Raw genomic sequence first — 72,089 nt, forward strand, 5'->3', positions numbered from 1 at the left:
TTTCTCATTATCCACCTTCTGAAATCTAATTCCATCATTTCGTCACAGTCATTCTCCGTCCAGCTTTGCTCCCTTGCTGGTGAGGAGTTTTTGTCCTTTCTAGGAGGCGAGGTGTTTTGGTTTCGGGTGTTTTCCTCCTTTTTTCGCTGGTTTCTTTTTATCTTTGTGGGTTTATCCGCTTGTCGTCTGCGTAGTTGCTTACTTTTTGATTGGGTCTCTGAGTGGACACCCAGATTTTTGATGATGAAGTATTTCTGTTACTTGGTTTTCCTTCTACCAGCCTAGCCCCTTCGTTGTATGACTGCTGCGGTCCACTCCAGTTCCTGCTTGTCTGGGGTGCACTTCTAGCAGCTGTGGCACAGTGAGGGATGCTACTCGTTTCTTTTTCTGCTATCTTTGTCCCAGGATGATGGCTGCCAAATGTCAGTCTTTTGGATATAGAGGGGTCAGGGAGCTGCTTAAGGAGACAGTCTGTACTTTTTTGGAGCTCAATTGCTGAGCTGTGAGCTCTGTTGTTCATTCAGGGCTGTTAGGCTGCTATGTTTGATTCTGCTGCAACAGAGCTCATTAAAAAAACCCTTTTTTTTCTCAAATGCTCTGTGTTGGGGGGTTCGGGCTTTATTTTTCGATGTCCGATGAGGTGTCCTGCCCAGCTAGGACGCAGACTAGCCACTGTTTGGCTGCCGAGGGTCCGCCCTTCTGTTGTGTGATTCGCCCTGTTCCTGCAGGCTCTACTGTGGTCTCCGCCATGCCCTGCGGCAGAGTCTCTTCCTTGTAGCGTGTTGCCTCAGCAATGGCAGGCTGCGTCAGCAGTGGGCGTGTATCTCAGTAAGGACGGGTTGCCTCGGCAACGGCTGGCTGCGTCAGCAGTGGGCGTGTATCTCAGTAGGGACGGGTTGCCTCGGCAACGGCTGGCTGCGTCAGCAGTGGGCGTGTATCTCAGTTGTGGCAGGTTGCCTCGGTAGTGGTGGACGCTAGATTTTATCTCTTTACATGATGCCATATATCTTGGCAGTTTTGTTCATTATTTTTCATTTTTTTTCTTTATTCATCTGTTTTATTTATGAAAGCTAGTTTTCAAGCTCTGAGATTCTTTTCTCATCTTGGTCTATTCTACTTTTAATATTTGCTGTAGCACTGTAGAATTCTATTGGTGTGATCTTTCTTCACACAGGTCTATCAGACCTGTATTATTCTTTTTCTATACTGGCTATTTTGTCTGTTAGGACTCATCATTTTATTGTGATTTTTGCCTTGCTTAAATTAGATTTCAGTGTTCTCCTGAATCTCAATGCTCTTTGCTCATATCCATATTCTGTATTTTATTCCTGTCTATTCAGCCACCTTATTAAGAACCCTGGCTGGACAACTAGTATGTTTTTGTGAAGGAAACAAGGCACTCTCACTTTTTGAGTTGTCAGAGTTCTTGCACTTGCTCTTTCTTATCTTTGTGGGCTGATGTTCCTTCAATCTTTGAAGTTGCTGTTCTTTGGATGGGCTTTTTACAAATTCTCTTTTATCCTACTTGTTGACCTTGTCGATGGAGCACTGGTGGGTACAACAACATGTGTACCTTCTGCATGCTTTCGTGCAGGCAACCATGGCCTCTCAGGGTGGGGGTGAGTTTGTTGTGATCTGTGCTTAGTTTTGCACCATAAGCAGTGTTGGTACACGGATGGAGAACTAGTGGGAGTGTGGCTGGAAGGCTCTGTGCTCATCAATACTCTGATGGCAATGGAGGTGCAATGGGAGTCAAGGGGTCGGGGTGCAGTCATGCCATCAGCAGTGGCATGGCAGGATGTACTTGCACATGTGTGCTGAGAAGGTAAGGGAGAGAAAGTCAACTTGCATACACTGACATGAGCAAATTTATACGGGTGTTGTCGTGGATTAATGCATGCAAGCCAAGTGGGCAAAGTGGCACAGGGTGGCCGCAGAGGGATGAGGGTGATGGCAGGCTGGTGTCCATGGGGACTGTTCTGCTGGTGCTCTCTGCTAGTCACATGAGGTCTGCCAACATACGAGCTATGTGTGGCCCCCAGGAGGTATCCCTCCAGGTACATGAGGAGGCACTGCAAGCAGGTGTTGCCTGTCTGGGGCTTCAGGACAGGCCAGCCTACAGACAAGTGCTCATTTTGAACTTGCCTCATCTCAAGGTCAAGTACTTGAGTTTTGCTTCCCATGTATAACTCACAACATTTATTTAGACTGAGAAGTGTTCAGTTTGGATTGGCCTCATCTCATGGGCAAGATCACTCTGAAGAGTTCAGGTCCAACACTTTCTTATGGCTAGTCTCCTATGGGAGCAAGTCGTGCCTATGGTGATAGGAGTCCCTGGCTGTGTTCCACTCCATACACTCCCACATCAAACTTTCTGGGCTCTGCACTGGCTGAAATTCTGCTCTTACCAGTTGTCTTAGTATCTCTTGTTTCAAATTCAAGTGTTCTTGGTGGTCTTGGGGATTCTCCCTCTTCGATCCAGCATCTGTGCCTTCTCTCCATCCACTCTCAATGCTTTACCTCTGAAGATCTGCTAGAAGTGTGCCAGTCATCCGAGTGTCCTGGTCCCTTGGTGGCATATGTTCATCCTGGCCGTATGTAGTCAGTCATCTTGCCACTGTAACCAAAACTAAAAATGTTTAAATGTGAATATTATTAACCCCGGTCTTCTAGCCTTCAAAAATGACTGATTTATTATAGCCAATTCATCAAAAATTGATAATTAAACCTTATACATTTTCAGAGAAAAGTGTATTTGTTATTCTTCCCTTTTTTTAGTAATTGACTTTTGCTTCCCATGTTTGACTTGTGGCATTTATTCAGCTACACTAGAGCAAATTGCTATTAAATGCTTTTACATTTTATGAAAATTGTAATAATTGGTCAAGTAAATAAAAGGAGGCCAATTAATAAAGCCTTATAGCATTTGTTGCAGTCATATGCTACTTTGAAATGATGACTTTTTAATTTTTCCATGAAAATTACCATTTAAATATTTTTTAAATTTTCACCATTATACAAATTTTAACATGTAATTTTATTTTATTTAGTCTCTTAATGATTTATTCAATTAAAAAACAGGTGTGCATATTTGAAAGATATGAATAAAATGTTATTTTCTAAGGAGAAAAAATACTGCTCCTCGAATCCCAAATTAACATTATTTTTATCTTTGTATTGAGTATTTTATTGAGTTCCAATATTTATCTGAATAATATTTAATATACCAGGAATATGTCCTCAAATGTAAGCAGTGTACTAGTTTCAATTTACCATCCTTACATGGTGTTCAAAACACAAAGTGTTTTCTTCCAGAAATGTAAAGAATATTATATTTCTGATCTTGTTTACCATGTCCTTCAGCTGCAAAAGTTATAAATTTAGTTTATTTATCTGTTTTTTGGACTTCAGTGTAATCAAGAAAAATATTTCATTTAACATGGTGTAAAACCATTGCTTATAGTAACCAAGTTGTTATCCCAATATTCACTGTAAGATACAAATAGCTCTGTAAAGAGGCCTACCTTATTTACTTAAGTATTTTAATATGTTACTTTTATCAGAAAATGTTCTTTCACAAAATTTGTTTTTGTTACATATACTCTGTGAGCATGGAAAGTTCTGTAACAAATAGTGTCTTGTCATATGATGTGTGTTGATGTAAGCTTATAACATCTACACTAATAAAATGTCCATTGACATTAATACATGAGCTCCTTATTGGCAGGGTGACTATGAAATAATTTCATCTCCCATGAAGGGCAAAGAACAGAAATAAAGAAAACATGGGCGTAAGCCCACAAAAGCTTCCACTAAGTACTTGGTTACCTATAGCTACAAATGGTCTCAAAATCTAGTTTCTACATTTATCTGAGTTTCTCTCTCATTCAAATCATTAGTCTTTTTAACCAAATAAATACACAAATTCTCTGGCCAAATAGCAGTAAGAGTTTTGTTATTACTATTATGTTTTAGTTTTGAAAAATGCAGTTCTGTTTATTAATTCATTGTCTAAAAGAAAAAAAACATATTGAGAAGAAACTTTAATACTACATTTTATCATTTAAAAATCATTATGCTTTTTTTTTCTAACCATTAATAACAGCATCAGTTTATCTTGGAAAAGTCTCCCTTTGGCCTGGAAATAACCATGTGAACACTCTCTTTTGCAAGGCAAGAATGTATTCATTTTAGCAAGAGCCTGTCTATTAGGCCATGCTGATGACACAGAAAAAATTCCATAAATGTATGCCTCCATGTTACTCTCACCAAAGAACTTGGCTGTTTCAGGAATGCAATAGTACAGATTTGCCAAGAAGGGCAAGGGTTTCACAGCTACATCTCTTCATAATGAAATCTTATTGAATAAGAAATTCTTTGAATGAATTGGGTCAGAGTGATCAAGGTGAATGAAAGCTAAGGGGAAATGTGCCTGAGAAATAATGCCATAAAAGGTGAGAGAGGATGGAGTCAAGTGCCTCACTACAGTTGGATGAACAATGAAGAGTAATTATTTGGTCACAGAATGGCCAGCATAGCTCATAGAACTGTTAGCTACATATTAAGAAAAAAAATGAGTCTCTGCAAAGTGTGTGCCTATGTGTGAATTGGAGATACTGAAAAGTAAGACTTGGAGCTCAGCAGTTTTGATATAAGGCCACCTTTACCATATGTGACTTGGGAGTGACCTACTTTATGTTTTGTAAGCCAGCGTGGCTTGAATAAATGAGTAGCGTATTGTACTACATCTTGAGCCCCACCATTAGAGACTGATGAGAGCAGAGAGCCAGCTTCACCTGCAGTGGTTAGTAGAGCCATTTCTTCAAAACGTCTCATACCAGAAAGATGCACCAGGCTGCTGCCTTGAAATACTTAGTGAGCTGATCCAGAAGGCAGAATTGAGCATCAGGTAGGTCAAAAGGATTATCAGGAGCTGTTTCTGTATGACATGAAAAGTCTATCTCATCTTCTGTTTCCCATGTACAACTGCAAAACTGTATAAAAACGCGGGTCTTTCAAATACAGATTTTTAAACTCAAGAAAACATTGAATTTTCAGGTAGGAAATACAGTATCTCTTTTGAAAGGAAGGTGTCACTACTTTTTAGACAAAATTTTGAGATCCAGAATCACAGAAGTTAAATATTCATTAATTCAAAATATATAGAACATATACTCTGTACCAAGAAATATAAATGTGGTTAAATTCAAAAAATAAAAAATATATATTTATAGGAAGAAATAAAAAAAATTGTAAGTCACTTTGATTTTATGTGAATTTACTGTTCACAATCTTTCAGTAGCATGTGATTTTAAAAGCTATTATTAACATATCCAATCTGGTGTTCCAAATAAAGTAGACAACAACATGCAATTCTTTCCACAACAGGCTGCAACTGTAATACTGTTGTTTGTAGAAGAAATTTAACAACGCATATCAAAAGTCTCAAAAATGATTGTGGAATCAGAATCTAAGAACTACTCTTAAAGTAATAATTAAGTATATGGACAATTATTTACATCTTTATCCCAGAGAATCATTTAAGACATAATAAATACCTCATAAAAGTTACTGTACAAACTGTTTTGGCAAAAATGTTATAATAATACATATGCTAAAATTATATTTGATATTGACATATGATGTTACATACTAAATTATATCACACAAGTTAAAAACACATCATAAAAGAGAAAAGATGATATGATCACATCTACATATGTAGGAAACATAAGGTAGTGATTTTAATTTTATTTCTCTTGATATGTTTATTTAAATACCTATATAATTAAAAGTTTGATTGTGTATGGAACATAATTATTCTTAACATCTATCTATGGAGAAAAAGGTATGAATAATGACAAAGTCTCGGAAGGGGATATGATAAATTCCATTGTCCTCGCTAGTGATGTTTAGTGTCCTTAGCTTCCAGGCTCTGAAGTCAGGAGTGGTGCAGCAGGTGTGCTTGACAGACAAAGCATAACTGTCACTGAAAAAGAGAAAAAAGAATTTTACGACAGAGCTCTATAGTCAAAATCTTCAAACTAAACATAGTTAATGTACATAATTTTAAAACATAATTAAATTTTAGCAGCTGTTGTCAAGGAAATAACATTATGCAAGTATTGTGTGGACACTCTCAAACTTTTCATATACCTTAAAACATAAAGCACTTAAAGTGAAACTTGAGTAATTTTTACGAATATAAAATGAAGTGTAAGTGAAAAGGCAATCAAATTTGACAAATAAAAATTCCAGGCCGGGCGCGGTGGCTCAAGCCTGTAATCCCAGCACTTTGGGAGGCCGAGGCGGGTGGATCACGAGGTCAACAGATCGAGACCATCTTGGTCAACATGGTGAAACCCCGTCTCTACTAAAATTACAAAAAATTAGCTGGGCACGGTGGTGCGTGCCTGTAATCCCAGCTGCTCGGGAAGCTGAGGCAGGAGAATTGCCTGAACCCAGGAGGCGGAGGTTGCGGTGAGCCAAGATCGCGCCATTGCACTCCAGCCTGGGTAACAAGAGCGAAACTCCGTCTCAAAAAAAAAAAAAAAAATTCCAAACATATTAAATAGTTCTACAAACTAAGAGAAAATAACCATTGTTGAAAATTCGAGCAGAATACATATGAAACTGAAATCAGAGGAATATTCTAATAGTAAAGATTTTAATAATTTGAGTTATATAATAGAAAGCAAAACATTTGGTGATACAAAAATGAAGTTTTTGTAAGGAAAGAAGGTACCACAATAATTGGTTAGACCATAGAGCAGTTAGGGGAATAAAAGAAAAATGCACGCATGAAATGAAGAGACATATACAGAAAGTTTCTATAATTCATTTAAAAACACTCAAATAGAACAAAAAGAGAATAACATGATCTGCTTCTCCAGCTATCAAACTTCCAAAAGGAGCATAAACATATAAACAGCAATATTCATTTGAAGTCATGGAGAAGCAAAACAAAAGTGAAAAATATAGATACACACACATATATATGTGTGTATGTATTTATGTGTGTGTGTGTGTATATCACATATATTTTATAGATACACACACATATATTTTATACATACATATATATGATACACACACACACACACACACATATATATATATATACATAACACCAATCAAACTGTTTGCAGAAATGTATAATCCAGTGTAGAACTGACTTTTGTGTTACTGGTAGAAACATGAATTGCTGCGACCATTTTGGGAAAACAAAACAAAAATGCACCATAGCCTTGAAATTCTATTAAAGTAAAAACAAAACAAACAACAAGGCAGACTAGCTCAGGCCAAAACATTCTACTCTAAGGACTGTATCCTATAGAAATGGAAGTACCAAGTGCTACAATTAAAATAAATAATAAAAATTACCTTAATGGAAGCAATTGGGCAACCCACGGTAAAAACATTTACTGAAGGTTGAAAAGATACAGCTTTTAGGTGGACAAAAAGAAATTTACCTCCCCAAATCAGATATACAGAGAGATTTTCTAAATAATATAAAATTATAGCTAGATGGGGGAAAATTTCTGGTGTTTCATAAGTCTGTAGGATGACTATAATTAACAATAATACATAGTATCCAACAGCTACGAGAAGGATATTGGACATTCCCAACACAAAGAAATGATAAATGTTTGGGATGATGGATATGCTATGCACCCTGATCTAATCACTATACATTATATGTATCGAAATCTCACCATGCAACCCATAAATATATGTGATTATTTGCAAATTAAAAAATTAAAGCAACAAAAATCTCATTAGAGAAGAATACATGCTAACATTATTTAATGTTAATATTTGAACCCCTTTACCAAATATCTTAAACTTCTACTGAAATAGTATATTGATAAAACTTCAGTCTTTCATTGGTAAATGGGTATATATCTGTATCCACTGTTCTGCAGTGTTGGCCTGTAGACCACTATAAAGCCATTGAAAAATGATGGTTCTTGCCTTATAAATGCATTTCCCAAAGCCTGAGTAAAGGGAACATATTATGTATCCTCTGGGATTTATTTAGTAATAAGTGAGTAGATTCAACATAATAAATCAACTTCAGCATTCTCATATCCTCAAACCGGAGGATACTTCCTTCTGTGGTACTCTTAGGATGTTCTAGTACCTGAATTTTAATGGAGATTACTTTTGGGTTTAGATTTCAGCCAATCAACTGATTATTATAGCTGCTGCCAGCTGCTCGGTTATTAGAGTGAACCCATTTTTTTGGTTTATTTAGCATTTTCTGTCAATATTTTCAGCCTGATCCAACATTACATCCCTTTCACCCTAAGCAGGCACCCATAAGATTGTTTCTCTTGATTATTCTCAGACTTCTGTTTATAATTTTGTCATTATTGGCATGTATGCTACCATCTCATGAATTACAATACCTGACTTCCTTTGTGGGTCTCCCAGAAATGTGAGCCTAGTCATGTCTTGAGACAGTGAGACTGAGGGGGAGTTCTTAATGCGAATCAGCATTGCCTTACAAATCAGCAGTTTGATCGAGGCTGTTACAGGACTGTTGAGCAAAGGATTTGTCATTAAAATATGATGCAGATTTTAGAAAGCAACATTTTTTGAGAATAGTGTATATCCATCTGACAGACTTATATCCAGAGTAAAAGAAGCAAACAATGCATAGATTATTTAGTAAAACTACCATGTAATAAATGCACAGGAAAGTGTATGCAACCCAACAAACAAATGCAAACAGTGACTAACTCAGAGCAAGAACATGTGCTCTTCAGGTAGCTTCAACGACACGGATAATGTTTTTCTTCCTTTATTTATTTCTAAGTGTGTAGATATTCACTGTAGTAATAGAATGCTCCATGGCTATTTAATTTAGCTTTACACATTAAAAATAATAATCTCTATGCATCACTATTCAATTTGAGAAATAAACATGCAAACATATGAAATATGTCTCTCTTTTTCATCTATGATTTAATGAGCAATCTGTAATAATAATCTCATAGAAAGACACACACCAAATGAAACTGATTTTTTCTTCATTTCAACTTGTCCAAATTGTTACAAAACATTTTATCATTGTAAAACAAATCAAGTAAGTAAAATTTAAGGTAAAATTATATGACTACTAGAAATAAAGCAGATTTAATTATTTAATTTCTGGAAGCCTAAGTTAGATATGTAAGAAAATGCGAGAAACATGTACCGGATTGGTTGAGTATTATGGTTAGGGCAATGAAAAGTAAACAAGCCTAACTCCAGTCTAATCAGGAATACAGCACCAGACCACTCTCAACAGACAGGCATTCTACAAAGCACCTGACAGTCTGTTTCAAAACTGTCAAAGTGAACAAAAATGAGAAAAATCTGAGAAACTATCAAGAGGAGAGGAGCCTAATGAGACAAGACAACTCGAAATAATGTCATACCCTAGAGAGAATCCTGGAACAGAAAAGGACTAAAGGTAAAAACCAAAGAAACCTGAATAAAATGTGGTTAGTCAATAATAAATGTTAACTTTTCTTCATTAATTAGAATGAATATACCATGATGATGTAAGATGTTAATAAGAGAGGGGAAAAAGGTAGGGAATTGAATATATTAGAACAGTCTGTACTTGCTTCACAATTATTCCGTAAATCAAAAACAATTCTAAAAAATTAAATTTACTTAAAATTTTTATTAAGAAGTAACTCAAAACATTGTCATGGAAGTAATATGGTCATTCGGCTATATGATTCAAGTGATTAAAATTTAAATATATCTATATAGCTTTAGGAGAAAATATACCCAATGTTATCATTTAATGCATTTTGTTTAATATTAGTAAAAATTGTTATTTCTAAGAAAACTATTACCCACAGAATTTTAAGAGATGAATTAATAAAATTCCAGGATGACTAATTTCTGTAGAAAATACTATTAGAATCCGAATATTCTTTTCAGGGGGGGAATATATATATAGAGAGAGAGAGTAAATGTGGTAGAGGAATGGACCAGTAGGTGCCATTTATGTTTTTACCTACTCAATCCAACATAAATTGATTATTTTTAATTCAGCAATTCAACATAAGTAGGAGAATAATTGGAACATTTTTTCTAATCAGACATCTTATACAGATTACAATATTTAAGTAAAATTAGAGGCATCCTAAACACGTTAGTAACAGCATAAAGTTATTTTCAGATTATAATATTATTGACATCTTTGAAACAATTAGTAAGTTATTTAATGTGCTAAAGTATTTCTTCACTATCCATCAGCAAATAATATTGTCTTCTGTGGTGAACATCCAAAATATTAAACCTAGTATAAAATATTAATGTTTAAAGAGAAGGAATATAACTATTGATTTTTATAAAGATGAAATCATTACTGTGTTATTTCATATAATGTAGTAATAATGAATATCAAGATATTCAACTCAATTTTTTATTAACTCTCCACTTCTTATTAAAATAGAATTTTTTATTCAAAGATTTTATCATATTTATTCTGGTGTCTTAAATGTCCCTGAGTCCATTAGAAAACTCTCTTTTATAATTTGCTCAAAAGGAACATCCTCCTGTGTCCTTGAAGTAAAAATTACACTGCTGTTACATCCTGATAACTATGGTTTTGGCTTGTACTGGGGCAATGATATGTAAATGATGTGTTGTTTCAAAGTGTCTGCAAAGCATTTTGGAGGAAGATAAGCTTGAAGTCAAAGGTTAAATATGAAATTGAACTGAATGATCTCAGAGAAAACTGAAGTGCTGACAACCCAATCCTTGGGTTGACCTCAGCAACCTAGGCAGCCTGCAGCCCTATAATGATCTAAGCAAACTAAAAAGAGATAAAAATGTGCTGACGTTTTAGCAATAAGCTCTTAAGCAAAATCATATGAAGTAGTGCATCTTATAAAAGAATCCTGAGATATATAATATCTTTATATGTAGGTTGAACTCATGGATATTCTCTGCATTTGCCTGTGGATTAGGTAACATATATTTTAAATCATTGCCAGATAAAACAATAGTTGTCCATGTGTTAGTGTATGTTTTTGTGGGGATCTCTCTATGCATCTTACACAAATATGTATTATACTCAGATATGCAATTTCTTAGATAATAAGAAAAATTCTCTATAAAGTAAAAAGTTAAGAAAAATAATGTGTAATTGTCTATATATGTGCATATTAACAAGGGTAAATGTCATTTCCCAAAACCTGAATAATCATAGCAGAATTTCTAAAACTAGATTTTTAATGATTAAACATATGTACTCCTGGCTGCCAGGGAATTTACATTTATTTGCATGAAGTCAATTGACAAACAAACAGTTACTTACAAGGTGCACTTAGGACATCACAGACCACTGTATGAAGGTAATCCATATATAGAAAATAGTCTGGAAGCTGAATTACACCCTAGTTCCTGGTTCTTTTACCTCCAGATAAGGGAACATGAAGGAGGCACAGTGTAATGTTACACAAATTATATCAAACCTGGCATAAGGAGAAGTGTTCCAGAACCCCTTGAAACAAAAGAATTAATATATAAGTGGAAGGACGTGCTTTACCACGCTTTAACTATTTATGGTGAATCCTTTCCCACCATCTATAGAAGCCTATGCATATAAAGTAGTATTTTTCTGAGAGTAGAAGAAAACTGCACTATCAGCTGAGAAAATAAAGATGTTAAGAATAGAACTGGTTTAAAAAAAGAAAACAGAAAATGTGAGGTGTGTGAGATCTTTGGGTCCAAAGAAATGGATGAAACAGAGGGCATACTGAATTCACTGTACCAGTACTGAGATTTTGCTGAGAGTGAATACAAGTACAATTGAATCCTCTGCGTTTCCTAATTGAGCTATGATTTGGGAGAGGAATTAATTATTTGTACCTATAGCTTAGATGAATTGATACATTTCTCATTTGTAACGTTTTCAAAAAGTTATAGTTATGTTAAAATTAATTGTTTCCTGGTCGTTAGCCAATTTTGCTGATTCTATACAATTTATACAATCCAAGTTAAATATGTGGATATTCTATGTCCTTTTTGGAGTTTTGTTTTTGATATTTCTCTCATACTGAAACTCCTCTCTAACGGGAATATAACAATTTTCTGCTGTTCTCCAAGGTGGCTGTTTCCACTATTTATCAATCGAATATTTAATTCAAAACCCCACAAATGGCCAACAGGTGTATGAAAAAGTGCTGAACATCTCTAATCAGCAATGCAATGAAAATTAAAACTACAATGAGATATCCCCTCAAATCTGTTAGGGTCACAATTATTTTTTTATTATTATACTTTAATTTCTGGGATACATGGGCAGATGATGCAGGATTGTTACATAGGTATACACATGCCATGGTGGTTTGCTCCCTCCATCCCCCCATCACCTACATTAGGTATTTCTCCTAATGTTATCCCTCCCAATCCCCCAACCCTCTGCTGTCCCTCCCCAGCCCCTACATTCCCCCAACAGTCCCCACTGTGTGATGTTCCCCTCCCTGTGTCCATGTGTTCTCATTGTTCAACACTCACTTGTGAGTGAGAACATGAGGTGTTTGGTTTTCTGTTCTTATGTCTGTTTGCTCAGTATGATGGTTTCCAGCTTCATCCATGGTCCTGCAAAGGACATGAACTCATCCTTTTTTATAGCTGCATAGTATTTCATAGTGTATATGTATCACATTTTCTTTATTCAGTCTATTCATGATGGGCATCTGGGTTGTTTCCAAGTCTTTGCTATTGTACACAGTGCCACAATGAACATACCTGTGCATGTGTCTTTATAATAGAATGATTTATAATACTTTGGGTATACACCCAGTAATAAGATTGCTGGGTTAAATAGTATTATTAGTTCTAGATCCTTGAGGAATTGCCACACCATCTTCCACAATAGTTGAACTAACTTTCTCTCCCACCAACAGTGTAAAAGTGTTCCTACTTCTCCACATCCTCTCCAGCATCTGTTGTCTCCAGATTTTTTAATGATTGCCATTCTAACTGGTGTGAGATGGTGTCTCAGTGTGGTTTTAATTTGCATTTCTCTGATGACCAGTAATGATGAGTACATTTTCATATGTTTGGTGGTTGCATAAATGTCTTCTTTTGAAAATTGTCTTTTCATATCCTTTGTCCACTTTTTGTTGGGGTTGTTTTCTTCTTGTAAATTTATTTTAGTTGTTTGTAGATTCTCGATATTAACCCTTTGTCTGATGAGTAAATTGCAAATATTTTTTCCCATTCTGTTGGTTGCCAGTTCACTCTAATGATTGTTTCTTTTGCTATGCGGTAGCTTTTAAATTTAATTAGATCACATTTGTCTATTTTGGTTGTTGTTTGCCATTGCTTTTGGTGTTTTAGTCATAAAGTCCCTGCCTATGCCTACGTCTTGAATGGTTTTGCCTAGGGTTTCTTCTAGAGTTTTTATGATGTTAGTTCTTATGTTTAAGTCTTTAATCCATCTGGAGTTAATTTTGTAGAAGGGGTCAAGAAGGGGTCCAGTTTCTGCTTTCTGCACATGGCTAGCCAGTTTCCCCAATACCATTTATTAAACAGGGAATCCTTTCCCCATTGATTGTTTTTGTCAGGTTTGTCAAAGATCAGATGGTTGTAGATATATGGCATTACTTATGATGCCTCTGTTCTGTTCTATATTTCTCTTTTGGTACCATTACTATGCTGTTTTGATTACTGTAGCCTTGTAGTATAGTTTAAAGTCATGTAGCATGATGCCTCCAGCTTTGTGCTGTTTGCTTAGGACTGTCTTGGCTATGTGGGATGTTTTCTGGTTTCATATTAAATTTAAGGTGGTTTTTCCAGTTCTGTGAAGAAGGTCAATGGTAGCTTGATGGGGTTAGCATGGAATCTCTAAATTACATTGGGTGGTATGGCCATTTTCACGATATTGACTCTTCCTAACCATGACTATGAAATGTTTTTGTATCTGTTTTTCTCCTCTCTTATTTCGTTGATCAGTGGTTTGGAGTTCTCCTTGAAGAGGTCCTTCATATTCCTTGTTAGTTGTATCCTTAGGTATCTTAATCCCTTTGTAGCAATTGTGAAAGGGAGTTTGCTCTTGATTTGGTTCTCTGTTTGTCTGTTATTGGTGCACAGGAATGCTTATGATTTTTGCACATTGATTTTGTATCCTGAGATTTTGCTGAAGCTGCTCATCAGCTTAAGGAGATTTGGGGCACAGACAATGGGGTCTTCTAAATATACAATCATGTCTTCTGCAAATAGATACAATTTCCTCTTTTCCTAATTGAATACCCTTTATTTCTTTTTCTTGCTTGATTGTTCTGGCTACTACTATGTTGAATAGGAGTGGTGAGAGAGGGCACCCTTGTCTAGTGCCAGTTTTCAGAAGGAATGCTTCCATTTTTTGTCCTTTCAGTATGATATTGGCTTTGGGTTTGTCATAAATAACTTTTATTATTTTGAGATAGGTTCCATTGATACCTACTTTACTGAGCATTTTTAGCATAAAGAGCTGTTGAATATTGTCGAGGGCCTTCCCTGCATCTATTGAGATAATCATGTCATTTTTGTCTGTGGTTCTGTTTATATGATGGATTACGTTTACAGATTTGGGTATGTTGAACACACCTTGCATCCCTGGGATGAAGCCTATTTGATCGTGATGGATAAGCTATTTGATGTGCTGTTGCATTTAGTTTTCCAGTTTTATTGAAGATTTTCACATAGATGTTCATCATCAATATTGGCCTGAAATTTTTTTTTTAGTTGCGTCTCTGCCAGGTTTCTGTAACAGGATGATGTTGGTCTCATAAAATGAGTTAGGGAATATTCCCTCTTTTTGTATTGTTTGGAATAGTTTCAGAAGAAATGATACCATCTCCTCTTTGTACAACTGGTAGAATTTGGCTGTCAACCCATCTCGACCAGAACTTTTTTGGTTGGTAGGCTATTAATTGCTGCCTCAACTTCCGACATTGTTATTGGTCTATTCATGGATTCAGTTTCTTCCTGCTTTAGTCTTGGGAGTGTATAAGTGTCCAGGAATTTATCCATTTCTTCCAAATTTACTGGTTTATGTGAACAGAGTTGTTTGTAGGAATCTCTGATGGTAGTTTGTATTTCTAAGAAATCAGTGATGATCTCTCCTTTATCATTTTTTATTGCATCTATTCTATTCTTCTCTCTTTTCTCTTTTATTAGTCTGGCTAGCAGTCTTATTTTGTCAATCTTACATAAAAAAACAGCTCCTGGATTCATTGATTTTTTGAAAGGTTTTCTGTGTCTCTGTCTCCTTCAGTTCTGCTCTGGTCTTAGTTATTTCTTGTCTTCTGCTAGTTTTTAATTTGTTTGATCTTGCTCCTCTAGTTCTTTTAATTATGACAGTAGGATATTGATTTTAGATCTTTCCTCACTTCTCATGTGGGCATTGAGTGCTGTAAATTTCTCTCTGGACACTGCTTTAAATGTGTCCCTGAGATTCTGGTACATTGTGTCTTCATTCTCATTGGTTTCCAAGAACATCTTTATTTCTGCCTTCGTTTCATTATTTATCCCATAGTTATTCGTGAGCAGGTTGTTTAGTTTCCATTTAGTTGTGCAGTTTTGAGTGAGTTTCTTAATCCTGAGTTCTAATTTGATTGCACTGTGATCTTAGAGACTTTTGCATTTGCTGAGGAGTAGTTGACTTCCAATTATGTGGTCAATTTTAGAGTACATCAGATGTGGTGCTGAGAAGAATGTCTATTTCTGTGGATTTGGGATGGATAGTTCTGTAGATGTCTATTACGTCCCCATGGTCCAGATATGAGCTCAAGTCTTGGATATCCTTTAAAGGTTCTGTCTTTTTGATCTGTCTAATATTCACACTAGAGTGTTAAAGTCTCCCGCTATTATTGTGTTGGAGTCTAAGTTCTTTGTAGGTCATTAAAAACTTGCTTTATGTATCTGGGTGCTGCTGTATTTAGTGCATATATATTTAGGATCATTAGCTCTTCTTGCTGCATTGATCCCTTTACCATTATATAATGCCCCTCTTTGTTTCTTTTGCCTTTTATTGGTTTAAAGTCCATTTTATCAGAAACTTGGATTTATTGGTTTAAAGTCCATTTTATCAGAAATCTTGCTTTATTTTTGCTCTCCATTTGCTTGGTAAATCTTCCTCCATTTATTTATTTTGAGTCTGTGTGTGTCTTTGCATGCGAGATGGGTCTCCTGAGTACAGAACACTGATGGGTCTTGACTTTTTATCCAATTTGCCAGTCTGTGTCTTTTGATTGGGACATTTAGCCCATTTACATTTAAGGTGAATATTGTTATATGTGAATTTTATTCTGCCATTTTGATACTAGCCGGTTGTTTTGCCAGTTAGTTGATGCATTTTCTTTATTGTGTCAATTGTCGTTACCATTTGGTATGTTTTTGCAGTAGCTGGTCCTGGTTGTTCCTTTCCATGTTTAGCGCTTCCTTCAGGAACTCTTATAAGGCAGACCTGGTGGTGAGAAAATCTCTCAGCAATTGCTTGTCTGTAAAGGATCTTATTTCTCATTCACTTATGAACCTTAATTTGGCTGGATATGATATTCTGGATTGAAAGTTCTTTTCCTTGAGGATGTTGACTATTTGCCCTCATTCTCTTCCAGCCTTAGGGTTTCTGTGGAGAGATCTACTGTGAGTCTGATGGGCTTCCATTTGTGGGAAACTCAACCTTTCTCTCTGGCTGCCCTTAGCATTCTTTCTTTCATTTCAAACCTGGTGAATCTGATGATTATGTGCCTTGGCATTGCTCTTCCTGAGGCATATCTTTGTAGTGTTCTCTGTATTTCCAGGATTTGAATATTAGCCTACCTTGCTAGGTTGGGGAAGTTCTCTTGGATAATATCCTGAAGAGTGTTTTCCAGCTTGGATTCATTCTCTCCATCACATTCAGGTACACCGTTCAAGAGTAGATTAGGTCTTTTCACATAATCCTATATTTCTTGGAGGTTTTGTTCATTTTTTTTCACTCTTTTTCTCTAATCTTGCCTTCTTGCTTTATTTCATTGAATTGACCTTCAATCTCTGATACCCTTTCTTCTGATTGATCGATTTGGCTATTGAAACTTGTGTATGCTGTGCTTTTCAGCTCCATCAAGTTGTTTATGTTCTTCTCTAAGCTGGTTATTTTAGTGATTATTTCATCTAACCTTTTTTCAAGGTTCTTAGTTTCTTTGCATTGGGTTGGAAAACGCCTTTAGCTCAGAGAAGTTTGTTATTACCCACCTTCTGAAGCCTGCTTCTTTCAATTCATCAAACTCATTCTCCATCCAGTTGTGTTCCCTTGCTTGTGAGAAGTTGTGATCCCTTGGAGGAGGAGAGGCATTCTGGTTTTTGGTGATTTCAGCCTTTTGCACAGGTTTTGTCTCATCCTAGTGGATTTATCTACCTTTGGTCTTTGAAGTTGGTGGCTTTCAGATGGAGTCTCTGAGTAGACATCCTTTCTGTTGATGTCGAAGCTATTTTTGTTTTATAGTTTTCCTTCTAACAGTCAGGTCCCTCTCCTGCAGGACTGCTGGAGGTCCACTCCAGACTCTGCTTGCCTGGAAGTCACCAAGGGAGCTGCAGAACAGCAAGGATTACTGCCTGTTCCTTCCTCTGGTAGCTTCATCCCAGAGGGGTACCCACCAGATGTCAGCTAGTGCTCTCCTGTATGAGACATCTCTTTGGATATACGGGGGTCAGGGAGCCTCTTGAGGAGGCAGTCTGACCCTTATCAGAGCTCAAGTGCTGTGCTGGGAGCTGTGCTGCTCCCTTCAGAGGTGTTGGGCAGGGATGTTTAAGTTAGCTGCAGCAGATCTCACAACCACCCCTTTCCCCAAATACTTTGTCCTGGGAAGGTGGGACTTTATTTATAAGTCCCTGACAGGCTGCTGCTTTTTTTCAGAGATACCTTGCCCAGCAAGGAGAAAGTCTAGTCACAGTCTGCCTGCAGAGGCTTTGCTGAGCTACTGCTGGCTCTGCCCAGCTGCTGTGTAAACTTCCTTGTGCTTTTGTATACACAGGCAAGGTTAGAACTTTCTTGGTAATGGTGGACGCCCCTCCCCCGCAGAGAGCTCCACTGTTCCAGGTCAAGCTCAAACTGCTGTGCTGGCTGTGAAAATCTCAAGCCAGTGAGTTTCAGTTTGCTGGTCTTTGTGGGGGTGGGACCCACTGAACTAGCTCACTTGGCTCCCTGCCTTCATCCCCGTTTTTTTCAGGGGAATGTGTGGTTCTGTCTCACAGGTGTTCCAGCCGCCAGTTAAAACAGGCTCCCAGTTTTGTGCTGGAAACCTGTGGCGCTGGTGTAGTTGCCCTTGAAGGGAATCTCCTGGTCTGTGGGCTATAAAGACCATTGGAAAAGTGCACTATCTGAGCCAGAATGCTGGAGTGTCTGGAAACTAGACATTTAGAGGTTTATATAGATATATACACATAAATACAGAAATGGATTAGTATAAATATAAATAAATGTACATGATGTGTATGAAAGAGAAAGAAAAATGTCGGAAATAAAATGGAAAGAATTGTTAGTATGCCAAGAAAAGGATATGCTTTTTACCCTGTCTTCCCTACCATGTGGTGCCTTTGCTCAAAAAGCCTGAAAACCAGGAAAACTGGCAGTGCAGCCTTTGGTCTGTGGTAGAAGGCCAGAGAGCCTGGGGGAAACCACTCATGTAAGCCCCAAGGTCCAACGGTCAAAGAGTCTGGAGTCTGATGTCCAAGGTCAGCAGGAGCAAAAGCAAGCACCAGGCACAGAAAGAAGAAGGAGACAGCCAGAAGACCTAGCAAAGCAAAGTGATCCCACCTTTCTCCACCTGCTTGTTCTAGCAATGATGGCAGCTGATTGGATGCTGTCCACCCACACTGAAGTTGAGTCTTCCCCTCCCAGTCCACCAACTCAAATGTCAATCTCCTCTGGCAACATCCTCATAAACATACCCAGAAACAATGTGTTATAGGCCATCTGGATCTCTACAGTCCAATGAAGTTGACACCTAATATTATTCACCACAAAACCCATGTGTCATGCACATACACACACATCACCACAAAAAAAACTAGGGATACTATCTAAAGTTCAACTGAGTGGAGAAAAACTGAGCATAAGTAATTGCTTCTTCTAGGTAGCAAATGGAATTAGAATTTATGAGTAATCATTATGTCTCCACATTTTAAAATCTGTTCAAACTCTGAAGAGCTGGTTTATGGAGGTTGTGGTGAATGAAGATGAAATGAGACCACTTCATCATCTTTTCTAAATACAGACAAAACCAGCTCACTGTGCAAACCACAATAGTTAAGCAATCCCCCACTCCACTAATAAGACTGCTGCTCATTTAACCCATTATAGCTTTAGTTTATCTTTATTTCATAGTGGCAATGTTATTAGAAACTCTGTCATTGCTCTTTGTAAACTTACTAGTTAACTGGTTTTGTCTCCATAGAGAGTGAGAAAAAGTCTAGGTTATATGTAGTATTTCTACATCATTCTTTGCCATACAATTCAGTGAGAGAGCCACTGTTTTCACACTCTGGCTTCAACCACTCATGTCTCCTGAAATCCATGTCTCCCCAGCCTCCTAGTAAACTTGAAATACCTCACTTATAATAATCACATTTCACAAAGGTGGTCAGTCAAATAACGTCTGGAATAAATAAGTGGATAATGAGGTAGGAGAAAAACAAGAAGCCCAAAGATTTCATGTGCCAGATTGGAAAAAATCAGTCTCGGACTTAAAAAGAAAGTTTAGGGAGGGCTCAAGATGGCGCTGTGAGAACAACCCAGGATTGAAGCTCTCGCTGGATGCACGGAGAGGGTGAGTCGGGGACACATTTCCAGACGGATCTTAGTTGCCCACAGAACGGGGAAATTCCCAGGTATAAAAGAGATGCGGGACGCCAGGCAGAGGTCTTGGCTGGTGTTAGCCAGCAGCCGGTGCAGCTGTGGCCCACACCGGAGCGCAGATGCACTCCACAGCGCTCCATACAACAGCGCACTGTTACAGGTGCCCTGTTGAACTGGCAAACTGAGACCTGAGAGGGCTGAACTTGAGACTGAATGGGACTTGGACAGTGAGCCAGCCCAGGAAACCCAGGGACACAGCGTTTGGTGTAGCACAGTGCAACAAACAAAACGCTGATTCCAAACACTTCTGGTGAGAAAGTTTTCTTAAAGCGCAGCTCCGTGGGGGAGGGGAATTCGCCATTACCGAGGCAATCAGCCCCTACTGAGGTACATGCCCATTGCCGATGCAGCCTGCCATTACCGAGGCAACCCGGTACAACAGAAAGCCTCCGCCGCAGGATGTAGCCCATGGCAATAGGGCGGAGACCGCAGCAGAAGGGCAGACCCTGCAGCAACAGGGCGAACCTCACACCAGTAGGGCTGAGCCTCGGCAGGCAAATAGTGACTAGACTACCTCCTAGATGGGCAGGACAGCGAGGCAGGCACTCACAAGGAAAGCCCCAACCCCCCCCCCGACAGAGCATCTGAGAAAAAAAGGGTTTTTTTATGAATTATGTTGCAACAGAATTAAACATAGCAGCCTAACAGACCTGAATGAACAACAGAGCTCACAGCTCAGCACTTGAGCTCCTATAAAGTACAGACTGTCTCCTCAAGCAGCTCCCTGACCCCTCTATATCCAAAAGACTGACATTTGGCAGGCATCATTCTGGGACAAAGATAGCAGAAAAAGAACTGGTAGCATCCCTTGCTGTTCCGCAGCTGCTATAGGTGCACCCCGGACAAGCAGGGCCTGCAGTGGACCTCAGCAGTGGTACAGCGAAGGGGCTAGACTGCTAGAAGGAAAACCAAGTAACAGAAATACTTCATCATCAACAATCTGGGTGTCCACTCAGAGACCCAATCGAAAAGTCAGCAACTACACAGACGACAGGTGGATAAATCCACAAAGACGGGAAGAAACCAGCACAAAAAGGAGGAAAACACCCGAAATCAGAACACCTCGCCGCCTAGAAAGGACCAAAACTCCTCACCAGCAAGGGAACAAAGCTGGATAGAGAATGACTGTAATGAAATGACGGAATTAGACTTCAGAAGGTAGATAATGAGAAACTTTTGTGAGCTAAAATAACATGTTTTAAATCAATGCAAAGAAACTAAGAACCTGGAAAAAAGATTTGAGGAAATGATGACAAGAATGGATACCTTAGAGAGGAATACGAATGAATTAAAGGAGCTGAAAAACACAATACGAGAAATTCGCGAAGCATGCACAAGTTTCAATAGCCGAATTGACCAAGCAGAAGAAAGAATATCAGAAGTTGAAGATCAACTCAATGAAATAAAATGAGAAACCAAAATCAGAGAAAAAAGCGCAAAAAGGAATGAACAGTCTCCAAGAAATGTGGGACTATGTGAAGAGACATAACCTATGTTTGATAGGCATACCAAACTGTGATGAAGAGAATGAATCGAAGCTGGAAAATACTCTTCAGGACATTATCCAGGAAAATTTCCCCCACCTAGCAAGACAGGCCAACACTCAATTGCAAGAAATACAAAGAACACCACAAATATATTCCACAAGAAGAGCAACCCCAAGGCACATAATCGTCAGATTCAACAAGGTTGAAATAAAGGAGAAAATACTAAGGGCAGCCAAAGAGAAAGGTTGGGTCACCCACAAGGGAAGCCCATCAGACTCACAGCAGATCTCTCAGCAGAAACTCTACAAGCCAGAAGAGAGTGGGGGCCAATATTCAAGATTCTTAAAGAAGACAACTTTCAACCCAGAATTTCATATCCAGCAAAAATGAGCTTCAGAAGTGAAGGAAAAATAAAATCCTTTGCGAACAAGCAAGTACTCAGAGATTTTGTCACCACCAGGCCACCTTTACAAGAGCTCCTGAAAGAGGCACTACACATAGAAAGGAACAACCAGTACCAGCCATTCCAAAATCACACTAAATGCTAAAGAGCATCAACATAATGAAGAATCTACAACAACTAACGAACAAAACAGCCAGCTAGCACCAAAATGACAGTATCAAATTCACACATAACAATATTAACCATAAATGTAAATGGACTAAATGCACCAATCAAAAGACACAGACTGGCAAACTGGATAAAAAGCCAAAACCCATAAGTGTGCTGTATCGAGGAAACCCATCTCACATGCAAGGATACACAAAGGCTCAAAATAAAGGGATGGAGGAAGATTTACCAGGCAAATGGAGAGCAAAAGAAAGCAGGCGTTGCAATTCTCATCTCTGATAGAATAGACTTTAAAGCAACAAAGATGAAAAGAGACAAAGAAGGCCATTACATAATGGTAAAAGGATCGATACAACAAGAAGAGCTAATGATCCTAAACATATATGGACCCAATACAGGAGCACCCAGATATATAAGGCAAGTTCTTAATGACTTACAAAGAGACTTAGGCTCCCAAACAATAATAGTGGGAGACTTTAACATTCCACTGTCAATATTAGACAGATCAACCAGACAGAAAATCAACAAGGATATCCAGGGCTTGAACTCAGACCTGAAGCAAGCAAACCTGATAGACATTTACAGAACTCTCCACCCCAAATCCACAGAATACACACTCTTCTCAGCACCATATCACACCTACTCAAAAATTGACCACATAATTGGAAGTAAAGCACTGCTTAACAAATGCAAAACAACTGAAATCATAAGAAACAGCCCCTCAGACCATAGTGCAATCAAGTTAGAACTCAGAATTCAGAAACCAACCCAGAACCGCACAGCTTCATGGAAACTGAACAACTGGCTCTTAAATGTTGACTGGATAAACAACGAAATGAAGGCAGAAATAAAAAAGTTCTTCAAAACCAATGAGAATGAAGACACAACATGCCAGAATCTCTCGAACACATTTAAAGCAGTCTCTAGAGGAAAGTATATAGCAATAAGTGCCCATATGAGGAGAATGGAGAGATCCAAAATTAACACCCTATCATCAAAAGTGAAAGAGCTAGAGGAGCAAGATCAAAAAAACTCAAAACCCAGCAGAAGACAAGAAATAACTAAGATCAGAGCTGAACTGAAGGAGGTTGAGACACGAAAAACCCTCCAAAAAATCAATAAATCCAAGAGCTGGTTTTTTGAAAAGATCAACAAAATAGACAGACCACTAGCCAGATTGATTAAAAAGAAAAGAGAGAACAACCAAATACATGCAATAAAAAATGATAAAGGGGAAATCACCAGATTCCACAGAAATTCAAACCATCATCAGAGAATGTTACAAACAACTCTATGCACATAAACTAGTAAACCTGGAAGAAATGGATAAATTCCTGGACTCCTGTGTCCTCCCAAGCCTAAACCAGGAGGAAGCTGAAACTGTGAATAGACCAATAACAAGGTCAGAAGTCGAGGCAGCATTTAAGCGCCTACCACACAAAAAAAGCCCAGGTCCAGATGGGTTCACAGCCGAATTCTACTACAAAGAGGACCTGGTACCATTTCTTCTGAAACTATTCCAAATAATCCAAAAAGAAGGAATCCTTCCCAAATCATTCTATGAGACCAATATCATCCTGATACCAAAACCCGGCAGAGACCCAACAAGAAAAGAAAACTTCAGGCCAATATCCATGATGAACATAGATGCAAAAATCTTCAATAAAATATTGGCAAGCCGATTGCAACAGCAAATCAAAAAACTTATCCATCATGATCAAGTAGGATTCATCCTGGGGATGCAAGGCTGGTTCAACATATGCAAGTCTATCAACGTAATTCACCACATAAACAGAACCAAAAACAAAAACCACATGATTATCTCAATTGATGCAGAGAAGGCATTTGACAAAATTCAACAGCCCTTTATGCTAAAAACCCTCAATAAACTCGGTATCGATTGAACGTATCTCAAAGTAATAAAAGTTGTTTATGACAAACCGACAGCCAATATCATACTGAATGGGCAAAAACTGGAAGCATTTCCTTTGAAATCTGGCACTAGACAAGGATGCTCTCTTTCACCACTCCTATTCAACATAGTACTGGAATTTCTAGCCAGAGCAATCAGGCAAGAAAAAGAAATAAAGGGTATTCAAATAGGAAAGGTGGAAGCCAAATTGTCTCTATTTGCAGACGACATGATAGTATACCTAGAAGACTCCATCGCCTCAGCCCAAAAACCCCTGAAACAGATAAGCAACTTCAGCAAAGTCTCAGGATATAAAATCAATGTGCAAAAATCACAAGCATTCGTCTACACCAATAACAGACTTAAAGAAAGCCAAATCAAGAACGAACTGCCATTCACAATTGCTACAAAAAGAATAAAATACCTTGGAATACAAATCACAAGGAACGTAAGGGACGTCTTCAAGGAAAACTACAAAACACTGCTCAATGGAATCAGAGAAGACACAAACAGATGGAGAAACATTTCATGTTCATGGTTAGGAAGAATTAATATCGTGAAAATGGCTATACTGCCCAAAGTAATTTACAGAATCAACGCTATCCCCATCAAGATACCATTGACTTTCTTCACAGAACTGGAAAAAACCACCACGAACTTCATATGGAACCAAAAGAGAGCCTGCATAGCCAAGTCAATTCTAAGCAAAAAGAACACAGCGGGGGGCATCACACTACCGGATTTCAAACTATACTACAAGGCTACAGTAATCAAAACAGCATGGTACTGGTACCAAAACAGAGATATAGACCAATGGAACAAAACAGAGGCACCGGAGGCAACACAACATACATACAACTATACAATCTTTGATAAACCTGACAAAAACAAGCAATGGGGCAAGGATTCCATGTTTAACAAATGGTGTTGGGAAAACTGGCTAGCCATGTGCAGAAAGCAGAAACTGGACCCCTTCCTGACACCTTACACTAAAATTCACTCCAGATGGATTAAAGACTTAAACATAAGACCTGGCACCATAAAAACCCTAGAAGGAAATCTAGGCAAAACCATCCAGGACATAGGAGTAGGCAAGGACTTCGTGAACAAAACACCAAAAGCATTGGCAACAAAAGCCAAAATAGACAAATGGGACCTAATGAAACTCCACAGCTTCTGCACAGCAAAAGAAACAGTCTCTAGTGTGAATCGGGAACCAACAGAATGGGAAAAAATTTTTGCAGTTTACCCATCTGACAAAGGGCTGATATCCAGAATTTACAAAGAACTCAAACAGATTTACAAGAAAAAAACAAACAAGCCCATTCAAAATTGGGAAAAGGATATGAACAGGCACTTTACAAAAGAAGACATATATGAGGCCAACAATCATATGAAAGAATGCTCATCGTCACTGGTCATCAGAGAGATTCAAATCAAAACCACACTGAGATACCATCTCACGCCAGTTAGAATGGCGATCATTAAAAAATCTGGAGACAACAGTTGCTGGAGAGGATGTGGAGAAAAAGGAACACTTTTACACTGTTGGTGGGAGTGTAAATTAGTTCAACCATTGTGGAAGACGGTGTGGCGATTCCTCAAGGCCTTAGAAATAGAAATTCCATTTGACCCAGCAATCCCATTACTGGGTATATATCCAAAGGACTATAAATCGTTCTACTACAAGGACACATGCACACGAATGTTCATTGCAGCACTGTTTACAATAGCAAAGACCTGGAATCAACCCAAATGCCCATCGATAATAGACTGGATTGAAAAAATGTGGCACATATACACCATGGAATATTATGCAGAAATCAGAAATGATGAGTTCATGTCGTTAGTAGGGACATGGGTGAATCTGGAGAACATCATTCTCAGCAAACTGACACAAGAACAGAAAATGAAACACCGCATATTGTCACTCATAGGCGGGTGATGAAAAATGAGAACACATGGACACAGAGAGGGGAGTACTAAACACTGGGGTCTATTGGGGGAAAAGGGGAGGGCCAGTGGGAGGGGGAGGTGGGGAGGGATAGCCTGGGGAGAAATGCCAAATGTGGGTGAAGGGGAAAAAGGAAGCAAAACACACTGCCATGTGTGTACCTATGCAACTGTGTTGCATGCTCTGCACATGTACCCCAAAACCTAAAATGCAATAAAAAATAAAAATAAAAATAAATAAAGTTCATTTTTTTCTGAGAGTTGTTTATTGTTCAATTACTTGGAAGTCCTGAAGAATTTTAGATTGTGTTGGTTATGAAACTGGAGGTAGGGAGTGCTGGAGTCCGTTTGTTTAAGAGAGGTGAGGAAAAGACTTGCGGGCTGAAGTATTGCAAGAGTCACAGGGGGAAATGTTTAGTCTTTTAGGATCTTTCACAGTAGATAAGCCACAAGGCTAACCTGTACCTATTGCTATCAGTGTCTCTCTCTGGCCCTTTCTAAAGCAGTGCTTGAGGTATGAGGGCTTGGTTTTCTTTTGGCTTCTTTCTTGCTTTTAGTTGATGATCTTCTAAAGGCAAAGTGAGTAACACAAATAAACACTGCTAAATAAAGCTGTCCATAATTTATCTCTTGTCTGTCACCCTAGCAGGAAGTCATTCTTGTGATGGTTTCTTCCATGTTGGGACACAACCATCTGCTGTCTCCTTAAATGTCTCTGATATTTTCTTGTTCGTTTGTTTTGTTTTGTTTTTGTGCTCAACAAGCGCCTCCATTATGACATCCTCAGAGCCAGAGTGGGCAGTAGAAGCCAGCTAAGGATGTCTTCTTTTCTCATTGTCAACTCTTAAAAGTTGAAATTTCGAGTAAATATTTCTTGAAAAGTTTAATCTGTTTCTTTTCTTTCTTTTTTTAGTACAGATTTAGAAAATTACATAAACTTCAGAAATGTTGGTGTTCGTTGATTCCCAATCTTTAAAAGCTTGATATATGATTTTCTATTTTGTTTATAATGTTGAGTGGGGACTTGTAGACTTTTTCTTGAGCTCCTGCTGCAAAGAAAATAGAACATAATCTAGACGCTCCGTTCATCCAGTTAGTTATAGAACCATTATCCTTAGTTACATTGTATACCTTTTTAAAATTATGTAAATACTTTAAAAACTCTGATTTCTTTGAAATAGTATAATCAGATACAATTCTGTATTTATTATATACATAGTTAAATACTTTATCTTCTTCTCACAAACACACACACACAGAACTACTTATGTAAAGGTAAAAGAAATATTTTAATAATCTACTCAATAATAGAGTAAATGTTAAAGTAAATATCTAAATACAATTGCGAAAAAAAGCAAAACCAAAATGTGATTATACTAGTCATATTATACCTGTACACCACAATCAAATAAAATAGGTTAGTTTTTTTTCTTTTTTTTGAGACGGAGTTTCACTCTTGTTACCCAGGCTGGAGTGCAATGGCGCGATCTCGGCTCATCGCAACCTCCGCCTCCCAGGTTCAGGCAATTCTCCTGCCTCAGCCTCCCGAGTAGCTGGGATTACAGGCACGTGCCACCATGCCCAGCTAATTTTTTGTATTTTTAGTAGAGACGGGGTTTCACCACATGTTGACCAGGATGGTCTTGATCTCTTGACCTCGTGATCCACCCGCCTCGGCCTCCCAAAGTGCTGGGATTACAGGCTTGAGCCACGGTGCCCGGCCCAAAATAGGTTAGTTTTAAAGCAGGTACACACAGTACCAGCAACTCAGTTTTTCCAATGTTATTAATATTGGATTTCAGCAACATAGTTTAATATTACAAAGCTGCATACCTTGATTAGTAATTTATAAAGCAAAAAATGTTAGTTTTAACCTCTTGAACATACAGTTACAGAAACATGACTCATTTCTAGTTTCAATTCAATACTATAATTTATCCTTTGCCAAAGATTTCTCATTTGTTTCTCAGCAGTATAAGGTATTCATTTCAATTTAGAAGTTGTTGAGGACCTGATTATTTTTGTTCTTCTCTTTTGTAAAGCATAAAATATCACCTAAATATCCTAGGCAACATAGCAAAACCTCATCTCTACCAAAAAAAAATTAAAAATTAGCGAGGCATGGGCGCATGCTGCTAGTCCCAGCTACTCAGGAGGCTGAGATGGAAGAGTTGCTTGAGCCAGGAAGGTCAAGGCTGCAGTGAGCTGTGATCTCTGCTGCACTCCAGTCTGGGTGATAGGGTGATACCCTGTCTCTCAGAAAAATTATTTGAAAATTGCCTTGAAAATTTGAGTTGAAAATGTTGGTATTTTAACAGGTAAGAAGTATAAATGGCAGTATGTTGAAACATTTCAAAGAAACTCAGAAATATCACTTTCATATTTTAATACATGAATTCTAAATATAATCTTGTCATATAATTATTTGCACCTATATAAATAGCATAATAAATGATGTTAAGAATCTGGAATCAAATGAAAACAAAATAAAACCTTTGAATTGTATTGATTAGCAATAATTAATCAAAAAAGACAATAGACTCTTTAAAAGTATACCTTTATCTGTATCAAATAAAAAATATCACCCCCAAAAAATTGAAGATTTTTAAGGACATTAATTATAATGCATTCAAATAGTTCAATAGTTTAAGTTGACCAGATTTATTGCACAGTTTACACAATGGTTTAGAAATTGCCCAAGAATTAAATGCCAAAATATAAAGCCACAAAATTGGTAACATTAATTTTATGTCATATTTCTTTTTTTTTTATTTTTTATTGGATTTTAGGTGTTGGGGTAAATGGAGTAGAGACTAGGAAAAAAATCAAATAAATAAATCAAATAAATAAATAAATGGTTATTTAAAAAGATAAAAAAGTTTGACAAAAGTTTAGTTAGACTAACAAAAATTAGAAAAAGCTCAAATGAATAAAGAGGAAACAGTATGCCTGACACCACATGTATGTTTTCATTCAGCTGATAAAGACATACCAGAGACTGGGAAGAAAAAAAAGGTAAAATGCGCTTATATTTCCATATGGCTGTGAGGCTTCATAATTGTGGTGCAAGGCAAGAAGGAATCATATCTAACATGGATGGCTGCAGCAAAAAGAAAGAGATAACTCGTGCAGGAAAACTTCTCTTTATAAAACCATCATATCTTGTGAGAGTTATTCACTGTATTGGGAACAGCAGGGGAAAGACTTGCTCCCATGATTCTATTACCAGGCCCTTCCCACATGTGAAAATTAAAGATGAGATTTGGGTGGGGAGGCAGCCATATCATATCACAAAAATGCAAAAATAAGAGACTACTGTAAATAATTATAGGCTACCAAATTGGACAACTTAAAAGAATTGGATAAGTTCATAGAAACATACAACCTGAATAATGAAGAAAATCTGGACAGAGCAACAAGTAGGAAGAGTGAATCAATAATAAAAATCCTATGTCAAAGTAAAGTGTAGGACCTAATAGTTTCATGGTTAAATTCTATGAAACCTTTAAAGAAGAAAGAATGAAAATCCTTCTCAAACTTTTAAAAAAATTAAGAAGAAATGTTTCCATGCTGATTTTATGAGGTCTTTATTTCCCTGATACCAAAGCTTGACTAAGACATTAGAAGAAAAGAAAATTAGAGAGCAATTTTCCTGATAAATATATGTGTAAAATTTCTCAAGAAAATACTAGCAATCTGAATTTAGCAGCACATTAAAAGGGTCATATCATGATTAAATGGAATTTAATGCTGGAATGCAAAAATGGTTCGATGTATGCAAATCTATAAATGTAATGCACCACACTGACAGAACCAAATGGTCATCTAAACAAATGCAGAATAGCCATTTGAGAAAACTCAAAACACTTTTGGGATAAGAAACCCTCAACTATAAATCATATAAGGAATATACCTCATTAAAATAAAAGTTACATATGACAAAACCTCAGGACTGTTAACAATAATGCAGATATAAAAACAACCTAAACATCTTACCATATATAAAAAAATAAGAAATGAGGTATATACATATATGACAGAATATTATTCACCATTTAGAATAAGAAAATTTTGCAATATGGAACAACATGGATGAACCTTGAGGTCCTTAACAAATAATGTGAAATAACCCAGTCACAGAAGGACAAATACTACACAATTCCACTTAAATAAGTAAGTATCCAAAATAGCCAAATTCATAGAATCAGAGAGTGGGATGTTGGTTGCCCAGGGGTGGGTAGATGCAGAAATGAACTATAATCAAAGATCATAAATTTTCAGTTAGGTAAGATGAAGGAGTTCTAGAGATCTGCCCTACAACACGGTACCTGTAATCAACAGTACAGCATGGTAGACTTTAAAATTTGTTAAGAGGGTAGACCTCATAATAAGTGTTCTTGACACAATAAAATAAAATTAAAATTAAAGAAATCGTACCATGTTACCATGATTTGCAAATGGAGTCAGATATAAGAAAAAAAACTCTTGGGTAGTCACTTTTTTTTTATATACAAAAAATCTATTGGTATCATTCACCTGTGTTTCTAAAACCAAGACACATACATGTTATTTTATTGGAATCCTCAAAGGTATTTTATTTTCATTTTAATTTCCTGAATAGAATTTCATTAATATGCTCATAGTTTCAAGACTTCAATATATATGTCACTAATCATTTTCAAAGTACTATTGACTTATTTCTAAATTGCCAGCTGATCTAAGACAACATTAGATGCTACAATATTACTATGCATCTTAAACTTAAGCTTCTCCAAAATTAGATAAGTTGAAAATGTCAGCATCCCAGCAAGAAACAGAAGGCACATTGAAAAAGGGAATAGTTGAAGATAGTTAATGAAAGCATTCTATACTAGATATGAGAAGGTTTAAAAAATAGAGTTAGGAAGACTGATATAAGGAAAAAATGTGTTACCGTTAACTGAAGGGTAAATGTAGAATGAAGTCTTCCACATTATGCTAGAGCAGAAACTACAGTAGAGAGTAAAAAAGTAGTCATTATGGCATAAGATTTAGCCAGCAGCCACTAGTAAACCATGGCCTATCAAGGATGGGAACCGAGGTAGCATGTACTCTGCTTTCCTCTACTCTTATATCACATTGGCTTAGAAAGCCACATTCGGCACCTCAGTTGAAGCTGTGCATAGAAGTCAATCTTCTGAATGCCAATATCAAGGAGGTTTGAAGGTGCATCGATAGTGAAAATAAAGTAGGAATAATCAAAAAAATAGTACTAGTTACATGAATCACTCAAAAGGTATAGTATAATCTGTTTGAATATGCAATAGGTAAATAGAATATGATTGTTTAAAAAGGACATGTGAGAAAAATATTAGTAAATTCTAACACTAGTCTTAGCATACCTTAGAGTATAAACATAAATTTTGTAAAAATATAAGATACATTAAAATCTAAGTTGTATTTTAAAATATTCAAGAAGAAAAATGTCTAAACTTTAACTGTGAGTTATTTACAGTATTTTTACTGATTTTTATACTTCATCAAAATTAATTATTAACTATAAATTTTTTTTCTTTCTTTTTTTTTTAATTTTTTATTGGATTTTAGGTTTTCGGGTACATGAGCAGAGCATGCAAGACAGTTGCGTAGGAACACACATGGCAGTGTGCTTTTCTTTCCTTCTCCCTTTCACCCACATTTGGCATTTCTCCCCAGGCTATCCCTCCCCACCTCCCCCTCCCACTGGTCCTCCCCTTTTCCCCCCAATAGACCCCAGTGTTTAGTAATCCCCTTTCTGTGTCCATGTGTTCTCATTTTTCAACACCCGCCTATGAGTGAGAATATGCGGTGTTTCATTTTCTGTTCTTGTGTCAGTTTGCTGAAGATGACGTTCTCCAGATTCATCCATGTCCCTACAAACGACACAAACTCATCATTTCTGATTGCTGCATAATATTCCATGGTATATATGTGTCACATTTTTCCAATCCAGTCTATTATCAATGGGCATTTGGGTTGATTCCAGGTCTTTGCTATTGTAAACAGTGCTGCAATGAACATTCGTGTACATGTGTCCTTATAGTAGAACGATTTATAGTCTTTTGGATATATACCCAGCAATGGGATTGCTGGGTCAAATGGAATTTCTATTTCTAAGGCCTTGAGGAATCGCCACACCGTCTTCCACAATGGTTGAACTAATTTACACTCCCACCAACAGTGTAAAAGTGTTCCTTTTTCTCCACATCCTCTCCAGCATCTGTTGTCTCCAGATTTTTTAATGATCGCCATTCTAACTGGCGTGAGATGGTATCTCAATGTGGTTTTGATTTGCATCTCTCTGATGACCAGTGATGATGAGCATTTTTTCATATGATTGTTGGCCTCATATATGTCTTCTTTCGTAAAGTGTCGGTTCATATCCTTTGCTCACTTTTGAATGGGCTTGTTTGTTTTTTTCCTGTAAATCTGTTTGAGTTCTTGGTAAATTCTGGATATCAGCCCTTTGTCAGATGGGTAAACTGAAAAAATTCTTTCCCATTCTGATGGATACCGATTCACTCTAGTGACTGTTTCTTTTGCCGTGCAGAAGCTGTGGAGTTTCATTAGGTGCCATTTGTCTATTTTGGCTTTTGTTGCCAAAGCTTTTGGTGTTTTGTTCATGAAGTCCTTGCCTACTCCTATGTCCTGGATGGTTTTGCCTAGATTTCCTTCTAGGGTTTTTATCATGCCAGGTCTTATGTTTAAGTCTTTAATCCATCTGGAGTGAATTTTAGTGTAAGGTGTCAGGAAGGGGTCCAGTTTCTGCTTTCTGCACATGGCTAGCCAGTTTTCCCAACACCATTTGTTAAACAGGGAATCATTTCCCCATTGCTTGTTTTTGTCAGGTTTATCAAAGATTGTATAGTTGTAGATATGTTGTGTTGCCTCCAGTGCCTCTGTTTTGTTCCATTGGTCTATATCTCTGTTTTGGTACCAGTACCATGCTGTTTTGATTACTGTAGCCTTGTAGTATAGTTTGAACTCCGGTAGTGTGATGCCCCCCGCTGTGTTCTTTTTGCTTAGAATTGACTTGGCTATGCGGGCTCTCTTTTGGTTCCATATTAAGTTCATGGTGGTTTTTTCCAGTTCTGTGAAGAAAGTCAATGGTAGCTTGATGGGGATAGCATTGATTCTGTAAATTACTTTGGGCAGTATAGCCATTTTCACAATGTTAATTCTTCCTAACCATGAACATGGAATGTTTCTCCATCTGTTTGTGTCCTCTCTGATTTCGTTGAGCAGTGGTTTGTAGTTCTCCTTGAAGAGGTCCCTTACGTTCCTTGTGATTTGTATTCCAAGGTATTTTATTCTTTTTGTAGCAATTGTGAATGGCAGTTCGTTCTTGATTTGGCTTTCTTTAAGTCTGTTATTGGTGTAGACGAATGCTTGTGATTTTTGCACATTGATTTTATATCCTGAGACTTTGCTGAAGTTGTTTATCAGTTTCAGGAGTTTTTGGGCTGAGGTGATGGGGTCTTCTAGGTATACTATCATGTCGTCTGCAAATAGAGACAATTTGGCTTCCACCTTTCCTATTTGAATACCCTTTATTTCTTTTTCTTGCCTGATTGCTCTGGCTAGAACTTCCAGAACTATATTGAATAGGAGTGGTGAAAGAGGGCATCCTTGTCTAGTGCCAGATTTCAAAGGGAATGCTTCCAGTTTTTGCCCATTCAGTATGATATTGGCTGTTGGTTTGTCATAAATAGCTTTTATTACTTTGAGATACATTCCATCGATACCGAGTTTATTGAGGGTTTTTAGCATAAAGGGCTGCTGAATTTTGTCAAATGCCTTCTCTGCGTCTTTTGAGATAATCATGTGGTTTTGGATTTTGGTTCTGTTTATGTGGTGAATTACGTTTATAGACTTGCGTATGTTGAACCAGCCTTGCATCCCCGGGATGAATCCTACTTGATCATGGTGAATACGTTTTTTGATTTGCTGTTGCATTCGGCTTGCCAATATTTTATTGAAGATTTTTGCATCTATGTTCATCATGGATATTGGCCTGAAGTTTTCTTTTCTTGTTGGGTCTCTGCCGGGTTTTGGTATCAGAATGATGTTGGTCTCGTAAAATGATTTGGGAAGTATTCCATCTTTTTGGATTGTTTGAAATAGTTTTAGAAGGAATGGTACCAGCTCCTCTTTGTGTGTCTGGTAGAATTCGGCTGTGAACCCGTCTGGACCTGGGCTTTTTTTTGTGGTAGGCTCTTAATTGCTGCCTCGACTTCTGACCTTGTTATTGGTCTATTCATAGTTTCGGCTTCCTCCTGGTTTAGGCTTGGGAGGACACAGGAGTCCAGGAATTTATCCATTTCTCCCAGGTTTACTAGTTTATGTGCATAGAGTTGTTTGTAATTTTCTCTGATGATGGTTTGAATTTCTGTGGAATCTGTGGTGATTTCCCCTTTATCATTTTTTATTGCATCTATTTGGTTGTTCTCTCTTTTCCTTTTAATCAATCTGGCTAGTGGTCTGTCTATTTTGTTGATCTTTTCAAAAAACCAGCTCTGGGATTTATTGATTTTTTGAAGGGTTTTTCGTGTCTCAATCTCCTTCAGCTCAGCTCTGATCTTAGTAATTTCTTGTCTTCTGCTGGGTTTTGAGTTTTTTTGATCTGGTTCCTCTAGCTCTTTCAATTTTGACGATAGGGTGTCAATTGTGGATCTCTCCATTCTCCTCATATGGGCACTTATTGCTATATACTTTCCTCTAGAGACTGCTTTAAATGTGTCCCAGAGGTTCTGGCATGTTGTGTCTTCGTTCTTATTGGTTTCGAAGAACTTCTTTATTTCTGACTTCATTTCATTGTGTACCCAGTCAACATTCAAGAGCCAGTTGTTCAGTTTCCATGAAGCTGTGCGGTTCTTGGTTGGTTTCTGTATTCTGAGTTCTAACTTGATTGCACTATGGTCTGAGAGGCTGTTTGTTATGATTTCAGTTGTTTTGCATTTGTTGAGCAGTGCTTTACTTCCAATTATGTGGTCAATTTTAGAGTAGGTGTGATGTGGTGCTGAGAAGAATGTGTATTCTGTGGATTTGGGGTGGAGAGTTCTGTAAATGTCTATCAGGTTTGCTTGCTCCAGGTCTGAGTTCAAGCCCTGGATATCCTTGTTGATTTTCTGTCTGGTTGATCTGTCTAATATTGACAGTGGAGTGTTAAAGTCTCCCACTATTATTGTGTGGGAGTCTAAGTCTCTTTGTAAGTCATTAAGAACTTGCCTTATGTATCTGGGTGCTCCTGTATTGGGTCCATATATGTTTAGGATTGTTAGCTCTTCTTGTTGTATTGATCCTTTTACCATTATGTAATGGCCTTCTTTGTCTCTTTTGATCTTTGTTGCTTTAAAGTCTATTTTACCAGAGATGAGAATTGCAACTCCTGCTTTTTTTTGCTCTCCATTTGCTTGGTAAATCTTCCTCCATCCCTTTATTTTGAGCCTTTGTGTATCCTTGCATGTGAGATGGGTTTCCTGGATACAGCACACTGATGGGTTTTGGATTTTTATCCAATTTGCCAGTCTGTGTCTTTTGATTGGTGCATTTAGTCCATTTACATTTAGGGTTAATATTATTATGTGTGAATTTGATACTGCCATTTTGATGCTAAGTGGCTCTTTTGCCTGTTAGTTGTTGTAGATTCTTCATTATGTTGATGCTCTTTAACTTTTAGTGTGATTTTGGAATGGCTGGTACTGGTTGTTCCTTTCTATGTGTAGTGCCTCTTTTAGGAGCTCTTGTAAAGCAGGCCTGGTGGTGACAAAATCTCTGAGCGCTTGCTTGTTCACAAAGGATTTTATTTTTCCTTCACTTCTGAAGCTCAGTTTGGCTGGATATGAAATTCTGGGTTAAAAATTCTTTTCTTTAAGAATGTTGAATATTGGCCCCCACTCTCTTCTGGCTTGTAGTGTTTCTGCCGAGAGATCTGCTGTGAGTCTGATGGGCTTCCCTTTGTGGGTAACTCGACCTTTCTCTCTGGCTGCCCTTAGTATTTTCTCCTTTATTTCAACCTTGTTGAATCTGACGATTATGTGCCTTGGGGTTGCTCTTCTTGCAGAATATCTTTGTGGTGTTCTCTGTATTTCCTGCATTTGAGTCTTGGCCTGTCTTACCAGGTGGGGGAAGTTTTCCTGGATGATGTCCTGAAGAGTATTTTCCAGCTTGGATTCATTCTCTTCGTCCCCTTCTGGTACACCTATCAAACATAGGTTAGGTCTTTTCACATAGTCCCACATTTCTTGGAGACTTTGTTCATTCCTTTTTGTGCTTTTTTCTCTGATCTTGGTTTCTCATTTTATTTCATTGCATTGATCTTCGACTTCAGGTGTTCTTTCTTCTGCTTGGTCAATTCAGCTATTGAAACTTGTGCATCCTTCACGAAGTTCTCGTATTGTGTTTTTCAGCTTCTTTAATTCATTCATATTCCTCTCTAAGTTATCCATTCTTGTTATCATTTTCTCAAGTTCCTTAGTTTCTTTGCATTGATTTAATACATGTTCTTTTAGCTCACAAAAGTTTCTCATTATCCACCTTCTGAAGTCTAATTCCGTCATTTCATCACAGTCATTCTCCGTCCAGCTTTGTTCCCTTGCTGGTGAGGAGTTTTGGTCCTTTCTAGGAGGCGAGGTGTCTTGGTTTCGGGTGTTTTCCTCCTTTTTTCACTGGTTTCTTTCCATCTTTGTGGGTTTATCCTCTTGTCGTCTGCATAGTTGCTGACTTTTCAATTGGGTCTCTGAGTGGACACTCAGATTGTTGATGATGAAGTATTTCTGTTACTTTGTTTTCCTTCTACCAGCCTAGCCCCTTCACTGTATGACTGCTGAGGTCCACTCCAGGCCCTGCTTGTCTGGGGTGCACCTATAGCAGCTGTGGCACAGTGAGGGATGCTACCCATTTCTTTTTCTCCTATCTTTGTCCCAGGATGATGCCTGCCAAATGTCAGTCTTTTGGATATAGAGGGGTCAGGGAGCTGCTTGAGGAGACAGTCTGTACTTTATATGAGCTCAATTGCTGAGCTGTGAGCTCTGTTGTTCATTCAGGGCTGTTAGGCTGCTATGTTTGATTCTGCTGCAACAGAGCTCATTAAAAAATCCCTTTTTTTCTCAAATGCTCTGTGTTGGGGGGTTCTGGCTTTATTTTTTGATGTCCGTTGAGGTGTCCTGCCCAGCTAGGAGGCAGACTAGCCACTGTTCGCCTGCCAAGGCTCTGCCCTGCTGTTGTGTGGTTCGCCCTGTTCCTGCAGGCTCTGCTGTGGTCTCCGCCACGCCATGCAGCGGAGTCTCTTCGTCGTAGTGTGTTGCCTCAGCAACGGCAGGCTGCGTCAGCAGTGGGCATGTATCTCAGTAGGGAGGGGTTGCCTCAGCAATGGGAGGCTGCGTCAGCAGTGGGCGTGTATCTCAGTAGGGACGGGTTGGCTCAGCAACGGCTGGCTGCGTCAGCAGTGGGTGTGTATCTCAGTTGGGGCAGGTTGCCTCGGTAGTGGTGGACGCCCCTCCCCCACAGAGCGTCTCAGACCGTCTGCTCGGGATAGTTTGAAATCGCGGTTTTTTTCGTCCCACTGGTACCCCAAACACTCTGTCCCTGCAATCCCCTGGGATGGCCTACTGTCCAAGTCTCGTTCAGTCTCAAGTCCTGCCCTCTCAAGTCTCAGGTTGCCGGTTCAGCAGGGCACCCGGACAAGCGCGCCTTGTGGGGATTGCTGGGTAGGGCCGGCCGCCGCCACCCCGGCTGCTGGCTTCGCCAGGCAGACATACTGCCTGGTGTTCCGTGTTTTTTTATACTTGGGAGTTTCCCCGTTCTGTGGGCCACAAAGATCAGTCTGGAAATGCAGCTCTGACTCACCTCTTTGCGAATTCAACGAGAGCTCCAATCCTGGGTTGTTCTCACAGCGCCATCTTGAGTCCTCCCCCCTTTACTATAAATTTATTTAGCATATTAGTATCTAAGAAATGTGAGGTCCTAGACAAAATTTTTAGGTCTTCTTTCCTTAATTTCTAGAACTATACAGTGGATAAATACAAAATGAAATATTCTGAATACATTTAATTTAGCTAAAAAGGCTTATATTAAAAATAAAAAGTTGTCATACAATATTTAAACTACGATTAACATGGGAAGAGCCAAAACATCATATAAGTTTAATTGTCACAAACTATTTTAATTAAAAACTAAATACAAATAGTTTAAATTTCCAGGCCTTCAAATTAACGAAAAATAACTAAAAGTAATTATACCTCAGCGAGGGCATGGGGAGGGGCCAAAATGACCAATTAGAAGCAGCAGGGATCAGAGGCTGCCATTAAAAAGAACCATAATAGTGTGTGAATCCTGCACTGGCAACTGAGATATCCAGGTTCCCTCTTCAAACAGACTAAGCAATATTGTGACCCACAGAGAGGAAGGAAGAGGGGTCAAGTGCAGCAGCCCATCTGAGAGCAACATGGGGTATGGGAGCTTCCACTCCCCAGCCAAGAGAGGCAATGAGTGAGCCTGCTACCCAGCTGGGAAGCCATGCTTTTTTCACGGAACTGTACAACCCATGGATCAGAAGATTCCACTTGTAAACCCATGCCACCACTGCCGAGGGTCCCAACTTGCCAGCCATCCAGATTCTCAACAGCCTCTCCACTATAATCTGCTTAAGCTTTCCAAGTTCCGGGGAAGGGACGATCAGCACCACAGCTGCAGCTACCTGCTGTTTAAGTACTTCCAGCTCTTTGAGGGAGGGGCAGCAGCAAGCACTGGGACTGACAGCTGCCTAACATGCTAAGCTCCATGGGCAAGGGAAGGACAGCAGCCATCACTATAGCTCTGGGCAGGTCTTTTCTCCTGCTGGAGCCAGGGAGGCTGGACAGCTTAGTCCCAAGAGGTGTCCTCCATAGCCCAACATACCAGCTGTGGCAGACTACAGTCAGAGGACTTCAGGCCTGACCCTGACCCACCCCTCCTCACTGGGGACTGCCTCCCTGCAGGAACTCCAACAACTCCAGCCAGGAGTTCGGCGACAGAACTCTGATCTCCCTGGGCCTGAACCCCAAGGGAGAAGGGTGGCAGACTTAGCCTTTCCTACAGGTAGTTCTGAGGAATCCAGGCAGTCTAGACAAGTGGGTTTCCCTCCAGTGAAGCACACTCCTTCTCACAAAATGACAGTCAGAGTGCTTCATTAAATGACTCCTATTCTTCATGCCACTCAACTGGGTGAGACCCACAGGGGTTGTCAAACACCCTATGCAGGAGTGATGCCACTGGCCTCACGTTGGTACCCCTTGAAGTCAGAGATTCCAGAGGAAGAAGCAGGCACCCATCTTTGCTGTTCTCCAGCCTCCTTAAGTGATATCTCTAGGCATGAGAACTAACCAGATAAATAGGGCCTGAAGTGAACACTCATCAAACCACAGTAGCCCTACAGAAGAGGGACCTAACCACTGAAAGGAAAACAAAGAGAAAGCAACATCAGCAGCATCAACAACATCAAAAAGTCCTCACAAAAACCCATCCAAGAGTCGGCAGTCTCAAAGATTAAAACTAAACAAACTCATGAAGATGAGAAAGAATCAATGAAGAAACACTGAAAACCCAAAATACCAGAGTGCCTTTTCTCCTCTAAATGATTGCAGCACTTCTACAGCAAGGGCACAGAACTGGACAAAGGATGAGTTGGATGAACTCACAGAAGTAGGCTTCATAAGATGGGAAAAAACAAACTCTGCTGAGTTAAAGGAGCCTGTTCTAACCCAATGCAAAGAAGCTAAGAATTGTGAACCTTGACAAAAGGTTAGAGGAGTTTCTAATTAGAATAGCCAGTTTAGAGAGGGACATAAATGACCTGATGGAGCTGAAAAACACACCACAAGAACTTCACGAAACATACACGTGTCAATAGCCAAATAAAACAAGCAGATGACAAGATATCAGAGTTTGAAGACCATCTTGCTGAAATAAGGCATGCAGACAAGATTCGAGAGAAAAGAATAAAAAGGAATGAACAAGGACTTCAAGAAATATGGGACTATGGTAAAAAGATTAATCCTGTGATTGATTGGACTACATGAAGGAGACAGGGATAATGGAAACAAGCTGGAAAAGGCACTTCAGGATGTAATTCAGGAAAACTTCCCCATCCTAGCAAGACAGGCCAACATTCAAATTCAGGAAGTACCGAGAACACCACTAAGATATTCCACAAAAAAATCAACAAGACATATAATCATCAGATTCTCCGAAGTCGAAATGAAGGAAAAAATGTTAAGGACAGCCAGAGAGAAAGGCTAGATCACCTACAAAGGGAAGCCCATCAGACTAACATTGGACCTCTCAGCAGAAATCTTACAAGCCAGAAGACAGTGAGGGGGTTAACATTCAACATTCTTAAAGAAAAGAATCTTCAACCCAGAATTTCATATCAAGCCAAACTAAGCTTCATAAGCCAAGGAGAAATAAAATCTTTTCTAGTCAAGCAAATGCTGAGGGATTTCATCACCACAAGGCCAGCCTTGCAAGAGCTCTTAAAGGAAGCACTAAATATGGAAAGAAAAAAGCAGTACTAGCCACTGCAAAAACACACCAAAATATAAAGACCAATGACACTATCAAGTAACTGCATCAGTAAGTGTGCAAAATAACTAGAAGGCATCATGATGACAGAATCTAATTCACACATAATAATTCTAACCTTAAATGTAAATGGGCTAAATGTCCCAATTTAAAAATACAGATTAGAAAATTGGATAGAGTCAAGACCACAAAATTACATGGCAGTTGAACAAGCTGCTCCTGAATGACTTCTGAGTAAATAAAGAAATTAAGGAAGAAATAAAGAAGTTATTTGAAATGAATGAGAATAAAGAAACAATGTACCAGAATCTCTGGGACACAGCTAAAGCAGTGTTAAGAGGGAAATTTATAAGCACTAAAATACCCACATCAGAAAGATAGAATAATCTCCAATTGACACCCAAACATCACCAGTCAAAGAGCTAGAGAAGTAAGAGAAAACGAATCCAAAGCTAGCAGAAGACAAGAAGTCACTAAAATCAGAGCAGAATTGAAGGGACAGAGACATGAAAACTTTCAAAAAAAAATCAATGAATCTAGGAGCTGATTTTTTGAAAAAATAGCAAGATAGACTGTTAGAAGAATAAAGAAGAAAAGAAAGAAAAATCAAATAGACACAATAATAAATTATAAAGGGGATATCACAACTGACACCGCAGAAATACAAACTACCATCAGAGAATACTATGAATACCCCTAAACACATAAGCTAGAAAATCTAGAATTAATGGATAAATTCCTGAATGCATACAACCTTCCAAAACTGAAACAGGAAGTAGTCAAAATCCAAAAAAGACCAATACAAGCTCTGAAATTGAGGCAAGGCAGTAATTAATAGCCTACCAACCAAAAAAAAAAAAAAAAAAAAACCCAGGACCAGATGGACTCATAGCCAAGCACTACCAGAGGTACAAAGAGGAGCTACTACCATTTCTTCTGAAACTATTTCAAACAATTGAAAAGGAGGTACTCCTCCCCAACTCATTTTATAAAGCCAGCATTCTCCTGATACCAAAACTTGGAAGAAACACAATAAAAAAAAAAAAAAGAAAACTTCAGGCCAATATCCCTGATGAACATCAATGCGAAAATCCTCAAGGAAATACTAACAAACCAAATACAACAGCACCTCAAAACACTTTTCCACCACAATCAAGTTGGCTTCATCCCTGGGATGCAAGTTTGACTCAACATATGCAAATCAACAAATGTAATCCATTCCATAAACAAAACCGAAGGCAAAAACCACATGATTATCTCAATAGATGCAGAAGGAACCTTTGATAAAATTCAACATCACTTCATATTAAAAACTCTCAATAAACTATGTATTCATGGAACATATCTCAAAATAATAAGAGCTATTTATGACAAACCCACAACCATCATCAGATTGAAATGGCAAAAGCTGATAGCATCACCTTCGAATACCAGTGCAAGACAAGGATGCCCTCTCTCCCACTGCTATTAAACAAAGTACTGAAAGTTCTGACAAGGACAATCAGGCAAGAGAAAAAAATAAAGGGTATTTAAATGGGAAAAGAGGAACTCAAATTGTCTCTCTTTGCAGATGACATGATTCTGTATTTAGAATACCCCATCGTTTCAGCCCCAAAACTCCTTAAGCTGATGAGCAACTTCAGCAGTCTCAAGATACAAAATCAATGTGCAAAAATTACTAGCATCCCTTTACACTGGCTATAGACAAACACAGAGTCAACTCATGAATGAACCCCCATTCACAATTGCTACAAAGAGAATAAAATACCTAGGAATATAGCTACCAAAAGATGTTAAGGACATCTTCAAAAAGAACTACATACAGCTGTTCAAGGAAATAAGAGAGGGCATAAACAGAAGGTAAAACATTCCATCTTCATGGATAAGAAGAATCAATACTGTGAAAATGGCCACACTGCCCTAAGTGATTTATAGGTTTAATGTTATTCACATCAAACTACTATTGACATGATTGCAAACTATCCTACAAGGCTGCAGTAACCAAATCAGCATGGCACTGGTACAAAAACATAAATACAGACCAATGGAATAGAAAAGAGACTCAGAAATGACAAACCCGAAAAAAACAAGCAATGGGGAAAGGATTTCCTACTCAATAAATGATGCTGAGAAAACCAGTTAGCCATAGACAGAAAACTGAAACTGAATCCCTTCCTTACACATTATACAAAAATTACCTCAAGATAATTTTTGCAACAAAAACCAGAGTTAACAAATGAGATCTAATAAAGAGCTTCTGCACAGCAAAAGAAACTATCATCAGAGTGTATAGGCAACCTATAGAATGGGAGAATTTTTTTGTAATCTACCCATCCAACAAAGACCTAATGTCCAGAATCTACAAGAAAATTAAACAAATTTACCAGAAACAAACAACACCATCAAAAAGTGGGCAAAGGATATGAATATACGATTCTCAAAAGAAGACATTTGAATGGCCAAGAAATATATTAAGAAAAATAAAAGCTCAACATTACTGATCATTAGAGAAATGCCAATCAAAACCAAAATTAGATACAATTGCATGCCAGTTAGAATGTTGATTATTAAAAAGTCAAGAAACAATAGATGCTGGCAAGCCTGTGGAGACATAGGAACACTTTTACACTATTAGGGGGAATGTTAACCAGCTGAACATTGTGAAAGACAGTTTGGCAATTCCTCAAGGATCTAGAACCAGAAATACCATTTGACTCAGAAATCCCATTACTGGAAACATACCCAAAAGAATAAAAATCTTTCTACTATAAAGGCACATGCACAGGTATGTTTATTGCAGCACTATTCACAATAGCAAAGACATGGAACCAACTCAAATGTCCATCAATGACAGATTGGTTAAAGAAAGTGTGGTACTTATACACCATGGAATACTATGCAGCCATAAAAATGAATGAGATCATATCCTTTGCAGGAATATGGATGAAGCTGGAAGCCATCATCCTCTGCAAACTAACACAGGAAGAGAAAACCAAACAACATATGTTCTCCCTTATAATGGGAGTCAAACAATGAGAACACATGGACACAGGGAGGGTAACAACAGGAGGGGCCTGTTGGGGACAGGGCCAAGTGGAGGGAATTTATAAGACAGGTTAATAAGTGCAGCAAACCACTAAGGCATACATATACCTTTGTAACAAACCTGCACATTCTGCACCAGAACTTAAAGTAAAATTAAAATATATATATATAATAATTGTATCTCAGCATTAAGTATATTTTTAATATGTTGTGTATCTGTGTTATTCCTTTTAAAATGTATTCACTCAATTTAAAAAATAGTTTATGCATACTTATTCAAGATGAATTTTGTTGATTATAAAAATTATCTTTAACAATATGTAGCTTACATATATTTAATATTTATTAAAAATAAACCTTTGACACATGCACACATATTTTTCCTAGTCAAGGAAAAATAAGATGCTATTCAATAACCTACATAATGAGATTAAAATGAAATATGACTTATTTTGTAATTTTAGATAACCTATATGTTATCTTATTGTAATAGCTCAAAATAATTCAGAAGAACCAGTTTTCAATTACATATTGATATGTCTAGGTAGAACCAACTAATTATACTCATGAATGAAATAGATAATTGGTAATTTAATATATAGGAAAAAAATTTAAATCTGACTGATTTTTAAAATTAGGAAGAAAGAATAATAGGTTTTTAAAGCATGTACAGTGGGAAAAATGGCTAGGAAAATCTGCAGTTCCAGGTCTTAAGCTTATTGAATATCTCTGATCAAACTGGTGAAGTATAGGCAGGCTTAATGGAATAAGAATCATGGAAATAATAGTTGAAGCTATCAAGAAATATGCACATAATTTACATTGTACATACTTGGAATGTTCAAGAAATTTTGGCCAGTTAGAATATGGCCAGTTAGAATACCATACTTATGCATCCTATTTTAAATAAATAACTGAGTATTTGACTTAGAATTATAATTGAGAATTTTACACAGATACTGGATTTTCTAAGAGAGCTTTAGGTTGGTTATGTTTGAAGGATATAAGCACATACTGGGCCAAAAGGGAAGTTGCTGCCTTGAAGGGAAGGACCCAGTCCTGCAGGATTAATCACCTGCTGACTAAAGATTTCCTGGGCCCTGAATAACCAGCAGTGATACCTGGGAACTATGCTGTGCGGATTGGGCTCTGAGACATGCAGGCTTCACAGGTGACCCGGCACATTCTCACCTATGGTGGCTATGATGAAAGACTGCTTCTGTTTGAGAAAGCAGAGGGAAAACTAAGGTGACTTTGTCTTGTAGCTTAGATGTCAGCTCAGCCACAGTGGGTTAGGAGTAACAGGCAGGCTCTTGGGGTCCCTGAGTCTAAGCTTAGTCTCTTAGCATTTCTGTATCTGCCCGGGGCCAGAGGGGAGCCTATTGACCTGAAGGGTGAGTCCCGGGCCTGGCAGTATTCACCACAGCTGACAGAAGAAACCTTGGCTTTTCGGTGAACATTGCAGTGGTCTGACAGAACCTCCTTGTGGGCCACTGGTGGTAGTTCACACAGGGAGAGGCTCTTCTACCTGTGGAAAGGGGAGGGAAGAGCAGGAAGGACTTTGTATTATGGTTTGAGTGCCGGCTTAGCCACAGTAGAATATAACATTAGGCAAATTTCTAGGGTGTTTGGCTCTAGTCCCTGGCTCCCTGATAACATCTGCGGATCCGATCAGGGCCTACCACCCTGAAGTGAAAGACACAAAGTTGGCTGGCTTTGCCACCTGGTGATTGTAGAGCCCTAGGACCTTGAGTGAACATAGGTAGTGTATCAAGTAGTGGTTACAGTGGGCCATGGGCAAGACTTAGTGCTGTTCCGGCTTTAGGTCTTACCCTGTGCAGTCCCAGTGGTGGTAGCCACAGGGGTGCTTGCATCACAGAGCACCCCTCAGCAGAGAGAGAGAGAAAGAGACTCCATTTGTCTGGGAGAAAGTAAGGGAAAAGAATAAGAGTCTCTGGTAATCCAGAGAATTCTTCTGGATCTTATCAAAGACCACCAAGGCAGTACTTCTGTGAGTCTGTAAAAAACAGCATTATTGGGCTTGGGGCCCAAGTCTCTTAATACCTGGAAAGCTTTGCCATGAAGCATGGGTATGCACAAGCCAAGACTGCAATAAATACCTGACTCTTCAATGCCAATACACCCAAGACCAGCTGCAAGCATCAAGATTATCTAGGAAAACATGACTTCACCAAATGAACTAAATAGGCACCAGGGACCAATCCTTGAGAAACAGAGATGTGACCGATGTGACCCTTCAGATAGCAAATTCAAAACTGCTGTTTTGAGGAAACTCAATGAAATTCAATATAACACAGAGAAGGAATTCCAAGTTCTATAAGTTTAACAAAGAGATTGAAATAATTAAAATAGGCAGAAATTCTAGTGTTGAAAAACGCAATTGAAATTCTGAAGAACACATCAGTGTCACTTAATAGCAGAATAGATCAAGCAGGAGAAAGAATTAGTGACCTTCAAGAGACCATTTGAAAATACACAGAGCAGAAAAAGAAAAACAATAAACAATGAAGCATACCTGTAAGATCTAGAAAATAGCCATTTTTAAGTACTTGGAACTCTTCAGATTCTCCTTATGAAGTAAAAAGCATTGTTTTGTAAACTGCTTTTAAAATAAATAGCCTAGTTTCTTATCCTCTTTAACGTGGATTAAAGGCGAAGTTCTGCAAATGGGAGAGTGCTCACAGTAGATAGCTCGGATTGATTGAACACATTTGAGGAAAACTCCTGCATGAGATACCAGCATTCTTATGAATACTTCCTATGTATGTTCTTTATTTTGTCTTTTTTGTCAACCCTGTCCCCAAGCACTTCTTCTATGGAAAAAAAAAATAAACAAAAAATTGCACTTATGATCCACTCCCAAAAGGTGGTTGTTTGTTTCAAAAACCATTTCTGTTTTGTTTTGTTTTGGTCAGTTTATTGCATAAGTGACAAGTTTGGGTGCTTTTGGCACTTACTTATGAGGGGGAGGGAGATGAGAATTACCTGTCCTTCAGTAGGCTGTCAAAGTAATTTATGTGTAAATAAAAGGGGAAAATTGAATAGATGCCAAAGTCATTTATTCAGTCCTTAGTTTTCTTATGAGGCAAGACTGCGTCTGCTAGTTAGTGAGAAAGCAACCTCAGCTTTTGCTGCTCCCTTCCCTGCCTGCTAACAACTTGATGTGTGCAAACAGCCCTCAAGTATCTGTCCGATTGCCTATATAAAGTATTGATAAGGTATTCTTGTCAGTTTAGAATGGACTGGATAGAACATACTTTGTTGTCATTATTTTATTTTATTTTTCCTGTTACATACCCTATGTTAAGAAAATTTTATTGCCAGTAATAACCAAGATGCTAAATGAGTATTACAACTGGCTAATATCGTTTTTTACATATAAGGGTGTGTATATTTGGAATTGATATGAGAAATCCATTTGTAACCATTTGACTGAAACTGCATAACAAACACAGATACCTACAGACTCCATTTTCATTTTCTCCCTTTCGTTATGATAATGATCTTTGTAGCTTGGTTAAATAAACTTACCTTATCTTATCTATAATGAAATTACCTTATCTGTAATAAACTTGGTATATCTGTGGGAGAAAAGAAGAAAGTAGCCTCAAAAGAGCAAAGCTAAGAGTTATTGGATTTAAAATAGAAAACAATACAAAAGATCAGTGAAACAGAAAAGTTGTTTTTTCGAAAGATAAACAAAATTGACAAACCTTTAGCCAGACTAACAAAGGAAAAAAGAGAGAAGACCCAAATAAACAAAATCAGAGATGAAGAGGGACACATTACAACTGATACCACAGAAATTCAAAGATAATTAGTGGCTGCTGTGAGCAACTATGTGCCAATACGTTGGAAAATATAGAAGAAATGCATAAATTCCTAGACACTTACATGATTGAGCCATGAGGAAATCCAATAGCTAATCAGATAAATAACAAATAAAAACCATAATGAACAGTCTCCCAGTAAAGAAAAGCCCGAACCCAATGGCTTCACTGGTGAATTCTAACAGACATTTAAAGAAGAACCAGTACCACGTCTACTCAAACTATTTCAAAAAGTAAAGGAGGAGAGAACACTTCCAAACTCATTCTACCAGGCCATTCTTATTTTGATATCAAAACCAAAGACACATCAGAAAAAGAAAACTAGAGCCCAATATCTCTGATGAATATTGATGCAGAAATCCTTAAAAAATACTAACAAACTGAATTCAATAAGACATTAGAAAGGTCATTCATCATGGCCAAGTGAAATTTATTTTTGAGATGCAAGGATGATTTATTGGATACAAATCATTTAACATGATATATCATGAAGTACTAAAAGCACGTGATTATTTTAATTGATGCTAAAAAAGCATTTGAAAAATTCAACATCTCTTCAAGATAAAAACCCTCAAAAAACTGGGGATGCAGGGAACATACCCCAACATGATAAAAGCCATATACAACAGACTCACAAATAGTATCATACTGAATGTAGAAAAGCTGAACGCCTTTCCTCTAAGATCTGGAACACAGTAAGGATGCCCGGTTTCACCACTTTTATTCAGCATAGTACTGGAAGTCCTAGCTAGTGCAATCAGACAAGAGAAATAAATAAAGGTCATCTACATTGTAAAGTTAGAAGACAAAATTATTCTTGTTTGCAGATGACATGATCTTATATTTGGAAAAACCTAAAGACTCCACTAAAAAACTATTCAAATTGATAAATTCAGTAAAGTTGCAGGATAAAAGATCAACATACAAAAATCAGTAGCATTTCTGTATGGCAACAGTGAACAATCTGAAAAAATCAAGAAAGTAATTCCATTTATAACAATCACAAATAAAATTAAATACCTAGAAATTTACTTAATAAAAGAAATGAAAGATCTCTACAATGAAAACTATAAAACACTGGTACAGGAAATTGAAGATGACACATGCAAGAGTATTCCATTTCATGGACTGATGTAATCAATATTGTTAAACTTCCTATATGACCCAAAGCAATCCACAGATTCAATGCAATCCCTATCAGAATACCAATGACATTCTTCACAGAAATTGAAGAAATAATTCTAAAATTTATGTGGAGCCACAAAAGGCCTAGAATAGCCAAAGCTATTGTGAGCAAAAAGAACAAAACTGAAGGAACCACATTATCTTTCTTCAAATTATACTACAGAGTTATAATAACTGAAACAGCATGGTATGGCATAAAAACTGACATGTAGACCAATGGAACACAATAGAGAACCCAGAAACAAATCTGCACACCTACAGCAAACTCATTTTTGATAAAGGTACCAAGAGCATACAATGGAGAAAGAAAAGTCTCTCCAATAAATGGTGCTGGGAAAACTGGATATATATATGCAGAATAATGAAACTTGACCTCTATCTCTTACCATATGCAAAAATCAAATTAAAATGGATTAAAGACCTAAATCTATGGATTAAAATGGAATGGATTAAAGATCTCAAACTACGAAACTGCTATAAGAAAACATTCAATAAATTCTCTGGGACATTGGTCTGAGCAAATTTCTTGAGTACTACCCCACACACAAGAAAACAAAGCAAAAGTGGACAAAAGGGATCATATCAAGTTAAAAAGCTTCAACACAGCAAAGGAAATAACAAAATGAAGAGACAACCCACAGAATGGGAGGAAACATTTGCAAAGAAACTATCCACCTGTAAACGGATTCATAACCAGAATGTGTTAGGAACTCAAATAACTCTATAGGGAAAAAATATTCAATAAGCCAATTTAAAAATGTGTAAAAGATTTTAATAGAAATTTCTCAAAAGAAGACATACAAATAGCAAACAGGCATACCAGAAGGTTCTCAACATCATTGATCATCAAAGAAATGCAAATCAAAACTACAATATGTTAACTCACCCCAGTTAAAATGGCTTATATTCAAAAACAAACAATAATAAATGCTGACAAGTATGTGAAGAAAAGGGAACCCTTGTATGCTGTTGTTTGGAATGTAAATTAGTATAACCACTATGGAGAACAGTTTGGAGGTTCCTCAAAAAACTAAAATTAGAGCTACCATATGATCCATCATCCCACTGCTTGGTAAATGCCAAAAAGAAGGGAAATCAATATATCAGAGACATATTTGCACTATCATATTTGTTGCAATACTGTTCACAATAGCCAAGATTTGGAAGTAACCTACATGTCCACTAGCATATGAATGGATACAGAAAATGTATTTATGCACGATGGAGTACTATTCAGCTAGAAAGAAATAAGATTCTGTCATTTGCAATGACATGGATGGAACTGGAGGTCATTACATCAAGAGAAATAAGAGATACAGAAACAGAAACATTTCATGCTCTCGCTTATTTGTGGGATCTAAAAGTCAAAACAATTTAACATATGGAGATGGAGAGCAGAAGGACAGTTACTAGAAGCTGGGATGGGTGGCAGGGTATGAAGGGGATGCGGAGATGGTTAATGGGTACAAAGAATGGAAAGAATAAATATAACCTAGTGTTTGAGAGCAGAACAGGGTGACTGTAGTCAAAATAATTTAATTGTACACTTTAAGATAACTAAAAGAGTATAATTCGATTCTGTGTAAGACAAAGGATAAATGCTTGAAGGGATGGATTTCCTATTTTCCATGTTGGAGCTATTACGTACTTTGTGCCCTTATCACTGTATTCATGAAAGTGCAGATATCTTTTTTGATGTCAAATTTTTAATTTTGTGAGTACATAGTAGGTGTATATATTTATGGAATTAATAAAGATTAGGGAAAACTCAGTGACACTGAGACAAAATGAAACACAGACAGTAAGAAAAACAAGTGAAAGATAAGAGAGAATGTATGTTAACCCAAAAGTTAGTTATTTGAAAACATCGATGACAGCAATACAATAAAAGGACTGTACATGAAAAATGAGAGGTAGAAATGAATAAAACTTTGAAAAAGGGAAACAACTACAGATAAGAAAAATTCTTTAAAAATAATAATGATTTTGAAATTGTTATTAAATTTGTCAATGTAGGCAAAATTGTTACATTTCTGAAATAGGTATAAAGTATTTAAATTGACAGGAGAAGAAAGTAAAATAACAACCAGCAAATAGGTTGAATGGTACTCAAAGACAAACTACTCTTTTCCACTCATCCACTCATAAAAAGAATTTCAGACTAAAAAAGATATTACAGGTAGGTTTGAACCAAGTTTTTGAGAACTAATTGCTGTTCTAATCAAATGGCTCTAGAAACAGATAAAGAAGTAAAGTTGCCTAATTCTTTTTCTGGAACTAACACAACCTTAACTCTAATTCTTACAGAATGATGAAATATCATAATCCATTTTCTTTTTGTTTTTCTCAACGTCAGTCTCACTATGTTGCCCAGGCTAGACTGGAACTCCTGGGCTCAATCAATCCTCTAGGAGCAGATACTGGGTCTATGTGCCTCTGTGTTCAGCTTAAGAAGACCATTTTCGTTACAAACAGATGTAAGAAATCTTACTTTAAGTAAATCTAACCATGAATTTAAATCATGATGGTGAGACACCAGAAAAATGGTTATGGTAATTTATCTATTAGTGGACAAATGGGGAAATAAGTCTTACTAGCGGCAGAAAAAATAATTAATTGTTCAACTTCTATTCACATAAGATAGCAAACTAGAAGAGAACCACCTACACTTCGTAAAGGCTAGATAAAGCAAGCATTATATTTAATGGAAAAACTTTAGAGAAATTTACATTAATAGCAGAAATAAGAGATGGATGTTTATTAATATTGCCATTGCTTAAAATAGTACTTCAGGTCCTGCAAAAATGTTAAGAAAAGAAAATGAAAGGAAGTAAGAGGTTTTAGGATTGGAAGAGATTGGAAGAGAAGCGATGAAAACCATCATTATTTGTTGATAATAGGATTATCTATGTAGGAAACCCAATATAATCAAAATATTAAAACTGATATAAAAGTTCTGCCAAATAGCTGGCCATAGATCAACTTATAATATGGGTAATAACTAGTTGGAAAATATAGTAAGATGTAAGTACTATTCTCAAAAGTAACCCAAAGTATCTAACAAAATTCTTGTACTAAGAATTCACAGGACCTTTAAGTAAGATGTAAAACTTCGGATAAGGAACTAATGAGAGATGTGTCCTATGCATGGGTAGAATAACTTCACATAATAAAGATATCAATTGTCCATAAATTAGTTTATAAATGTAATGCCATAACAAACACAATTTTATGTGAAATTTTTATAAACTTGTTCTAGACATTATATGAAAATATACAGACATGCCAATAAATCTATTTTGAAAAAAGAAGAGAAAAATTTACCAGCAGGTGTAAGTAATTAAAAATAGGATGGAACTTAAATAACAGCAGCAAAATAGACATATTGAAGGGAATCAATAGTAAAAGAATAATATATATACATTTATACTGATACTTATATGTGAACTTGACACATGATAAAGTGGCACCACAATTAATATGGAAAGGGTGGGTCAGGCAGGATAGGAAAATTAGTTCACCGATGGAATATATTAAAAAGCTGGACTCATATCTTTCATCCTACAATGTGATGTGCCATATCTTAATTGTGCTTCAAAGGGCTGTTGCATGTAATCACGGATGAGGTGAGGGTTGAATCAAGAGTTTACTTAGATAGCTATTGTTATGGTATATCCACAAAGAAGGTAATTTGGACCAGGGTGGTATCAAGGGAGATGGTGCAAAATGCAAAGTGTGCAAATTTTGACTTGTTCTCCTAAGCTCTGAACTCATATCCAGCCACCTATGAGGCATCTCTGTCTCCATTCTATAGGTCATGTATACAGATCTGTCTAACACTGAACATAGTTTCTCCAAATAAATCTACTCCTCCTCTTGAGTACATTATTGAATATCAGCACTAGAGACCTGATAGCCATCCATTAATAACTTCGATAGTCCTTATCATATCCCCACTGTTATTAGCTTAATTTGAGCTTCTTATGCTACATCTGTTGCAGCAGTAATATTACTTTCCTATCAACCTTCAACTGAAACTTATACCTTTAGCCAGGGTTGAAATTAGTTAAAACAAAATTTGGACTTCACAATATAGTAACTTTTTCTTTTTCTATTGCTTTTTTTTTTTTTTTTTTTTTTTGTAGCGGAATTATTTATTTACATTGGAAGGAGCCTCACAGAACAGGTATATGAAGGCCAGACCCAAAGAACTGCAGCTCTGACACCAGGAACAAGGGGCTTAGGACACACAGTGCTTCTTTGTACATCTGTTTTCTTTAGATGGTCACATCCACCACCACAGCTTTTTACTCTTTTTTTCTTTTTTTAATTTTAATTTAATTTAATTAATTTATTTATTTATTTTTGAGACGGAGTTTCGCTCGTTACCCAGGCTGGAGTGCAATGGCGCAATCTCGGCTCACCGCAACCTCCGCCTCCTGGGTTCAGGCAATTCTCCTGCCTCAGCCTCCCGAGTAGCTGGGACTACAGGCACGTGCCACCATGCCCAGCTACTTTTTTGTATCTTTAGTAGAGACGGGGTTTCACCATGTTGACCAGGATGGTCTCAATATCTTGACCTCGTGATCCACCCGCCTCGGCCTCCCAAAGTGCTGGGATTACAGGCTTGAGCCACCGCGCCCGGCCATCTATTGCTTTTTAAAATAATCCTCATTTCTTAGTATGTAAAATTATTTACTAAAATATTTAATGGACCTTGTTGTTTTAGTCGGAATGTGGAACAGGGGCTTCGAGGGACACTTAATAATTTGGACATTATAATACAATTAGCCAAATGTTTAGACATCATGTCATGGATGACCATTATTCTCCAGCTAGAGACAGGTAAATATGATTAAATACTATTAGACCTTATTATTAATACAATCACTGCTTTCAGGAAGGGGGTACTCTCAAATGTTCATGAGCAGCCTGGCCAACATGAAACCCCATCTCTACTAAAAAATACAAAAAATAGCCAGCGGCAAGCGCCTGTAATTCCAGCTACTTGGGAGGCTGAGGAAGAAGAATCACTTGAACCCAAGAGGCAGAGGTTGCAGTGAGCCAAGATCACACCACTGTACTCAAGCCTGGGCAACAAGAGTGAAACCGTTTTTCACTATTCCTTTATCTTAGTTTCTAAACCAACATTTTTCTGTTATAATGCTTACATTATTTCTTATGACTGCCACATTGTTAAAAATAAATAAATACAAACAACCTTTTCTCTGGTAAGAAAAAACAAAATCATCTTTCTTTTGCCATTTTGGTTTTTTGTTTAATCAAAACAGTTAAGTTAGTGAATCTGTACAAGTGATTATAATGTTAATTAGAATGAAACCAAGATGTCTTATTATTTTTGCCTTGACATAACCAAATATATATATATATAAAGTATATATATCCATTTCTGGATACCAAATCACAAACTCCTTGTTCATTGAAGGCTTGTTAATGGAAATGATGAGAGAGAAAAGTCTCAAATGAATTTAAACTTCCTTCAATTTTATGTAAACTTTTATTTTAATGAAAAAAAGGACTTGATGTTTTCTTTAAGACAAGTAAATATGTTCTAAATCTTGTAGAAAAAATAAAATTAACATCTAGAATTAATACTTATAAACAAAAATGATTGCTATCATGACAAATGCATATTATTTTATAAATATTTGGAGGTAAATGATCCTAGGTTTAATGGCAACAAAACTTCCTATTAAAGCCTACATGATTAATCCTTGGTATTGGTTAATATAGTCATATTAGGTAATTATCATGTCAGAGATATCCTACAGTTTTTATGTCTATCCCAATTTATCTCTACAGCTGAAATGTCATTGTATTTTTAATTTTTAATTTTTAAAATTTATGTCTTTTAGTTAAGCAGAAATGTTCCTACAATTATTTTCTGAAGTTTTGGAGAAAATTGATCCATCTGGCTTTTATTTCTCTTTTAGAGCACTGTAGATCCCAGATCACAATTACTCTTAATTGTGAGCTGCCTTAAAGCTTTTTTTTTTCAAATAAGTAAAATAGAATTTCATTTAAATAGGAATATAAAACCAATTCTAATATTATTTGGATTATTTGTGTAATCACTATTCATTAACATGGGGAATAAAAAATCAAAAAGTTCAATATTATTCATGTACATTGTCTATAACATTATTAAATAACAAGTTCTTAATTTCTGTTTTATCTTAATATTCTAAGAGTTTTGGTAATAAAATGCATATGGGTGCATTGTGATTTTTAGAAGGTAAGAATACTCTAGAAGTTCTACAGTGAATTTTTATGAATAGCATTTTAATCAATAATACTGCTGATCAAAAAGCCTAAGAGAGAATTTCCTTTGAGATAATAAAAATAATTTAGGTATTTTGAGAGGTACAATAACCTTTCTTGTCAGAAAAAAATGTTGCACTGGACTAGAATAGTATGAATAGTATTTTATTGAATGTAATACGTAATATTATTTTACTGAATCTTTTTTATGGGATTTTAAACAAAATGGCCTTGGTTTTTGAATATAAGATTTTACCTCTTGCTACCTGTGGGTTTTTTTTTTTTTTTTGAAAATTAATATCTTTGACACTTGGTTTTCTTATTTTTATTTTTATTTTTATTTTTATTTTTTGAGACGGAGTTGCGCTCTGGTTACCCAGGCTGGAGTGCAATGGTGCAATCTCGGCTCACTGCAACCTCTGCCTCCTGGGCTCAAGCAGTTCTCCTGCTTCAGCATCCCAAGTAGCTGAGATTACAGGTGCCTGCCACCATACCCAGCTAATATTTAGTTTTAGTTTTTTGTTTTTTGTTTTTTTTTTTTTGAGACGGAGTTTCGCTCTTATTACCCAGGCTTGAGTGCAATGGCGCGATCTTGGCTCACCGCAACCTCCGCTCCTGGGTTCAGGCAATTCTCCTGCCTCAGCCTCCTGAGTAGCTGGGATTACAGGCACGCGCCACCATGCCCAGCTAATTTTTTGTATTTTTAGTAGAGACGGGGTTTCACCATGTTGACCAGGATGGTCTCGATCTCTTGACCTCGTGATCCACCCGCCTCGGCCTCCCAAAGTGCTGGGATTACAGGGGTGAGCCACTGCACCCTGCTCATGTAGGGTTTTTGTTTTGTTTTAGTTTCATATAGAATGAATATAGTGCATGAATTGGACCTTGAAAAATGGTCACATTTATCCAGGCCAGACCTAGGGCAAAAGTAGACTCTATTGAGTAAGAAATGATGTTATTTGCCATTCATTGATAGTATTTAAACTTGGGTGGTGTATGGAGAAGATACAGTATTTATATCCTTTCTATAGGTAATAAAATAATTTATATATATATACATACACACACACATACATACATACATACTTTTTTATTTATATACACACATACATACATACATACATACTTTTTTATTTATATACACACATACATACATACATACATTTATTTTTGAGACACGGTTTCACTCTTGTTGCCCAGGCTTGAGTACAGTGGTGTGATCTTGGCTCACTGCAACCTCTGCCTCTTGGGTTCAAGTGATTCTTCTTCCTCAGCCTCCCAAGTAGCTGGAATTACAGGCGCTTGCCGCTGGCTATTTTTTGTATTTTTTAGTAGAGATGGGGTTTCATGTTGGCCAGGCTGCTCTTGAATTTTTTAAAATTAGGACTTTGTATCTCTGCATATCTCACTGTATTTTCATTAGTCAAAATCCTATTCTGCTTTGAAAAGTAAATAGATTCTTTACAAGTAATTTAGAAACCTGGATACAAGGACTCAGCTAAAACAAGGGATTATTAAGCATATCTTTCATCCTCCACCTCCCTTCTCCCACTTTTTATACCATTGTTTTCCTGATACGTCCTGGTAACTACTATAACTACGAACGTAATTATTCCTGAGGCGGACTCTGTGGCCTTAGTATCAGAAATCAGTACAAAAATTAGCAGGCACAGTGGCAGGCACCAATAATCCCAGCTACTCAAGAAGCTGAGGTGGGAGGATTACATAAACCCAGGGAAGTCAAGGCTGCAGTGAGCCATGATCACATCACTGTACTCCAGCCAGGGTGACAGAGCAAGACCCTGTCTCTGAAAAAAAAAAGCATTAAATAATGGTTGTTGGAAACTATATTTTGTGTTGTCTTGAAGGGTTATATTGCTTAAGAATCAGTGTCTAGAAATTGGATTAGTAATCTAGTTTAATTCTTTGAATAGTAATTTTTTATCATGAGCCTTAGAATCTACAACTTCTTTATTTTGTTTTTGCTCTGTAAAATTTAGTAAGAGTATTTTTTTTAATTTACTCCTCAAATAGATTGGACTAACTGCAGTTTTAATGTAACTTACTTTATTTGTTTAATTCATTATGCATATTTAAGACACTATGCATATTTATTGCTCAAATTTTATAATGTCCATTAATTTTGGAAAAAAAAGTAAGCATGGTTCAGTGGAGAAGTGTAATACGTTTTACGATTGTGCCAAGTGGATGCAGCAAAGGACCTTGAGTGTGGTTATGGACCTTAGGTGGATCTTAGAGGGTTTAGTAAAACACAATGATAAATTTTGTGTAATGTTCATGCATGCGTTTTCATAGTTTTCAACAGAATCTCAAGGAGAGTCACGACCAGATAAAGTTAAAAACTAATATAACTAAAGACAGAAATGAGAAACAAAATAAATTGATGCTTGATAATGGTGATTATGGTTGCTTAACGGCTTCTTTGGCTTTATAGGGACAAAGTTAATTATAAGTCTCTTCAAGGAAACTATTAGAATTGGATTATTTTATATGTAAACTTCAAAGCTTGTTAAAATATTTTATAAATTTTAGTGAGCTTTGAAGTTTACATATTTTTTGTTATTCTTAAGTAATTTTGGAGAAAACCTATTCCTTTTAAAGCAATAAAGCCCAACATCACAACTGTTGGGTATTATTTCTCTTCTTCATAAAGCTATGAATACTTTTCAAATATTTTTCTATTTTCTTATACTACATAGGCTTGTAATCTTCTGTTTGCATATCTAGAATGTTTCTATGATTATATGAACCTCTTTTTTGAGAGAAGGATCATCATGAAAAGAGTGTAATTTTGATTTTACTTTTTAGTTCAATCCTAAATATATTTATCAAGTAGATCAGCTATTGTTCACAAAGATTTAAAACAGACATTATCCTGGTCTAGCCAGACAAATTATCAAATATCAACTAATTTTAAAATGTTGAAGACTATATGGAAGAAGGATAATAATATTGGAACAGATTGGAAAGAAAATTACTTGATTGGGGAAACTGGAAAAGGCATCAAAAAAAACTTAGGCTTTAAAAATTGAATAAGATTGTGAAAGGTGAAGCAGTGGAGATGGAGAAGGATGGGCATTCTTGATAGAATGATGACCACGAACAAAGTCTTGGAATCAGGAAAACACATGATATAATTAGAGATTCTTAGGTGGTCTGTTGTACCTAGTTAAGAGGTGGCGGTATGGGGAGTGGAAGGTGATAGAAAATGAAGATTGAAAGTAGTTTAGAAATTTTAGGGAATTTATACTTGTTTTTTGTTATCAGGAACCAGTGAAGAATTTTCAGTAAGGTATCTACATGATCAGAAAGTATAATAGTCAAATATACTTCTGTAGACAGGATGAAGATTGGATTGGGTCAGGGGAAGACTGGGCTCTGAAGGTAGGAAGACCTAAGAGAGGGTCTTAGGTTTCAATAGATAGAGTAAACCTGATTTAAAGTGGTGGCAGGAGAAAAGGAAAAAGAGAGAGATCTGAGTTATTTAGGCATCAGAATAAGCAAGGCTTGTAAATGAATTGAATGTGAAAAATGAGGAAATAGAGGAGTTAAATTGTGAGATTGTAAAACTTGGTTTATTAACTATTAGTAATTTTTAGTTGAAGCTAGGAATGCAAGAGATTACAGGAAGAGGAATAGCTGAAGTATTATATTAAGTTCCAAAAGGGAATTAAAGAATTATGTTAGAAAGGACTTTAGAGAAGATGGAGTCCTATGTTTTGTAGAGGTGCCTGAGAGACTGCTATGACAGGTTATGATGAGGCCAAATGGGTAGGGATCTAGGCTTCTTACTCTCTTTAGCTGGCATCTTTCTGATTTTATTTGATTACTGTATGTTGATTCTATATCCAATTTTGTTTGGGGAAAAAAAGCGATCTGCTTAAAAAAAAAAGTTTGAAAACCACTGCTTGAACCTCATTTCAAAAATCAGCACCAATGTCCAAATAGGCAAAGGGTTATTGTTCTAGTCTCAAAATGAACATGTTTTCCTGAGTTGTGTACATGTCACTCAAGCATTATGTGGAAAGCCCAGAAGCAGATGGAAAAGAGCTGTGCAACCCAAAGAAAAATCAATACTAAAGCGGAGTTACTGTTTACACCATAAAAATAATTGCATTGTTTAGAAAGAATGTGTTGCAATATAAGGTCAGGAAATGAATATTAGAAAACCACTGCTTCTCTGCAGAGAAAGAAAATCCACTACATTAAATGGATGAAGAAGCAGTCATCGGTGAGAGACCAGGCTGTATGTGCAAATGTGTTTAGAGCTTGAGTTTTGAATTAAGAAAGACTTGAGTTTGAAACCCAGTCCTGCCACTTACTGTATGGCTCTGGGCAAGCACTTACAGCTTCAGTTTCTCTGTCTGTGCAAATGTGGGAATAGTAGAACCTACCTCAAAGAGTTGTCATAAGAAGTAAATGAGATCATGTAGGCAAAACTTTTAATGGAGTACTTGGCACATATTTCAGCGTTAAATACCATGTTTAACAGTCAGAGAGAATAGTGTTTCAGAAACCAAAAAAGGAGAGAGTATTAAGAAATAGGGATTTGAAAATCAATGTCTAATACCAAAGATAAGTGCAGTATTATGAAGATTAAGAGGAGACAAAAGGATTTTTAGGGGATTTCACAGATAGCATTCACAAGATAGCTTCAAGAGAATGGTAGAGGCAGAAGTCGGCCAGGCGCGGTGGCTCAAGCCTGTAATCCCAGCACTTTGGGAGGCCGAGGAGGGTGGATCACGAGGTCAAGAGATCGAGACCATCCTGGTCAACATGGTGGTGAAACCCCATCTCTACTAAAGATACAAATAATTAGCTGGGCATGGTGGTGCATGCCTGTAATCCCAGCTACTCAGGAGACTGAGACAGGAAAATTGCCTGAACCCAGGAGGCAGAGGTTGCGGTGAGCCGAGATCGCGCCATTGCACTCCAGCCTGGGTAACAAGAGCGAAACTCCATCTCAAAAAAAAAAAAAGGAGGCAGAAGTCAAATTACAGTAACCTTAAAGCGTGAAAGCAGTCTGGCAGAGGTGGCAAGGATTGTAGGTATGTATTTTAAGATGTTCTGTGTTGAAAAGAAAATGAGTGAGATGCAATGGCTTGAGAGGAAGGAAAGGTTAGAGGGTTTTATTTTTAGGATTAAGTGCAGTTGAGGAAGTGAAGGTAGGAGAGGGTAATAAATGAAGTAAGGTTGTGTGGGAAGCAAGATTACAAGTAGAGGCATCTCTTTCAGTGCAGAAGACAAGAACAAGTGAAGATTTAAATGTATGTTTATTTTCTATTTAGAGATAGAATTGTGCAAGTTGAGCAAGTTCAAGGTTCATTTCCATTGTTTATGGAAACATAATGATAATATGCTAACATTAATTGTTTTAGTATTAAAGGTTCTAAGAAAGTAGGAAATTTTAAATTAGAGCTGTGGAAAGAAGAGATGGGTAAAAGATCAGTGTGCTGCTTATGGTAGTTATAAGGTATGAAAGGTAGCAAAGCCAATAGCATGTAATACATAATAAACATAGTGAATGGAAAAATCACTAAAACCTAATAAATTTAATCAATACAATTAATAATCAAATAAAAGTAATTTGGATCAATTTGTTTTTTATTTACTTGGAATTGTTAAAGCCCTTTGTAGTTATTTTTAATTATTAATAATTAAAAGTGAAATAGTTACCTTATAAATTTCCAAACTTTTATAAGTATTTGAAATTACCTCTTTTATTATTTCCTTCTTAAACTTTCTGGTTATTTTATTTTTCTCATCTCATCTTTCCTCCTTAAAAATGGTAAAGCATCTCTATCATATAACATATTCTAGATGGTGCCAAAGATGTTTGAGTAATAATTGATAGTTATATTTTTGTTGCATTTTATTTTTAAATATTTAGAAATATTTTAACCTTTGGCACTGTCATATTACAATGAACACTGAGAGGAGGGAGCAAGCTTTCCAATAATAGTTTCCATTTGCTTTGCTTCCTGTCTGCCTATCTTTTTGAATCTCACTTTTAAAATTAAACTATACTTTTTTCACTTCTTTCTTGAGTCTTATTTATATTCTTGTTTCTGCCACGCTTGGAGTCATTTTCTTACTCTACTTTGCTCCAGACACAATCAGAGCATTGACCATCATCACAAGGATGGCAGGTATATTTTTCTTTTTTTTAAATTTTTTATTTTTTATTGCTTTTTAGGTTTTGGGGTACATTTGCAGAATGTGTAAGACAGTTGCATAGGTACACACATGGCAGTGTGTTTTGCTGCCTTCCACCCCTTCACCCACATTTGGCATTTCTCCCCAGGCTATCCCTCCCCAGCTTCCCCCTGCCACTGTGCCTCCCCTATTCCTGCAATAGACCCCAGTGTGTAGTACTCCCTTCCCTGTGTCCATGTGTTCTTATTGTTCATCACCTGCCTATGAGTGAGAATATGCGGTGTTTCATTTTCTGTTCTTGTGTCAGTTTGCTGAGAATGATGTTCTCCAGATTCATCCATGTCCCTACAAACGACATGAACTCATCATTTTTGATTGCTGCATAATATTCCTTGGTGTGTATGTGCTATATTTTCCCAGTCCAGTCTATCATGTATGGGCATTTGGGTTGCTGCCAGGTCTTTGCTATTGTTAACAGTGCTGCAACGAACATTTGTGTGCATGTGTCCTTATAGTAGAATGATTTATAGTCTTTTGGATATATACTCAGTAATGGGATTGCTGGGTCAAATGGAATTTCTATTTCTAAGGCCTTGAGGAATCGCCACACTGTCTTCCACAATGGTTGAACTAATTTACACTCCCACCAGCAGTGTAAAAGTGTTTCTATTTCTCCACATCTTCTCCAGCATCTGTTGTCTCCAGATTTTTTAATGATCTCCATTCTAACTGGCGTGAGATGGTATCTCAATGTGGTTTTGATTTGCATCTCTCTGATGACCAGTGATGATGAGCATTTTTTCATATATTTGTTGGCCTCATGTATGTCTTCTTTTGTAAAGTGTCTGTTCATATCCTTTGCCCACTTTTGAATGGGCTTGTTTGTTTTTTTCTTGTAAATCTGTTTGAGTTCTTTGTAAATTCTGGATATCAGCCCTTTGTCAGATGGGTAAACTGCAAAAATTTTTTCCCATTCTGTTGGTTGCCGATTCACTCTAGTGACTGTTTCTTTTGCCGTGCAGAAGCTGTGGAGTTTCATTAGGTCCCATTTGTCTATTTTGGCTTTTGTTGCCAATGCTTTTGGTGTTTTGTTCATGAAGTCCTTGCCTACTCCTATGTCCTGGATAGTTTTGCCTAGATTTCCTTCTAGGGTTTTTATGGTGCCAGGTCTTATGTTTAAGTCTTTAATCCATCTGGAGTTAATTTTAGTGTAAGGTGTCAGGAAGGGGTCCAGTTTCTGCTTTCTGCACATGGCTAGCCAGTTTTCCCAACACCATTTGTTAAACAGGGAATCCTTTCCCCCTTGCTTGTTTTTGTCAGGTTTATCAAAGATTGTATAGTTGTAGATATGTTGTGTTACCTCCGGTGCCTCTGTTTTGTTCCATTGGTCTATATCTCTGTTTTGGTACCAGTATCATGCTGTTTTGATTACTGTAGCCTTGTAGTATAGTTTGAAATCCGGTAGTGTGATGCCCCCTGCTGTGTTCTTTTTGCTTAGGATTGACTTGGCTATGCGGGCTCTCTTTTGGTTTCATATGAAGTTCATGGTGGTTTTTTCCAGTTCTGTGAAGAAAGTCAATGGTAGCTTGATGGGGATAGCGTTGATTCTGTAAATTACTTTGGGCAGTATAGCCATTTTCATGATATTGATTCTTCTTAACCATGAACATGGAATGTTTTTCCATCCGTTTGTGTCCTCTCTGATTTCGTTGAGCAGTGGTTTGTAGTTTTCCTTGAAGAGGTCCCTTACATTCCTTGTAAGTTGTATTCCTAGGTATTTTATTTTTTTGTAGCAATTATGAATGGCAGTTCATCCTTGATTTGGCTCTCTTTAAGTCTGTTATTGGTGTATAGGAATGCTTGTGATTTTTGCACATTGATTTTATATCCTGAGACTTTGCTGAAGTTGCTTATCAGTTTCAGGAGTTTTTGGGCTGAGACGATGGGGTCTTCTACATAAACTATCATGTCGTCTGCAAATAGAGACAATTTGGCTTCCACCTTTCCTATTTGAATACCATTTCTTTTTTTTTGTCTTGCCTGATTGCTCTGGTTAGAACTTCCAGTACTATATTGAATAGGAGTGGTGACAGAGGGCATCCTTGTCTAGTGCCAGATTTCAAAGGGAATACTTCCGGTTTTTGCCCATTCAGTATGATATTGGCTGTTGGTTTGTCATAAATAGCTTTTATTATTTTGAGATATGTTCCATCGATACCGAGTTTATTGAGGGTTTTTAGCATAAAGGGCTGTTGAATTTTGTCAAAGGCCTTCTCTGTGTCAATTGAGATAATCATGTGGTTTTTGTTTTTGGTTCTGTTTATGTGGTGAATTACGTTTATAGACTTGCGTACGTTGAACCAGCCTTGCATCCCCGGGATGAATCCTACTTGATCATGATGGATAAGCTTTTTGATGTGCTTTTGCAATCGGCTTGCCAATATTTTATTGAAGATTTTTGCATCTATGTTCATCATGGATATTGGCCTGAAGTTTTCTTTTCTTGTTGAGTCTCTGTCAGGTTTTGGAATCAGGATGATGTTGGTCACATAAAATGAATTAAAAAGGATTCCGTCATTTTTGGATTATTTGGAATAGTTTCAGAAGGAATGGTACCAGGTCCTCTTTGTGTGTCTGGTAGAATTCGGCTTTGAACCCATCTGGACCTGGGCTTTTTTTGTGTGGTAGGCTCTTAATTGCTGCCTCGACTTCTGACCTCGTTATTGGTCTATTCATAGCTTTGGCTTCCTCCTGGTTTAGGGTTGGGAGGACACAGGTGTCCAGGAATTTATCTATTTCCTCCAGGTTTACTAGTTTATGTGCACAGAGTTGTTTGTAATATTCTCTGATGATGGTTTGAATTTCTGTGGAATCTGTGGTGATTTCCCCTTTATCATTTTTTATTGCATCTCTTTGGTTGTTCTCCCTTTTCTTTTTTATCAGTCTGGCTAGTGGTCTGTCTATTTTGTTGATTTTTTCAAAAAACCAGCTCTTAGATTTATTGATTTTTTGAAGGGTTTTTGTGTCTCTATCTCCTTAAGTTCTTCTCTGATCTTAGTTATTTCTTGTCTTCTGCTGGGTTTTGAGTTTTTTTGATCTTTCTTCTCTAGCTCTTTCAATTTTGACGATAGGGTGTCAATTTTTGATCTCTCCACTCTTCTCATATGGGCACTTATTGCTATATATTTTCCTCTGGAGACTGCTTTAAATGTGTCCAGGAGATTCTGGTATGTTGTGTCTTCATTCTCGCTGGTTTTGAAGAACTTCTTTATTTCTGCCTTTATTTCATTGTTCTTCCAGTCACATTCAAGAGCCAGTTGTTCAGTTTCCATGAAGCTGTGCAGTTCTGAGTTAGTTTCTGGATTCTGAGTTCTACCTTGATTGCCCTATCTGAGAGACTGTTTGTTATGATTTCAGTTGTTTTGCATTTGCTGAGGAGTGCTTTACTTCCAATTATGTGGTCAATTTTAGAAAAGGTGTGATGTTGTGCTGAGAAAAATGTATATACTGTGAATTTTGGGTGGAGAGTTCTGCAAATGTCTCTCAGGTTTGCTTGTTTCAGGTCTGAGTTCAAGCCCTGGATATCCTTGTTGATTTTCTGTCTGGTTGATCTGTCTAATATTGACAGTGGAGTGTTAAAGTCTCCCACTATTATTGTGTGGGAGTCTAAGTCTCTTTGTAAGTCGTTAAGAACTTGCCTTATGTATCTGGGTGCTCCTGTATTGGGTCCATATATGTTTAGGATCGTTAGTTCTTCTTGTTGTATCGATCCTTTTACCATTATGTAATGGCCTTCTTTGTCTCTTTTGATCTTTGTTGTTTTAAAGTCTATTTTATCAGAGATGAGGATTGCAACTCCTGCTTTCTTTTGCTCTCCATTTGCTTGGTAAATCTTCCTCCATCCCTTTATTTTGAGCCTTTGTGTATCCTTGCATGTGAGATGAGTTTCCTGGATACAGCACACTGATGGGTTTTGGCTTTTTATCCAATTTGCCAGTCTGTGTCTTTTGATTGGTGCATTTAGTCCATTTACATTTAGGGTTAATATTGTTATGTGTGAATTTGATACTGCCATTTTGATTCTAGCTGGCTGTTTTGCCCATTAGTTGATGCAGATTCTTCATTTTGTTGATGCTCTTTAGCATTTGGTATGTTTTTGGAATGGCTGGTGCTGGTTGTTTTTTTCTATGTGCAGTGCCTCTTTCAGGAGCTCTTGTAAAGCAGGCCTGGTGGTGACAAAATCTCTGAGTACTTGCTTGTTCGCAAAGGATTTTATTTTTCCTTCACTTATGAAGCTCAGTTTGACTGGCTATGAAATTCTGGGTTGAAAGTTCTTTTCTTTAAGGATGTTGAATATTGGCCCCCACTCTCTTCTGGCTTGTAGGGTTACTGCCAAGAGATCTGCTGTGAGTCTGATGTGTTTTCCTTTGTGGATGACCCGACCTTTCTCTCTGGCTGCCCTTAGCATTTTCTCCTTCCTTTCAACCCTGGTGAATCTGACGACTATGTGCCTTGGGTTTGCTCTTCTTGCAGAGTATCTTTGTGGTGTTCTCTGTATTTCCTGGGCTTGGATATTGGCCTGCCTTGCTAGGTTGGGGAAATTTTTCTGGATAATATCCTGAAGAGTATTTTCCAGCTTGGATTCATTCTCTTCGTCACATTCTGGTACACCTATCAAACGTAGATTAGGTCTCTACACATAATCCCACATTTCTTGGAGACTTTGTTCATTCCTTTTTGTGCTTTTTTCTCTAATCTTGGCTTCTCGTTTTATTTCATTGAGTTGATCTTTGACTTCTTCTGATATTCTTTCTTTTGCTTGGTCAATTCAGCTATTGAAACTTGTGCATGCTTTGCAAAGTTCTTGTGTTGTGTTTTTCAGCTCCTTCAGTTCATTCATATTCCTCTCTAAGTTGTCCATTCTTGTTATCATTTCCTTTTATCATTTCTTGTTATCATTTCTTTTTTCAAGGTTCTTAGTTTCTTTGCATTGATTTAGAACATGTTCTTTTAGCTCACGGAAGTTTCTCATTACCCACCTTCTGATTCCATCATTTCATCACACTCATTCTCTGTCCAGCTTTGTTCCCTTGCTGGTGAGGAGTTTTGGTCCTTTGTAGGAGGTGAGGTGTTCTGGTTTTGTGTGTTGTCCTCCATTTTCTGCTGGTTTCTTCCCATCTTTGTGGATTTGTCCACCTGTTGCCTGAGTAGTTGCTGATTTTTCAATTGGGTCTCTGAGTGGACGCCCAGATTGTTGATGATAAAGTATTTCTGTTACTTAGTTTTCCTTCTAACAGTCTAGCCCCTCTGCTGTAAGACTGCTGAGGTCCACTCCAGGCCCTGTTTGCCTGGGGTACACCTGTAGCACTGCAGAACAGTGAGGGATGTTACGAGTTTCTTCTTCTGCTATCTTTGTCCCAGAATAATGCCCGCCAAATGTCAGTCTGATCAGTCCTTTTAGAGGTGACTCTTTGGGTACACAGGGGTCAGAGAGCTGCTTGAGGAGGCAGTCTCTACTTTATAGGAGCTCAAGTGCTGAGCTGTGAGCTCTGTTGTTCATTCAGGGCTGCTAGGCAAGTACATTTAAGTCTGCTGCAGCAGATCTCATAAAACCCCTTTTTCCTCAGATGCTCTGTCTCGGGGAGTTAGGGCTTTATTTATGAGCATCCGTTGCACTGTCCTGCCCAGCTAGGAGGCAGTTTAGTCACTATTTGCCTGCCGAGGCTCTGCCCTGCTGCCGTGGGCTCTGCCTTGCTGCCGTGGGCTCCGCCCTCTTGCTGGAGTCTCTCTGTTATTGCGGGTTGCCTCGGCAATGGCAGGCTGCGTCAGGAATGGGAGAGTACCTCAGTAGGGGCAGAATGTCTCGGTAATGGCAGATGACCCTCCCCCACCGAGCTGCACTGTTTTAGGTTCAGCTGTGCCCGCCGTGAAACTCAACCCAGAAAGTTTCGAATCGCTGTTTTGTTTGTCCCTGTGGGGGTGGGACCTGTCAAGCCTGATCACCTGGCTCCCTGCCTCAAAGCCCTTTTGTTTTTTTTAAATTGAATGGTTGACTCTCTCCCAGGTGTTTCAGTCGCCTGCTGAAAGGGCACTGGGATCTCTGTGTTTTCCCATGGAGCGACTCACTGCACCAGCCCACAGCTTGCTCCCCAGGAATCTCCTGCCCTGGCTCACTGTCCAAGTCTTGTTTAATCAGATGAATATGCTAATCTGCGCTCCCAAATCTCAAATTGCCGGTTTAACAGGGCACCCAGACCAGTGTGTTTTGTGTGGCGTGCCACTGTGCTGCAGTGCTGGTCGAAACAGCCACGCCAGCCAAGACAGCTGTGCTGGCATCTCGTGTCTCTCCTACACCTGGGAATTTCCCCGTTCTGTGGGCAACAAAGATCTATCTGGAAATGTGGCGTGAACTCACCCTCTGCGTCTTCACCGAGAGCTGCCATCCTGAGTTGCTTCTACAGCGCCATATTCCCCTACTCCAGGTATATTTTTCTTACAATGGAGTCTGTTCGTGGAATTGGTTGTGCCTGTGTATTGATATAATATAGTTCACTTTTATTTATGTTTTATTATATATACATATATGGTTGTTAATGAAATGCAGAAATATCACCCATATAAAATAACATGAAATAAAACATATGTTAACTGATTGTAGTAGAACAACAATACAGTGTCCTTAAGATCATCTCTGATGATTCTAAAAATTTAGTTCATCTAGAATTACATTTAATTCTCTATTACCTCTAAAGGTAGAATAACATTGTTCTTTTTAAATTAATGGCAGTTGACTGCTCACCTTCATCTGCAGAGTTCATAATTAGGTATTTGGATGGCATATGTCTTAAAAACTCACTTTCCCACCTCACCATCCCAGAGTAGTGGGTCTGTCTTTGAAGTGCTTAAGTTGAACTTACTTGTTTGTGGTTACTTTTTCAGAGAAGGCTTTGATCTACTCCCTTGTCATAGTAGATAATCCTTATCTACAGAGAATACTGAGTTTGTGAGAAAACACTTGTTCATTTCTACCCTACCACCATTTCTCTTTCCAAAGTGGGAATTTGCAGTGAATCATAGATAGTACAGCTACAATGACTTAAGGAAAAATAATTTACTTAAGGGGAAATCTCAATTACATGGCATATACAGCAAGAGGAGTTAACTTGAGAGGTTAATTAGAAAAAGAACGGAGAGCAAAAAGGAGGAAAACACCCAAAACCAGAACACCTCACCACCTAGAAAGGACCAAAACTCCTCACCAGCAAGAAAAAAAAGCTGGACGGAGAATGACTGTGATGAAATGACAGAATTAGACTTCAGAAGGTGGATAATGAGAAACTTTTCTGAGCTAAAAGAACATGTTTTAAATCAACGCAAAAAAACTAACAACGTTGAAAAAAGATTTGAGGAAATGATAACAAGAATGGATACCTTAGAGAGGAATATGAATGAATTAAAGGAGCTGAAAAACACAATACAAGAACTTCACGAAACATGCACAAGTTTCAATAGCCAAATTGACCAAGCAGAAGAAAGAATATCAGAAGTCGAGGATAAAATCAATGAAATAAAACGAGAAACCAAGATCAGAGAAAAAAGCACAAAAAGGAACAAACAAAGTCTCCAAGAAATGTGGGACTATGTGAAGAGACCTAACCTACGTTTGATAGGTGTACCAGAATGTGATGAAGAGAATGAATCCAAGCTGGAAAATACTCTTCAGGACATTATCCAGGAAAATTTCCCCCACCTAGCAAGACAGGCCAACACTCAAATGCAGGAAATACAGAGAACACCACAGAGATATTCCGCAAGAAGAGCAACCCCAAGGAACATAATGGTCAGATTCAACAAGGTTGAAATAAAGGAGAAAATACTAAGGGCAGCCAGAGAGAAAGGTCGGGTCACCCACAAAAGGAAGCCCATCAGACTCACAGCAGATCTCTCAGCAGAAACTCTACAAGCCAGAAGAGAGTGGGGGCCAATATTCAACATCCTTAAAGAAAAGAACTTTCAACCCAGAATTTGATATCCAGCCAAACTGAGCTTCGGAAGTGAAGGAAAAATAAAATCCTTTGCGAACAAGCAAGTACTCAGAGATTTTGTCACCACCAGGCCTGCTTTACAAGACCTCCTGAAAGAGGCACTACACATAGAAAGGAACAACCAGTACCAGCCATTCCAAAATCACACTAAACGCTAAAAAGCATCAACATAATGAAGAATCTACAACAACTAACGGGCAAAACAGCCAGCTAGCATCAAAATGGCAGTGTCAAATTCACACATAACAATATTAACCCTAAATGTAAATGGACTAAATGCACCAATCAAAAGACACAGACTGGCAAATTGGATAAAAAGCCAAAACCCATCAGTGTGCTGTATCCAGGAAACCCATCTAACATGCAAGGATACACAAAGGCTCAAAATAAAGGGATGGAGGAAGATTTACCAAGCAAATGGAGAGCAAAAGAAAGCAGGAGTTGCAATCCTCATCTCTGATAAAATAGACTTTAAAGCAACAAAGATCAAAAGAGACAAAGAAGGCCATTACATAATGGTAAAAGGATCGATACAACAAGAAGAACTAACGATCCTAAACATATATGGACCCAATACAGGAGCACCCAGATACATAAGGCAAGTTCTTAATGACTTACAAAGAGACTTAGACTCCCACACAATAATAGTGGGAGACTTTAACACTCCACTGTCAATATTAGACAGATCAACCAGACAGAAAATCAACAAGGATATCCAGGGCTTGAACTCAGACCTGGAGCAAGCAAACCTGATAGACATTTACAGAACTCTCCACCCCAAATCCACAGAATATACATTCTTCTCAGCACCACATCATACCTACTCTAAAATTGACCACATAATTGGAAGTAAAGCACTGCTCAGCAAATGCAAAACAACTGAAATCATAACAAACAGCCTCTCAGACCATAGTGCAATCAAGTTAGAACTCAGAATTCAGAACCAACCCAGAACTGCACAGCTTCATGGAAACTGAACAACTGGCTCCTGAATGTTGACTGGATAAACAACGAAATGAAGGCAGAAATAAAGAAGTTCTTCGAAACGAATGAGAATGAAGACACAACATGCCAGAATCTCTGGGACACATTTAAAGCAGCCTCTAGAGGAAAGTATATAGCAATAAGTGCCCATATGAGAAGAATGGACAGATCCAAAATTGACACCCTATCGTCAAAATTGAAAGAGCTAGAGGAGCAAGATCAAAAAAACTCAAAACCCAGCAGAAGACAAGAAATAACTAAGATCAGAGCTGAGCTGAAAAAGATTGAGACACGAAAAACCCTCCAATAAATCAATAAAGAATCCAAGAGCTGGTTTTTTGAAAAGATCAACAAAATAGACAGACCACTAGCCAGACTGATTAAAAAGAAAAGAGAGAACAACAAAATAGATGCAATAAAAAATGATAAAGAGGAAATCACCACAGACTCCACAGATATTCAAACCATCATCAGAGAATATAACAAACAACTCTATGCACATAAACTAGTAAACCTGGAAGAAATGGATAAATTCCTGGACTCCTGTGTCCTCCCAAGCCTAAACAAGGAGGAAGCTGAAACTATGAATAGACCAATAACAAGGTCAGAAGTCGAGGCAGCAATTAAGAGCCTACCACACAAAAAAAGCCCAGGTCCAGACGGGTTCACAGCCGAATTCTATCAGACACACAAAGAGGAGCTGGTACCATTTCTTCTGAAACTATTCCAAATAATCCAAAAAGAAGGAATCCTACCCAAATCATTCTACGAGACCAATATCATCCTGATACCAAAACCCGGCAGAGACCCAACAAGAAAAGAAAACTTCAGGCCAATATCCATGATGAACATAGATGCAAAAATCTTCAATAAAATATTGGCAAGCCGAATGCAACAGCAAATCAAAAAACTTATTCACGACGATCAAGTAGGATTCATCCCGGGGATGCAAGGCTGGTTCAACATATGCAAGTCTATCAACGTAATTCACCACATAAACAGAACCAAAAACAAAAACCACATGATTATCTCAATTGACACAAAGAAGGCATTTGACAAAATTCAACAGCCCTTTATGCTAAAAATCCTCAATAAACTCGGTATCGATGGAACGTATCTCAAAGTAATAAAAGCTATTTATGACAAACCAACAGCCAATATCATACTGAATGGGCAAAAACTGGAAACATTCCCTTTGAAATCTGGCACTAGACAAGGATGCCCTCTTTCACCACTCCTATTCCATATAGTTCTGGAAGTTCTAGCCAGAGCAATCAGGCAAGAAAAAGAAATAAAGGGTATTCAAATAGGAAAGGTGGAAGCCAAATTGTCTCTATTTGCAGACGACATGATAGTATACCTAGAAGACCCCATCGCCTCAGCCCAAAAACTCCTGAAACTGATAAGCAACTTCAGCAAAGTCTCAGGATATAAAATCAATGTGCAAAAATCACAAGCATTCGTCTACACCAATAACAGACTTAAAGAGAGCCAAATCAAGAACGAACTGCCATTCACAATTGCTACAAAAAGAATAAAATACCTTGGAATACAACTCACAAGGAACGTAAGGGACCTCTTCAGGGAAAACTACAAACCACTGCTCAACGAAATCAGAGAGGACACAAACAGATGGAGAAACATTCCATGTTCATGGTTAGGAAGAATTAATATCATGAAAATGGCTATACTGCCCAAAGTAATTTACAGAATCAATGCTATCCCCATCAAGCTACCATTGACTTTCTTCACAGAACTAGAAAAAACCACCATGAACTTCATATGGAACCAAAAGAGAGCCCGCATAGCCAAGTCAATTCTAAGCAAAAAGAACACAGCGGGGGGCATCACACTACCAGATTTCAAACTATACTATAAGGCTACAGTAATCAAAACAGCCTGGTACTGGTACCAAAACAGAGATATAGATCAATGGAACAGAACAGAGGCATCAGAGGCAACACAACATAGCTACAACCATACAATCTTTGATAAACCTGAAAAAAACAAGCAATGGGGAAAGGATTCCCTGTTCAACAAATGGTGCTGGGAAAACTGGCTAGCCATGTGCAGAAAGCAGAAACTGGACCCCTTCCCGACACCTTACACCAAAATTAACTTCA

The 72,089-nt window shown here is 37.7% G+C and overlaps 1 long non-coding RNA gene across 1 annotated transcript; it reads right to left on the minus strand.

Annotated features, from left to right (window-relative positions):
* Positions 1 to 5,261: 5,261 nt before the first annotated feature.
* LOC144582869 (uncharacterized) lies at positions 5,262 to 47,020 on the minus strand. Its single transcript, XR_013536389.1, has 3 exons — positions 44,830 to 47,020; positions 8,412 to 8,542; positions 5,262 to 5,989 (listed from the first exon to the last, which is right to left on the minus strand). It is a non-coding gene; the product is annotated as an uncharacterized LOC144582869 (long non-coding RNA).
* Between the last annotated feature and the right edge of the window lie 25,069 nt (positions 47,021 to 72,089).

This window comes from Callithrix jacchus, chromosome 5, assembly GCF_049354715.1.
Source record: "Callithrix jacchus isolate 240 chromosome 5, calJac240_pri, whole genome shotgun sequence".
Taxonomy (NCBI): Eukaryota; Metazoa; Chordata; class Mammalia; order Primates; family Cebidae; genus Callithrix; species Callithrix jacchus.